General features: G+C 46.1%; 1 protein-coding gene across 1 annotated transcript; it reads right to left on the bottom strand.

The window, feature by feature from the left end:
- Nucleotides 1–25,108: 25,108 nt before the first annotated feature.
- Nucleotides 25,109–38,235, bottom strand: LOC115325136 (nicotinamide N-methyltransferase-like). The gene is made up of 3 exons (XM_040218549.3): nt 38,063–38,235; nt 30,756–30,966; nt 25,109–25,619 (listed from the first exon to the last, which is right to left on the bottom strand). Exons 1-3 carry the CDS (start codon nt 38,190–38,192, stop codon nt 25,109–25,111), a joined length of 852 nt encoding a protein of 283 aa, XP_040074483.1. The 5' UTR covers nt 38,193–38,235.
- Between the last annotated feature and the right edge of the window lie 33,854 nt (nt 38,236–72,089).

Below are 72,089 nucleotides of genomic sequence, written 5' to 3'. Positions count from 1 at the left end.
ACCCTGTGAATTTTTGTGGTATCAGGAGCTTGAATATTTATCTGATCATTGCAAGGTACGGCTAAGTTTCCAGATAGGAGCTCCTCTCTCGTGAGGAGTCTGATAGTAATTTTTAATTCCATATTCCGAAAGCAATCGCAGACACTAGATTTGCAAGTTTTAAGAGTATCTATATCCAAGTCGCCGACCATGCAAAATCGTCCTTCGGAGCGAGTCTGTTATAGTGCAACGTCTAGTTCTACAAGAAAAAGTGAAACACTATGTGAAGGATGCCTGTAAGTCGCTGATAAATATGTAGAAAACCCAGAATGAAAATGGCTTATAGCGAGGAACTGAGCATGAGCGAAAGATACATTCAAACTTGAAAATAGCCACTTTTTTAACACAGATAGCAATACCGCCTACTCTACTGCTTTTACGAGTTGGAAACAATTCATTGTAACCATTCAAAACAAACTGATTAGATTGCAGTGATAAGATATTAATTTCAATGAGCACAAATATGCCGATAGGAGGGTTCGAATGACTGACTAAAACCCGAAACTGGTCCCAATGTTGATGTAGGTTTCTAATATTAACGTGAATAATGTTAAAAGAGTATTCAGAAATGGGTCCCAAAACCTGGTAAAAAGAGTCGCAATCTGGTACAGGAAAGCAAGCTGCCATTTCTTAAATAAGCTTCTCAAGATCCCTAGCTGTGCTTAAGCGTAGAGCCGGAGAGCCCTCGCTTTTCCTTGCACAGATTTTTGTGTTTCTAACTCAAACATTTTTGTATCAGATTTCTTCAATCAATCAATCAATCAATCAATCAATCAATCAATCAATCAATCAATCAATCAATCAATCAAACAAACAATCAATGAATCAATCAATCAATCTTAATGGGTGTCCAGGAACTACCATTTCGTCTCGGTACTAGCCCACCGGACATTTAAACACCTAAAACAAGGAGCACTCTCACATTACAGGAGTAAACATGAAAATTATAACCAGACAAAAACACAAAAATCACAGTCTGCGACACATAAAATTAGAAGGTAAATTTTTATGTGTGAAGTTCATACGGTGGTGCGCCGTGAAGATGATGTGTATAGTCGGGAGAGTATATTACGCAGAAAGAAGAAAAAAGGAAGTGTGAACGGGCGAAGTTTCTTGCAAATATTCGTGGCCATGCAACACTCATACCATTTTTATTCATCATAAAGTAGTTAAAAAGTGATAGTAAAATGTCGTTACGCGCTTCAACAGTAAAAGAACGTGCCGACAAAGTCACAAGAAAGAAAAAAAAAAGATATTCGTCTGAGATTCACTACGACATCTCAGTACCTTTCAGCTCTGCCTTCATTAAAACAGGTTTTCGATTGAGTGGTCGAAATTTTTTCGGCTGGAATCAAATATGTCCAGTTTTTTAGCGTAACCATTGTAACAGTCCAATAACTCAGAAATTGGGCACAGATGACTAAATTTTCTAGATGTATAAAAAGACGAATGGAGTCTTGCAGGTGCCCTAAGTATCCTTATATTCACTTCAGATAAGAGATTTGGGGTGTCAATTAAGCCGTAAAAGGTTTTAAACACACACAAAAAAAATTAGCTTTTTCTCTACGTCGATGTAGGTCAGGTAATCCAACACGTTCCAAAAGGGCTTTATAATTCAAAGTTTATTCCCCCTTGCCAAATAGCGATACTTAAAAATTGAGATGAATTTGTGCTTGTGAATTGGTTTGATAATAATGAAGAATCAAGAACCAAGAATAATTTTTTATTAGGTGTTCAGGAACGACCGTGCGGTCTTGGTACTGGCACACCGACATATTCAAACAATAACTAAATTGAAACATACATATGTTGCACATACACACATTAAAACGAGTAAAACATGACATTACAACTAGACAAGAACATATAAGCATACATTTCATCGCGCATAAAAAGAGAGAAGATCTGCACGTTGACATTTTATTACAGCTAAATATTATGGCCTCAAATTTAAAGCAACAAAGCATTACTCGCTCGACAATACATTTATTTTATTGTACATAATTCAAATTCATAACGGCTTGTAGGACAGGGACCGGAAGCGGCATAGGAAAATTCAAAACTACATGCACACAATGAAAAGTAATTGGCATCGGCGGTAAAAGATACACCTTTTTAGAAGCATATATGTCTATACAAAACAAAAAATGATAAGAGGTTAGAAAATCATAAGAATCATAAAAAATCCATAAAAAATAAAAAAATCAACGCGTTGTGTAACCGTTACGATACAAATGTTACAAAAGGTGCACCAAAATTACAACTCAACGTTGCAGATAGCTAATTCCTTAACAAGATAGCGAAGATGCGTGTCCAGTGTAGAAGAACTGGAAAAGATAACAATACAGAAAAGTACACTAAAATTACACCGAGTAATCTTACCTCAGCGTATTGTTTTTAGAAGACTTCCAACTGTCTTTTCGAATTTATATCAATAAACACGACACACCAATAAACATTTCTGGGACATTGATCGAACTGAGTCTTCCATATTTTGGATAAACACGTCGTATTACAAAGAGCTCACTTTCACGCAAAGAATGGGAAAAGACATGAGGGATTTTGTACGTGCTGTACCAATAATGCTTACCAATGACGCATCCTTCAAAATGTGAGAAAAAAAAAACGCAGAAGGCACAAAATACTAATTAATTCGTCACTAGTGATTTCCGTAGATGATGGGCTACCTCTTTTAAAAAAAACCTTTTAAAATGTTGCCAATCTCATTGTGCCAAAGCGCAGAACAATTTGCATACAAAATAATCCCATAATGTAGTAAGCCGCAGGCAAGAGCGTTGACTATCATATCTCGAACTGTAAAAGGAAGAAACGTCTTTGCGGCATATAACAAACATGATACACTTCGCAGCTTTTTAGCGACATGACTAAGATGGGAATTCCAGGAGAAATCAGTATCAAAGGGAATTCCTAAACATTTCGTTGTATTAACATATTCGAGAGGTGTACAATTGCAGCGTGCTCACCTCGATGGATGCAACACTAAAGAAAAATCCCAGTTTTTGCGTTTCAAAGGCGTGCTGAAACCGATAATTTTTGTTTTATTAATGTTTATTTTATTCAGAGGAGTATCAAAGCAATTCATCACATACGTCGCATCATTTTGCAGTAAGGCACAAATTAAGATTCCGTACACAACAAAGTATCGTCCGGATATTGAAATATAGCACCTTCGGAAAGAGTTTCTGCGAGGTCATTGAAATACAAATCAAATAAAAGTGGAGACAGTACAGAACGCTTATGTGCACCAGCTTTCAATAACACATTGCCACTCTTGGTATCGCTGACTGAAATATGCTGAGTCCGGTTTATTAAGAAATGATAAAGTTTGTTGAAAAAAGGTCCCCTAAAATCGCATACGTCGAAAATCTTTTTCAGAAGGATTTTGTGACTGATTGAATTAAAAGTTTTTGAAACATCTAAAAACAGCGCGCACGCATACTTGTTGTTGTAAAATGTTACGTGTAACAAATGTACGAGATCTTCAAGCAAGGAATCACCAATCTGCAGAAAGCAGAGTCAAACTTCAATATAAAGGTAACACACAAACACACAAGTTGGCAACAAGCCCTTCCACTCGCTTCATAAGCAGAATAATGCCACTGAATATATCGATATATAGAAGTCCAAATGGGGCTATATGTAAACATTTATAATAGCAGTTTTACTGAATATTTTTTTGAGTAAATCAACTGCCAGGCTCTTAAAAGCAAAACGTTCGTGGTCTCTTGGAATCTCTAAAAACTTGTGATTCTTCTTTGTTCCAGGACACTCGTTGCACTACGGTCTTGAAATGGTCGGTTTCTTCGGTGCCGTGGGGGGCATCATTCTTGTGCTCCTTGCTCTAGACAGCTTCGTGCGGTATCTGCTCGAAATCTGGAGGCTTCGACAGAAACAGACCTGGAGGAGCGCGGTAAGGAAACTCACAATGACCGCCTCCGAGAACGAATACCTGACGACGGTCCGTGCCACAGGGAGTAGATCCGTGAACCCCCTTGACCGGGATCTTGCCTTGTTCGAGGAAGAAAACGGCCCGGACCCGAGCTCTCGGGCAAGCCAGCTAGACGATGCCGGTGAAGGCAGCGTCCGAAGTGAAGCACCGCCTTCCGCAACCGCACATAGGCTCACCTTTTCCAGGAAATCTTCCTCAAAGGAGCCTCTCTCCAGCCGAGTCTTTGGCGCTTCCGAAAATTCCTTGACGCCTCCGCTGAGGGACGATGCAACTTCAAAAGTGTATGGGGGTGCTCAGCGCCGAGATGCTGACAATATTTTCCCAATGGGTTCCGACATAGGCTTTGCCAAGCAGACTCGAGAAGAGCCGTCTGAGTACCCGCGGGTCTTATTGAATGACCTGGATGAAGATTCGCCAGACGAAAAAGTTAGCGTCGAAGACGCATATATGTCATGGGACTTGGCAGGGTCTTACAAGGACCTCTTTGAAGATAGCTTGGCATCGGAGAGCCTCGCTCGATTTAGTACGGGCGATGATGACAGTGGTGTTCCGGTCAGGGCTGCCAGACCCGTTCTGTCAAGGCAACCTAGTAAAGGTGTGGAAATGACAGCTCATCTGCTTGCCTTGAAGCGTTCGAGAAAATTTACGGAAGGCAACAATACTATTTCAGAGGGTGTGCTTCAGTGGGCCTATAGCTCCGAGGAACGAAGTAGTCCTGGCCCCAGCTTTTCAACAGGACGCAGCCAAGACGTTGAGGTCATCGGTTTCCGGAGCCGCTGGGGGAAGAAGGCTCTGGCTGCGCTGCAAAGGAAACGGAGGATGCGCAACGCAAGACAGGAGCTATGAACAAGATGGCTTACCTAACGGTGCTTGCAGCGTTGGCAAGGTTCTCGTCATGGAAAAAGCGGTGCCATTCACTGGGAAGTGCTGGTCTCTTTCTATACTCCGTTTCAACTTATGTCCGGGCGCAGACAACGCTATGAGCTGATGCAACCAATCATACAACTTCAAAAGCGCACCAACAAAGTATAAGTCTTGCAACAGAAAGAATAAAACAAACTCGGAGAAAGGGACGACGAACATTGTTCGTCGAATTGTCCTGAGTTTGTTTTATTATTTCTTTTGCCAGTCAATGTTACCAACACGCCCTTTGTTAATGGGAGTATTTGTCATGCTTATTTGTTCTATCATCGCTGAACCAACAATGTATGGGTAAGTCCAATAAATGACTTGCGCTTTTGACACTGTTTGATTGGTCCGCTCAGCTTTTACCATAGGCTACGTCCGGACGTAAGGTGAAATGAAGTAGGGTGAAATACAGGGCAAGGGCAAATTCGCTGCACGAATGCTCAGCTGGCGACTATCTTATAACGTGCCTGCCTTGTCAGTCCCGATGCAGCGTAAACAACGAGGTCCTTCGGTCGTGTGGTGCGGAAAAGTGTAGCCGCAGATACTGCGAACATATTAATTTGACTTTATGTACTTATAAAAATATAACAAGGAGGTACCGACGTGCTTTTAAGTCGTTTTCACAACATCAAAAATGGCGAAAAATGTAAGGTTGTTTTAAAATTGGCTAGGTGGTGTTTGATATTGTAGGTCTAAGCGACCGCGAATACGTGATTTGTGTCGACGCTGAAGCAAAGTGAGAGCGATGCAGCGCATTTGAAGCTTGGGGGTATTTGTATAGAGATAAAATATCCTAAGCCGGTACGAGCTGGCAGTAGAATTAAGGTCTACCTGTATTTGAGGAATCTTTCTAAATTTACTGCTTGTGCAGTCGGTGTATAACAAGGATTACAGAACAGATTAAAACTGGCACCTTCTTTTGCTCGACAAAACGACACAGCGTTTTCTTTTCTCGTTTTTCCGGCTAGGTAGGATATGTGAAATCCGACCGAGTGTTGGAGTTGATTGTAGGGTTGAATCAACACCACCTAGAAGAAGAGGCCTGCACATGGCATCGACGTTAGTAAATGTTTGACCTGCTCCAAGCTTCAAACACGGTGAAGGTTTTCGAGAGTCGCTGCAAAGCGCAGAGCACCCTTTTTGCCGTGGCCGCTATGCGTGCAGCAACTGAGGGAGAGGAGGAGAGGAAAGGGGTCGTCAGAACACCGAGCAGATTTCGTCTGCGCGCTTCGAACGCGTAAAAACGCGGTACGCCGGTGTCTGGTGTTTGGCGTTCACGTTCGAGTGCGTTCAAACACTGCAGTGGAGCCAAAAGCAGCTAGCTTTGCGTCTAGTACCCACTAATCATTCCGACCAGAGCTCGGTGTTCTGACGTCCTCGAGAGCTCGTGTCTCCTCCTCTCCCTCAATTGCTGCCCGCATAGACGGGCAATAACTACTGCGGGCTCAAAGCAAAGATATTAAAGGGTTGCTCCGCTTCATTTATTAAAAAAACAAACAAAGATTGTGTTATATGGTTGTCGCCTAACCTCTTTGGTTCTCTCTCCAGTGGCGAAAGAGCAGAACGCGAGTGGCAACCGAACACGGTCGTTTCCTCAATGATTGGGCATTAGTGCCAGCCAAACGCCTTGCTCGAGAAGATCAAGTTACTCCCGGCATAACCATGTATAGAAAGAGTTCAATCAATGGGAGGAGCGGGCAGAGCCAGGGCGTGCACAAGACGCAGATAGAAGGCTTGGCATGCTCTCTTGACCAAATAGAAGCCGAAAAAAATCCCCTAGCACCGCCATCTTCAATTCTGGAACTTCCGGTATGCGTGAAAACATCGCTTTCCTCTTGCCTCGCCAGTAGAACATGTTAACGTTTTAATTGCAACCGTCAGTCCTTCTAGGTATGTCCTTTCTACATATCTTTTTTTTTTTTTACTTTTTCCGGGCTGTAATTTTTTTGCTTTGTTCGGAACGCATACCGGATATGTGGACAACGTGGCTGGGTGCGAGGCTAAACGAAAAAGGTGTATATATGTTCCAGCCTTCGACTGTATTTTGACCGAAGAGACGTCTTGAAATATCTATTTCTCCCACTCTCGCTTTCTTCTATTTTTGTGAATATTAAGATCAATCAATAATAAATCTGTTATTCTTGTTATTGTTTTTTTGGCTTTGTTTAAGCTTATTTGGGCGCAGGTATGTCACAATTCTTAGCAAGAATGGCGCCTTGGCGCAACATCTAGCACACGTTCGTTGATGGGGCAATTTGGTGCAAATGGAGCGGCACTTCCATCACTGCTCGTATAGACCATTTGCAATATTACCCAAGCATCAAGGAGAATGCAGGGATTGGTGTTCCACGCGCCACACGCGCACGCCTTCCCCGTATAAAAGATTCGAAATAAATCAAAATAAAGCGTTGACGACCGCGCGTGCAAGGTGCCATTTGTTTTAGGTTTTTGCTCTATAAAATTTACTACTGCTGAGGCCAGCACGTGCGGCGCGTGGAACACTAATCCCTGCATTCTCCTTGATGCTTGGGTAATATAGCAATAGGTCTATTGTACTGCGTGCACTGGCTGCGCCGAGCACGCACTCGAGCACAGCCGCACAAACAATCTTATCACTCATTCTGCAGCGCCAGTTAGATCAGATCAGCTCCGCTCTTTATAACTCGTGTTTTCAGGCCACGCTATTTGTAGCGGGAACTCGCGCTGCCTCTTCGACGCATGCTCTGAAGCGCGCGCCCGTAGCCGGTAGCGGGCATTTGAAAACCACCTACTAAAAATCCGTAAAGTATAGGGGGCATTCACTGGACGCCTTGTTTGAGGGCAATGTTTAGGTTGCATGCTCAGAACGAGTTTACATTAATAGCCTGCTAATACTCCTGTTACACGGGCACACTTAACAGCGGTTAACTGAGTTTTAACTGCGGTTACGTGGCAGCACAGATGCCGCACTCTACCCTCGGACAGCTATTTCACAAGAAGTGAAGAGAGCGCGTGCACTGCTTTGATGGGTGCTCAAGATGCTCAAGCGCACGTTCGCCCATAGCTCTGACTGCATCGCGGCAGAATGTTGTCGACAAGTATTGTGCACTAAATGTGGTTTAGCGTAACTGCAGTTGAGTGTGCCCGTGTAACAAGGGTATAAGACCGGCAATCTTGATGGTGTGGAAGGCACATTACAAAAGAACTGTTGATGCTCGCCGTCAGCCCGCGCTCGGCAACCACGCACACAGATGTGGCCGCCGGTGAATACCCCCTATTGGTACGTGTCGTCGTAATTAATAGTATTACAACGCAAAACAAAAAATCATTGACGAAGAAGACGCAAACGACAAGGACAAGGCCCAGCCCGTGTCATTTGCATTTTCTTCGTCCCTGTCTTTTTTGCGCTTATAACAGCGTGGAAATCATGAACCAACCAGCTGAATCCAAAGTTTTAAGTCGAAACCCAGTTCAGTGCACGACACAGAAAACCGTACTCAACTCCCCTAATTTCTTGTGGCGCAAATATTGGAAGAAGCGAAAAAAAGAATAATGGAGCGTGTTTCATCTCAGCGCGGGAAATCCATTCAGGAATTAGCGCCCATTCGTTGACAGCCAAAATCAACATAAAAAGCCTACCGCCTCCCGCCTTTCCCACCACTCCCCCCCCCCCCCAAAAAAAAAACAACAACAAAAAGTGTTCCCTTTACAAACAAAGCGACCCGCTCCGGGTGACGTCACGACCTCGACACGTGCAGCAGTCATATACAGTGTCACACCAAGCTATCGTTATCACGGCAGGCGGACCACAAAGCGCCCCGCAAAGAACCCTCACCCGAATCACCCCCGCAAAGTAAAATCAACGGCGTGAGTACTTTTCTCTATTTTCATTCTTTTGTCAGAACCGGATATTTTTCCAGACAAAGCGACACCTAGCGGCAAGCAATGGAACTTGCTTTGGTAGATGAGTAATCTTCATATTCAGGTCCTCCTCTTGACTCTGACACCACGCCACTGTCGGTGCGGCGCATGCGCAAATGCTTCCTCTCCCGCGATTCTCGTTTCTGCGCACGCGCAGCGCCCACACTTGGTGTGCACGCAGACGGGCACTTGTTTGCAAGTACGGACACTGGGCACCTAGATGTTAGCGGCTGCACCCTTTATAACGGGTGGTAGCCCGCGCCACCTAGCATGAGGCGGTGCAAGTAAGACGTGCCCAGGGTTGCCAGACACCCTGTGTGGCAACCCTGGGCGCAAGCCCAAACGTGTCTAGATGGATGGATGGTAACGGCTGTACCCTTGATATCAGACGGTACCTTGCGCCACCTAACCTAGAGCATTGTCCATGCACGGTGGCAAGGCTAGCTTTCGAAGTGTAGTGTTACAAGCGGGGATAGACCGCACGGCCGGCAGGACGTGGCCGGCTAAGCAGAAACATGACGCCGTTCCTTTCGCTTCAGGAACTGAAGAAGTGTTTTAATGTCTCCTGATGGCAATCGAGGTAACCGACGACTACCGCTATGAAATCTGGTAGCGCTAGCAGCCAGATAGAGATTGTAACAACTCTCCCCCCTTAGAACATTGCAAGCGTAAAAAGAACTAAGGAGAGTAGCGCTGCACGGGTCTTCTAGCCCTTCCGCTACGTCGCAGATGCGGTGCGCTGCTGGTTGTGGCGAGGACAGTGCTACTGGTGTCCATGGGTTTGCCAACATCGGCAGCTGTGCCAACTGGTACCATAGCAACGGAATCATGTGGAACCGTAACTGGATCAGCAGTTTGGATGGTGTCTTCTGTTTGTAGTTCTTGCTGATCTGCGGCAGTCTCGGGCTGAAGTGGCTCGGTGACTGCTGCAGTTGTCTCCGTCTGTCTGGGCCGCAGGTGGTCACCATGACGATGCCACACTGTACCGTCGTTGAGGCGGACTTGTGGTGATGAGTTACTGGTGGCGCCTATCACACGAGCAGGCAGCCATGTCGCACCTTGACGGAAATTCCTTGCGAAGACTTCCTCTTCAGTGCTACATGACAGACCTTGCCGGCACCTTTTATCCGTGTACAGCTTCTGCTTTAGCTGTTTGAGTAGTACTGACGAATGGAGGCTTGGCCGGAGGACATCTAACGGTGTTTTAAAACGTCTCCCGGTCAGTAGCTCACACGGCGCTCTGCCGGTGACCTCATGCGGAGTGGTCCTGTAGTGGAACAGAAGTCTAGATATCTGAGTCTGGAAACACCCAGATGCACTCTTCTTAATTTTGTTCTTGACAGTTTGAACAACACGCTCCGCTGCACCATTTGAAGCTGGATGATAGGGTGGTACAAGCATGCGGCGTATACCTATGCGTGTCAAGAATTCCAAGTATGGTTCACTTGCGAAGGCAGGACCATTATCTGATACTATCAGATCTGGCAGTCCATGCTGGGCAAATGCTACTCGCAAAGCTGTGATAGTAGCTTCTGCCGAGGTGGATGGCACGGGGAAAACTTCTACCCACTTTGAGAATGCATCCACAATGACTAGGAAGGTTCGCCCCATGAATGGGCCTCCAAAGTCAATGTGAAGCCTTGACCAGGGCTTTTGTGGAAAAGGCCAGGGTGTCTGTTGAACCGGCTGTGGAGCCCGTTGATGAGCTTGGCAAACTGTGCAGCTCTTCACGTTTTTGGCAATATCATTGTCAATACCCGGCCACCAGACGTGGCTTCTGGCTACCATTTTGCTTTTCTCAATGCCGGGATGGCCTGCATGAAGAAGCTTCAGGACTCGATCTTGCAACACTTGTGGGACCACCACTCGTGCTCCCCAGGGCAAACATTCGTCATGAAGGCTTAGCTCAGTACTCCTTGCGCTGAATGGGTTCCCTTCTGGTCCCAATCTAATGCCCTCTCCTCTCAGGACAGCAAGCATCACGTTACCCAGAAACGGGTCATTCTTCGTTGCTTGAGCCACTACAGCAGGTGACAGAAGACAGGGGTAAGCCTGTTTGAGCATAAAGATTTCAGCTGGCACAGGTTCTGAAACACTGTTTGTCGTCACTGGCAGTCAACTGAGTGCGTCCGCGTGTCCCAAGTCTTTCCCCGGTTTGTAGAGAAGCTGGTACTTGTAAGCAGAAAGCTTGAGAGCCCACCTAATGATTCGAGGCGAAGCGTGGACTGGAATCGGCTTGTCAGGACTCAGCAATCCAAGTTGAGGCTTGTGGTCTGTGAAGGCTTGGAACGGGTTTCCCCACAGGTACTGGTGGAACTGCTCAACACCGTACACCAAAGCTAATGCCTCTTTGTCGAGCTGGCTGTAGTTTTGTTCGGCTCGGGACAAGCTTCTGGATGCGAAGGCGATGGGTCGTTCTTGACCATCGGCTTCCCGGTGTGCCAAGACGGCGCCAATCCCGTACGGTGAGGCATCGGAACTGAGACACACAGGCTTCTCTGGGTTGAAATGAGCGAGAACCGGAGCTGAGGTCAAGAGGTGCTTGCTTGACGTGAAAGCTTCCTCTTGGTCTTTTCCCCACTCCCACTTCTTCCGGTCAGTGAGAAGCAAGTGCAGCGGACGAAGACGTCCAGACAGGTTAGGAAGGAATCGTCGGAAGAAGTTGATTAAACCTAAAAAAACTTTGAAGTTCCTTGACATTTCGTGGTGCCGGGGCATGTAGGACAGCTGCCACCTTGCCGAGACCTGGCGACAGTCCTTCCTTGCTGATGATATGCCCAAGGTATTCTACCTGAGGCAAGAAGAAAAGGCACTTGTCGGATCTCAGCCTGAGTCCAACGTCCCGAAGGCGAACGAGAACAGAACGAAGATTGTGAAGGTGATCTGAGTCGGACGTGCCAGTGACAAGAATGTTATCAAAGTACACAGCAACGTGTGGCAGTCCTCGGAACAAGTTCTCCATCTCCCGCTGGAAGATAGCTGGAGCCGACGAAACCCCGAATGGAAGACGGGTGTACTGAAACAAACCCATGTGTGTCGAAATGGTCACATACTTCCTGGAGTCTTGCTCGAGAACTACTTGCTGGTAGGCAACTCTCAAATCTAACTTTGTGAACTTCTCGCCCCCGGAAAGCGTGGCCCACAGGTCTTCGATCCTTGGAATGGGGTACTTCTCCAATGTTGCCACTGGATTTACGGTAACTTTGAAGTCACCGCAAATCCTCACACGGCCATCCTTCTTGGCCACAGGAACAATGGGCGCAGCCCAGCTTGAAGTCTTTACTGGTACAATGACACCCTCTCTTTGTAGGCGCTGGAGCTCTTGTGTAACCCCATCCTTCAAGGCAAAAGGTAGCGGACGTGGCTTGAAGAACTTCGTAGGAGCATCTTGTGGAACATTAATAGTGGCTTCCCTGCCCTTGAAGGTACCAAGGCTTTCCTCGAAGACTTCCGAAAACTCGTGAACCAGAGTTTCCACATCAGAGAGAGAATGAACGGTTGCCTCCACCTCCGAGAAATTGATTCCCAGTTCTCGAATCCAATTGCGTCCAAGCAGTGTAAAGAAACCATCTCCAGTAAGGAAGAGAGGTAAAACCGCCTCCTTGTCTTGGAACTGTACTCTTGCATCAATTTTTCCTTGGACCGGAGTCAGTTCCCCGGAATAACTTCGCAACAGCACCATAGATGGCTTGACAGGTACGGCTGGAAGTAACTCCTGAAACCGTTTTTTTGACATGACGGAGACAGTCGCTCCCGTATCCATCTCCATGCACAGTGGCTTGCCGCAGACGTTGACAGTGACGGTGAAAGGCGGTGACGGCACAGAGCTGTCAACCTGCCACATGTCAAAAACCTCGGACGATGTCACTCCGCTATCTTTAGTGTTGTCATCCAGGACATTCATTGGAAGTGTATGACGAAGACGGGACTTGCGTCCTGGCCCTGAAGAACGATGCTTCGCAGGTTTGTTCTTGGACGACGGAGCGTCCTTCTGTTTTGAATTACACACCTTCGACAGGTGTCCCCGCTTCCGGCAGTAGTTGCACGTAGTATTCACATGCTTGCAGCTGGACGCAAGGTGTCCATCTCCGCAGCGGTAGCAGGTGACGTCTCCCGCCGGTGTCGTGACGCGGTGAGTCGTGAACGCATTGGTGCTCGAGCTTGCCTGGCAAATCTCCCCGGCGTCCTTCTTCGCTGCTTCCATGGCCAAGGCGGTCTGCACGGCATCCTCGAACGTGAGGTCCGGCTGCTCCAGGAGTCTGGTCTGGATTGTAACGCTGTTTATTCCGCAGACTATGCGGTCTCTCAGCATGTTCCCTAGTTCTGTTCCAAAATTGCAGTGCTCCGACAGGCTCTTCAATGCTGCAACAAACTTGCTTACGGTCTCCCCTTCCGCGCGAACACGCGAATTGAAACGAAACCGTCGAACGACAGCAGAAGGCTTGGGGCAGTAGTGACTCCCGAGAACGTCAAGATTCTCGTCTAAAGACTTATCTTGTGGTTTGGCGGGCTTCACCAGGTCTCGCAGTAGGGAGTACGTCTTCGCGTCGCAACAGCTGAAGAAAATGTCCTTCTTCTTGGTGTCGTCAACGTCGTTCGCAAAAAAAAAAAAGCTTCAAGACGTTCGACGTATGACGGCCACTTCCCACCTTCTCTCTCAAAAGGTTCAATTCTGCCCAACGTGGGCATGGCGAGCTGAGAAGCTTGAAGAATGCCTGGTGCTCGCGAACTTGCACGTCGCGAACTTGCGACGTTCGAAGAACTTGAACGAAGTCTTTTTCCCTCGTCGCCAATTGTTACAAGCGGGGATAGACCGCACGGCCGGCAGGACGTGGCCGGCTAAGCAGAAACATGACACCGTTCCTTTCGCTTCAGGAACTGAAGAAGAAGTGTTTTAATGTCTCGTGATGGCAATCGAGGTAACCGACGACTACCGCTATGAAATCTGGTAGCGCTAGCAGCCAGATAGAGATTGTAACATGTAGCTACTTGCAAACCTGCATTGACGAAAAAAAGAAACATGGCGCCTTCCAGTTTTTGCGGCTGGAGCGCCGCCATGGTCATTCCAAAGCCAGCCTGCATGCCACGCTAGTCGGCTCCACAGAAGTTGTCACTACTCGAAGTAAATCTCCCCTTTAACAACGCCGCTCTGTCTCGTACATCACGTACGGCGCTGAGTGAAGTTCCATGCTAGCGTGAAATACCTTTCCTTTTGTTTAGGAAACGGATTACGCAAGAGTTGTGGATGGCAGACTGTCTTAACGGTAGCAGCTGCAGCGCCATTGTGCACGGCATTTAGGCTAGGTTGCGCAAGCTACCGCCCGTTATAAAATGTACGGCCGTTAGCATCCATCAATCCTGAAAGCGTCACCATGACATGAATCGGTGTTTTGATCTGGATGAGCAACGTACCGGCGTGCGGTCATCTAACGCTACTGAGCAGTTGCACTGTACTGACAAAATATTTCATCTATCAGCGTAAACCAGAGTTGTCATACCTCAAAAGTGTGGCAACACTGGTATGCGTTGTCTAAACACGAACGAAGTTTGTTTTGTTTGTTGTTTGTAACTACGTGGAATTCGTTGATGGCAAGTTGTCCCAACAGAGACAGCGCCATTGTGCACGGCACTCTTAAGCCTTAAAAGCGCGCACATCAAATCAATCGGCATAATCTCATTCCTGCCAAGGGCTGAGATTGTCACTCGAGGCGGCGACGGCGGAACGCACAAAAAAGAAAACCGACAGATCAGGGACGCAACGAAGATTTCCAGTTGCGTAAGCGGACGTGGCCTTGCCATTGATTCCCGGTTCCCCTGCTATGGACATAAAGAAGTATACAACACCAGGTATCGATAGCGCGGATAAGAGCGACTCGGCGAAGGCGATCGACCTTCTCGCTATCTGATATGGCACACAGAAAAACACCCATTCCACCGCGGAGTTATGTGATACACGACTGCAGCAACTCAAAATACTATCTGTAGCAGCAGCGTATCTAGAGTAAGTCGCCCATGTTTAGAAACTATCGTGTGATTCCTTCATGCGATATTCATTTGACGTCAGAAAGAAAACAAAAAAAAATACAAAGAAATACCTGTTGTACATGCCACTACGATTAACCTTACAAGAAAAAAATTGGGGCTTTTACGTGCCAGACCAACGAACGGTATGTGGCACGCCCCAGCGAAAGACCGAGGATTTCCTTCAACCACCTAGGGATATTTTGAACCGAAACCTTAGTATCCGCAATGCGGACTTCTCGGCCGGGATTCGAACCTGCCATCTGGCTGGCCTTCGCCCACGTCTGGAAACCGTTACGTGATTCTGCCACATTTCAATGCGCTAGCCATCGGACGTCAGAAGAAAAAAAAAGAAGCAGTTGTGCATGCCAGTATGCTAAACCATACAAAGCTTGATGTCAACTATTTTGTGCTACGTTATAAAGGTTAGCGCACTTCCTCAGTGCTCCAACGCTGTCAAAGCTACGCACTTGCAGCGCATGGTGGTGGTAAGAACTTTTAATTGGTTCTGATTTGTGAGGTTTCCCTCCTATATGCTCAGGTCCGCAAGTCCAGGGCTCCGCAGGCTACCGCTACCTTTCTGGCCCGAGCGATCAGCTCGTGCCAGCTTTCGGGCCCGAGCGACCAGCTTTTTGGTCTATGCCCTTGCTTCCCCTTTCGTTTGCTCTGATCTTTGTCAATTTCGAGAGCAAAAAGCCTGGGTAGGCTCTCATAGGTCCACTCTGTATACCGTTGCCCTAAAACTGCTTCCTCTATTTTTTTAGCAACTATTTCCAACTCTTTGTAGCTGCAGAAAGTTTGCTTTGAATTATGTTGTCTAGTTTCAGCATTTACTTCTCTGATAAAATTCAGCTTAATACGCTTGTGATCACTACCAAGACTTTTGGAACCTTCTTCATCTATTTTCATTACTTGTAACTTACCATATACTTTGTGTGACATGAATACGTAATCTATAGTTGAATGTAGATTGCCAGTTTCCCACGTTATGTGCCCGTCGCACTTCTGACTGGTATTACATAAAACTAAGTCGTATTTTTCAACCAGTTCTAGTAATATGCTTCCAGTTGAGTCCGTATACCCATCCAGACCATCGATATGGGCATTCTTGTCTCCTATAATAATTATTTCAGAAACTTCCCCAGGCTCACTAATGTCTCTTGATATGCAATCAATCATTTTTCTGTTTTCCTCTTTAGCACCTGTCCCTGTCCATAAGTAAACAACTCCAAGGACTGTTTATTCCCCAGCGACTTTTCCTTTCAGCCACAAATGTTCGGCGCACTCCTTTGTGATGCATTGAAAGTTCATGTTCTTCTTAGTAATTGCTCCAATTCCACCTCCCTTCCTCGTTCCCTCCATTCTGTTGCGTTCTTCCCACACATAGTCAGGGTTGCAAGGTGGCTGCTCCATGTCCCTGAGATGTGTTTCCAAAACCCTATACACCATTAAATCCTCCTTTCTTAGTTGCCCTCTACTTCTTCCCATTTTGACCCATTTCTACCACCTTGCATATTTATATATCCAATGTCTGATTGTGCTGTTGGTTTATACATGTTCTTACGTTTTCTCCTCTTTTTAACCCTAGGTGCCTCTCCTGACTTTGTTGGGTTTTCAGTTACTTCAGTGCCCCCCAGGGCCCTCGATCCCCCAAAAAAGCAGTCACCGTGCGGCCCATCCTATCCCCCACCCTGTAACCCGTGGCCTCACTGTAGTGAATACCATCTGCAAAAGGGCGGGAGCCAGCCTCGTACACTTCCCTGTTTACATCCATTACGTCGTAACGAAGCTGTCGATTTATACCCTTAATTACTCTGTTGGCTTCAACAACCCTCCTCTTCGTTACCCCGGACTGCCCCCGAACTTCTGGAATGGTGCACACAACCACGTGCACATTCTCAGACACGTCCCTCAGCCTACGTATTTCTACGTTTAGCTGCTTTCCGAGGTTCTGGCTCTTACCCTTGAGCACATCATTAAGCCCCGCATGAACTATTACTAGGTTCCTTCCCGGTTATCCCACGCCCCCTCACGTGCTGTGGTCATAGCATCCACCACACACTTCCCTGGCTCGACCTCTACGGTTACCCTCTGGTTTCCCTTCACCCTGTTTAGTACACCCCTCTTAACCCGTACTACGTTAGAGCTCCCCACCACCAGTACCCTAGATCCCCTTGGTACCAGCGCGCCTTTGTCATGGGACTTATCTCCTGTCACTTGACTGCCCGACGCCTGCTGCTCGACGGCGCTATTGAGCTGAGGGCCACTAGCTGTCCAGCGTTATCGAGCCCGCGATTCAACAGGCTGGACTCCCGACCACCAGTGACCCCAATCTGCAGACTGGCAGTTCGCCCCGCTAGAACTGACACTTCCTCCTTTCTTCCCTCGCTACTCTCACTCGCTCGAATTACCCCTTCCAGGCGCTCTGCCCTACTGTCACACTCCCTCTTACGCTCCTCTAAACCCGCCTTCCATACTTCTCCCAGCTCTTCCGCCTGCTTCTCGAGGCCGACCCGCTGCTCCGTCTCATGATTAAGCTGCCTAGTCGGCTCCTCAACCTGGGCCTCGAGACCCACCCGCTTCTCTCCTTCTGCCTTAAGCTGGGCCTCAATCTCCCGAACTGTATACCCTCCCATTCCCCAGTTACCTGATTAAGCTTCACACAAAGCCGACACTCGAAACTCATCCCCGCCGCCTCCTCCAGACTCCCGAAACCCGTCTTCTCTAGGTAACACCACCTCCCACACCCCTCGCACTGCACCAACCCGTCCCCACCCTTGTCATGCCGACTCAAATCTAGACCCATGTCTAGACCGGGAACAAACCGTCCCTTCCGGCCAAAAATTCAAACAGAGCCTACTTTGCGCAACTAACTTCTTAGTAGCCTCAACTGCTGCTGTTCAAACCTAACATTGCTACCGCATAGTCACTTCCAATCAACTCTCAAAAACAGAGAGAAAAGAAGAAAAACTGGCACTTAGCTTCGGATGCACGAGGAGAACCAGGAAACACGTCCGCTCACCGCCACCGCCAGAGCAAACCGCGGCACGGACACGCAGCGCCATCTGGCGGCAGTCGTTCAAACTGACGCACGCAGCGGCCAATGGGAGCCTCGTTGCCGCGCGCCAGCCAATGGGACCTTTGGGACCAGGGAAGGTGGGTGCCGTTTTCCCGCTTCAAACTGATGACGTTGGCTCGCTCCACGAGACCCCCAGTTAATGCTTTCGCATTAAAAACAACAACCTATGCTGTTTGCCTTTGAACGTTCGAACTTTATGTGGATTCACAGTTGCGAAGCATCGTAAAGGGACAGGGCCCAAGAGTAATTTCTGACTGAATAATAGAAACTCGTTTTTCGATGTCGTTGCTGTTACATCCGGCCTTTTGAACGAGAAAAAAGGCCAACCCTTTTTGAGGGTCAGAGACATCTGGTGTCAATCAAAGAAGCTCCAAAATATTTGAGCAAAGCGTTGGGAACAATACCATCGCCGGAATTACGCACCCCCAGATCTGTGAATCGAAGCAACCCTGACCTACGGTCTTGTAAAACACAAACGACTAATACCCCCCCCATACAAAAAGGCTAGCCCCAAATCCGATCCAATGCAGTCCAAGATGAACCGCATTCGAGTAAACATTAGGGTCGACCGCTGGACAGGGATAGACAGATTGAATGTGACGATTTATGAAACGATTGAAATTGAGGTTCCAAGTGTTGAGAGAATGAAACATGTTGAGGGAACATGTCCTGCTCGCTTCGAAATGTCTACAAAAATTGAAGCCTCCGAGGGACCACCATAACAACTTTTAAATTCTGGTAGAATCGTGCTCAGGATTAACGTTTCATGCTAACAAAGCACGAAAGAAAAAAAATAATTGACTTTGCTCATTTATAATACCCTTAAAAGCCCCCTTCAAGGACATTACATAAGGTGAGACACATTGCAAAGTTTCAGAGATTATAAACAATAAAAACAAACATACAGACATCAGCAAACAGCGCTCAAGAGGAAAGTAGGAGCAATGCAAAAGCAATACCTGAACACAAGTCTGTTATATGCTCTATGAACAGAAATAAAAAATCAGAGCATTTCGAAACAAGACAGGGTCACCTATTACTACACGGAAAAGTAAAAAATGAAAAAAAGTATGGAATAGGATTAAACGTGATATCTCATGACGTGCGATTAAAACTGCAATATTTAACTGGCATTTAAGGTCGTAGACAGTGGTAGTTCGGTTGAAATCGTCGAGGATAAATCTTGCTACGCGATTCTGAATGGACTTAAGATGGTTTATGAGATAAACTTCATGAGGGTTCCAAATTGCTGCTTCATATCCTCATTTTGGTGGAACGTATGTTTCGTAGGCAAAATTTGCATGGATGGGGACGTGCGGCATTAAGGTTCCCTTTTATGCATTAAAAAGTGCGCGAAGCTTCTGCTCTTATGTTTTCGGCCTGACTATTCCAGGTTATATGGTTAGTCATAATTATGGCAATACATCTAGAAAATGAGACATATTCTATTCGTTCAGATCCAAAAGAATAAAAAAAAAATGTATGTTACTTTTTTTTTCTTTTGGCGAGCGAAGCAGACAGTTTTGCATTTTGACATATTTAATGACATAAGCTTTCTGCTTTTAAATATATTTTTTTTTGGAAAACGCGGGTGACGCGTTACTAAAAGCGATCCGTGAAAACAAAAATTAGAATGCCATACCATTAACTTGCATTGCCGTTCGACGGCACATTTTTACTCTCGCCTAAAAGCAGTCAACTATTTGTTGCTACAGACATCAGCCCAGATATTGTAAAAGCTACTGTTGTGAGACTCACTTTTTAGAATTTACTCATGAGCTGTTAATCCAGCTTAATTCGCAAAACCAAACAGATGCTTTTTTTTTTCTCAGTTTCTCTAAGAAGTTCCTCATCGCCTAATTTCCAACCTTTCTTGCATTTTCGGTGTTGACCCTTCTATAATCGCCGAGAATGGCGACCTCCTTTTTTCTCGCACACATTACACTGTCGCTACCTACCAGACATTTATCTATACGTACTGTACCTCTCGTGCCCCACAAGGATCAGTGCTGGGTATTGCTGATGTACATTAATGATTTACTCATTTTGCTTATTTCGAGCAACCGCCTTTTTGCTGATAATTGCATTTCATATGGCATAATAAGCACATATAGCGGTCATCCGCTTCTTCAAGTGACCTTGAAAGATTCATGTCTGGTGCTCTAAATGGCTCTACCGAAAATTAAATAAACACAAGGCAAAAAAGAGAAAACGCTGCGTTAATAGTTGTTACGGAACAAGGCGCGTTATGTGCTGGAACCCTCATTCACTCTTCGCTTAATTAATTTGTTAATATGTTTATGCTCACAAACAACTCATGCCTTGGTAATGATGCGCAAGTAAGTAGATTACAAATTAGCCACAAACGACATAGGGGCTCTAAAATTTGAGTTGAAATGTATATCCGCTGCCAGAAAGTAAAGAACCTAACTTTACAAAAAAAAACTAAAAAGTAGGAGAAACTTACAAAAAACTTTTTGGAACGTGAAAAGGGATATACAGGGGGTCTGAAATAGCGGCCAGGCACATTAAATCGATCGCGAAAATGAGTTCCTTAACCTATCGCGCCACGATTTTGTACAGCGTGGCCCACAGGAGGTGATCTTATTTATTTTTTTTTATAAAATTTGCAAAGGCAACGTTGCACAAAATCGTAGCGGGAAAGGTTAAGGAACTGATTTTTGAGGTAGATTTAAAGAGCCTGGACACTATTTGAGACACCATGTAAATGAATCAATGAAAGCGTTTATAGAAAAAAAAAATATCTCTCACTCTCACTCTCTCACGTCTTTACTTTTTTTATTACGTCATAATAAACTAACTACGCTACCAATATTTTTTGTGCCATGATCCTTGCTCCAAAGCGTTATCTCCAACAGCCGCATTACCTTGCCTGTGTAGAGATAAGTAGAAACACCACGATTGAAAAGCTCGATAAACAAGAAAAAAAGAGATAGAAACCTCGATAACCATGAGTTGCCAGCAATATGATGACCTTATAAAAAAGGTAGACTCATTGACACGTGTCGATACCGAACTAAAAAAAAAAAGGACAAATGAGAGGAAACAGCTCGGGCATGAAAGAGATGCAAGGATTAAAAGATCTTGAACGGGAAGGGGAAAACGCGGGACAATTAATACTCCCGAAGAAAAAGAGAACATAGAAATTCATGGAATTACAAAGCACGATCGCGAAGACCTGACAGCAGTCATAAAGAACATGGCAAGAAAACTGAATTACTTATCTGTGCCGCAGTCCGGTAAGATTGAGTCTATGCTAAGACTTAAAGTGAAAGATGGTAAGATACCTGCTATCGTTGTACGCTTCAATGACAGATTGGAACGAGACAGATGGGCCTCCAAACGTACAGCATTGAAGAAAGAACACGTGTACATCAACGTGAACTTGACCAGGCTACAGCGATGGTTGTTTTGGAATACAAAAGATTGTGCGATGGAAATGAGTTACAAATACGTCTGGATACATTTGAAGAATGAGACAATCATACCAAAAAAGTTCTAACCGAAGAAGGAAAAAAGAAAGAAGACCAGATCCTACATATAGTTCAAATAAATGTTAGAAGCCTTAAAAAGCACAGTGATGAACTGAATGTTTACATAGCAGATGCACTGGTTGAAATCGATGTGCTTATGTGCTTATACTTACTGAAGTAAAGGTTTAAGTAAACGAACCGGCTGCACTTCCCCATACATTGGTACCATGAAATGCCTGTACGGCGCGAAGGCAGGAATGGAGAATGGATACTGATATACGTTAAAAATAGCTGGCTTTTTGACTGTACTGAGGTATCTTTGCAGCATGCCGAAGCTCTTGTGATCAATATACATAAAGCCGCTATATTGTTCACTATATGTGCCCTTTACTTAAACATTGACGCTTCGAGTCAAGATAAATACGGAGTTTAGGATTACCCGAACATATTGTGCAGTTACGAACAAGAACATGTGATCAATGGTTGCACTAGAGAAGAGCACCTTGCAGATAAAATTACAAAAAGTAGCATTAATCAAATAATAGTCCGAACACGCAATTTATTCTTCATAGGTGGCATAACTAAACAAAAAGTAGGAGATCATTACTTCGTTGCTCTACGGATACTTAAGGAAAACTATACACAACAGATGGAAGAAACCCAATACAAACAAATTATTTGCAACGAAAAAGTGGACTACAGTATGAAAAAGTACAACTGGAACTTACATCTTGAACATATAGCCCTTTATTAAGCGGTGATCGAGAAACTTGGGAGCCTGTACGAAAGTTAAAAAAGACGATTAAATTAATATAAATAAATCGTAGCAACAAGTGGATTTATAATGAAATACTTGAGTCAAGTTTTGAGAAAAATAAATTATGGAACAGATGTAGGCAAGATACGCAGGATAAATCACTGAAGGAAGAGTATAGGCGAATAAGGAACAGGGTAACTGCAAAAATCAGTCTATCCAAAGGAAGTTTCGTATAGCACAGCTCAAATAGTGCGGAAAGAACACCTGGGAAACGTGGAATACTGTTAATCAAATCATAGGCAAACATCCCAAAGATAACACGGACGAATTTCTAAAGAAAAATTTTTCAACAACCAATTTCGATACACTAAGTGATAACTTCAATCGCGCTTTAGTTAGGCAAATGCAAGACCTACGTAAGCACGCAAACAAATCTACCACAAAACCTAACTTACGGAGCCGTACAGAAAACTCCGAGTACATGCCGCAAATAACAGAAGTAGATCTACAAGATATAATTAGCAACATAGTAACGACAAAACCGGCAGAATACGACCAAATAAGGCCCAGAGATCTGCGCGTTGATTTTAACGGTCTAAAAAATGTTCTTCTGCCAATATTAAACGGGATTTTTGAAAAAATGAGATATACATAATAAGATGACGGTGTCGATAGTGCGGCCAATTTATAAAAAAGGGAACAAAAAAGATGTTTCCAATTACAAGCCCGTTGCGTTGTCAGCCAATCATCAGATAGTGGAAAGATTTATTTTAAAAACTATAACCTCGTTCTACGACAAATTCTCATTAATAAAGAACTGTCAGTATGGGTTCCGGAAAAATAATAATACGTCACTATTACTCGAAGACGTAGCGGATTTTATTAATGAGAAGATAGACAAGAATCAAATTGTACTTGCCTTGTTTTTAGACTTAACTAAAGCGTTTGATACAATAGACAATGATATTCTACTAGATAAACTAGAAAGTCTGGGATTCAGAGGACCGTTCCTTAAATTTTTCAAAAATTACTTTACCAGCCGAACACAAAAAGTAAGAATTAGCAATTGTATAAGTGATACCATCAACCTCCCTTGTGGTGTACCCCAAGGATCGGTATGAGGCCCAATACTATTTAATATACACATGAAGGACCTCGTTTTTTTTTAATATAAAATATATATCAATATACTGACGATACCACTTTAGTTCTAGCAAACAAAAAGTATAGTACTGTGGCGTCTGCTTTACAAGAGGGCATGAAACGAATAATGACCTGGTCTTTAAAGTACTTCATTTTTGTAAATAAAAATGAGACTAGTTTAATGTGCTTCAGAACCCATCAAAAGCATATTGACCTCACAGAAGCCATCTTTTTATATTCAGCGGAATGCAGGAATTCTTGCTGTTCACCACTAGTATACGCAACAGGAACTCAATACCTAGGAATTTACTTTGACGAACATTTCTACTAACGCCTAACCTAACAAAGCAGTTGATGATAATTTCATCTTACCTGTACTGACTTCGTAGTCACGCGGACATCACATTAAGGAAAACAGTTTACCAAATGTTAGGTGAATCGAAATTGAGTTATGGAATAACGATCTATGCATTCTGTTCGAACACCAAAAAGCAAAATATCGATAACACGATAAAAATAATTGTAAAGAACGTCACTTACGGAACCCGGCTCGAGCACATACCATTCGAAGAACAGCTTACCGAACTTAATCTTCTTGCGATAAGTAATCTGAGGAACTATACAATCATCACGTCAAACTACTTCAAGACTGAATACAAGACATAGTCAACCAGACAAAAACAGTTTAGGAAGACCGAGAAATATAACATTCCGAGAGTATATACAAATGATGGAACACGATAAAGAAACTAGTACGTTCCAAATCTCTTTAATTAACTTCCTGGCAATTTGCAGGAAATCCAGTCGTTACGTACAGTAAAAAAAGGAAATCCTGAAATGGTGTCAAAGTAGGTCGATTTGAATTTGGAAGTGTGCCCTTATACTTTATTCATGATCTCGTCTTGTAACTCATGTCAAGCAATTTTTGTCGCTTCTTTGCTTATCACTGATTCATGGCCGCTGCTTGTGTTGGTTTTTGCTGTAATGACTTTGCTGTTGAACTTTTAGTTTCGAATATTTTCTTATTGCTTTTGCGTTTCATTATTGGCTTAGTATATGACTGATTCACGAGCAATGTCCACGGTATTTTTCTTACATATTTATATATTTTTCATGATTTTGTTCGTTCGGATAGAAGTTTTCCGTGTTGAGTGTTACTTGTCGTTTTTGGTTTTCGCTACTGCTGCATGCGGTGTTTCTTCTTTTTACGCGGGATGAATGTAACGGATACAATTGCACGACCCAAAGTTCAATCCGCAAAGTGTTAATGATTGTTAGGCCACAGCATGACACACCACGGGTTCTTGCAGTTTAAGTTTTGTTTTATTCTTGTTGTTTCTCTTTTTTTTTCTGTAGCAAAGCATTGGGGGGGGGGGGGGAGCATTTGTACAATTGGACTGCTTGTTCTCACACACAAGCACATATGCTTAAGTGAGGCGGTTTTGGAAAGTATATTTTGAAAGAAAACCTGAAATAAAACTATTCTATTCTATTCTAAGTGTTCTTGTACTTTCACTTTACGTCCGGCCGCAACGGCGACAGTCAGGTACGGAGCCAACGAAGCGGCGGCGGCAAACAAATGCATGGTCGCGGCGCAAGTTGTCTTTGCGCCGAGTTTGCCACTACAGGCTAAAACCAATCGCGCACTGGAAAATCATGATGCGCCGCATTCACTGCCCGTGACTACTAAAGTCGGTGATATAGCAAACGCACAAAGCCAATGAGCGTCTGTTGTGACGATGCACTTTTGGCGCAGATTGACTGGATCCATCGGACCGTCGGCCGCGGTGGTGTAATTAAAGTGGGTGACCGCAAGTGGGGAGGACATGGTCATTCGGTTGTCCGCCGCTAGCGTGCCCTTCACGGTCGGCGGTGTAAAGCTTTTCGGCGAGAACGACAAACGCGAAATCCCAATGTAGCGGAGTGTCCGACGCGACGGGCTTGTCGAGAGAACTCCAGCGTTTCAGCTGGAGCCCTGCTCCGCCCAGTGCATCTTCCACCATGGCTTTAGTCAAGCTGACCTTGGGAAATTTGATGCCCGCGACGGTGTACTCGCGAGATCCGACAACGCCGCAAAATATGAGGTGCCCTCCGTCGCGAATCAGACCCGACACATTCCGCGTGACTCTCCGAAAGGCTTCTTCGTCGCGACTTGCGGCCGCGAGGCAGAGGCTCGAGAAGACCACGTCGAAAAGTTCATCGTGCTCTTCGGGGAGGACGTTCGTGTCCAGGACGTTGCACGGGATGACCTTCTTGATGGCCGCGCGTGTCCTTTCTTCGATGTCTTTGGCTCCACATTTCGCGTCCCTGCGTGGTCAGTTTCTCGGGTTAGAAAAACAATCTTATATGAACTCAAAATTCTACGAAAACGAAGGAGGGGCATAGAAGACAACACGCTCGACAATACACAAAATGCTGGTTCACAGAGATGCGTTTGACTACGCTCAACTACTACCGCTTGAAACTATACTTTGCTTCAGCTTAGCTCCGAGCATAGAAGTCTGGGGACGGTTCACCGCATGCAAAAGACGGTACGTACGCATCACGAAGTAGTTCGCAAAAGTAAAATTTTAGAAATACTTTGTTTCTGTGCATACACTGCACAATTTTTATGCTGAGAACTAATTACCAAAAAATGAATAAAATAAATTACGTTCCACGTTCTTCACATTGTAGTAATGAAAATGCTTCGACGAAAAACGCCTACATGCTGGCAACACTCATGCGACTGCTACCGCCTTCCCCCCATTTTTTGCGTGTGATTTTCTGTTCTCAATGGCCGAATCGTGGGCTTCAAGACCAACGCTTTCCTCGCCAAGTTGCTGGACATCCTTTGGTTTTCTGTTTTTCTAATTTCCACCGACAACGCAAGATAAAAAGAAAGGCAGGTTTGGGAGTCAGACGCGAGATCGGGATGAAAGTGTACTTTACTTCGTCAGGAGTCTCAAACCGCGTCGTACCGCGAAGTTGTTCAACGAACATCAGAGCTAACAGGCGCTGGGAAATCGACGAAACATTAATTCGCTGACGACGGGAAACGCTCTACGATGAAAAACGTGTCAAAATTGGGAGCCAAGGCGGCGGTCAGAGGCAAAACCATGCCGTGTTGATGCAGCGCCGAGAAAATGCGTACTCCAATGCGACCGTGCTTCCCAGCACTGCCGACAGGGAACACCTCTCGCCCCTCTGTTCGCGGCTGACGGAGTTCGTCTTGGCAAAGGACGGTCCCGGTCGGCTGCTACGCCTGCGAATAAGCAGGAGAAATGACACCAGCGGCGACGACGACACTGTCGATGGATGCGGCCCGCAACCGCATGAACGACGCCAAAAACACCGCTTGCTGGCAACACCGTAACAACTGGGGGGACGGGAACAAGCAATGATAGCCTGCACATTTTGCCTTTGACCTCACTCTTGCCTTAAGGCAAGAGTGAGGTGCAAACGTAAAATAAAGGCATTCTATAAATGAATCAGGGACGCGGTATGCGTTTGTTGCTGTTATCCGTTTGCGGAGAGAGCGCGCTGCTGTGTTCGAAATGGGAGACACGGAGTAGTCTACTCAGTGAGATCACTTAACCGACCTTTTACCGTGGGCTCCGGTCGGCACCGTGGCAGAGCGGAAGACCCGTCTGGGCACGGAACGTTACCAACTTCCTTGTTCCAGACCCGGCCTTCCTCTGCCGGCAGTGCGACGGCCCTTTGGGAAGCCCAGCAGCCGCCGCACTGAACCCAGTCCTATTCTACGACGCGGAATGGCATTTTTAGTTTTGTAGTAGTCAAAATGGGTCTCTTCGACTTCTCTGCACCTCTGCGCAGATTCCGAGCGGAGTGATATACGAAGTGCGGGCGAAGTCTTTTGATTAAGATGAAAAGAAAAAACAAGATAGCTTCATATGGTCCCCTTATCTGGAGGGGCCGGGAGGTTGGATGATGCGTTGTGTTGTGTCAACTTTGTTGACCTTGCGTAGTCAAGGAGCGTGTCCATGACCTGCTTTCTTTGTTGTAGTTCTTGTCTGGAGGTCCCCCAGTTTTTATTGCCGTAGGAGTCGTAAATCTTGTGGTAGTCTTAAAGAGGCCCTACAATCATATTTAAGCGTCTACCTTTTCTTTTGTGGCTTCCCCCTACAACTCTCGGGGTTCGGCCAAGCCAGCGGGCACGGAGAGAATAACTGAATATCAGTGCGTCATATTTTAACCGGACGACGCGGAAACCTCCTCCACGTACGGGGTCGACCCACGGTGCCTAAAGCGCGCGATATGTGACGTCTTTGGTCCTAGCCTAATTACTACTTGTCAGAGCCGCTAAAAGCTTCTTTTTAGTCAAAATACAAAATATAAGTGGCACGAACCGTTTCAATTATTCATGAAAGTAGTTTTGTTTAGTATATTAGAAAAGAAAAGAACAAAAGAAACAAATGTAGTTTACAAAGTACGGAAACGAGAAATGACCCGTCGACATACCCGCCACCAAGCGGTGGAAAAGGTGGCGCATACTAGGAAGGTGTAGTGGGATCAGGCACCGACGTGCGGCGAGCGTAGAAAGGTCCCGGATGTACGCGGCCGCGCTGCGGTCGAGGATCCGGCCGGTTCCGAGCGTTCCGAAGGCCTTCAGAGCAGATTGCCTTGCGGTTTGGCAATATGGCAGCGCGAAGTGGCTCCCGTTCTGAACTGATCTTTACCCCTTGTTTGCTGTCGTTTGTGGCCAATGAAGTGTCATGCCGAATTTGTGTTTAATCGCGCAGCAAATGCAATGAGAGCCGCCCTTGCTGCCCGCTTTATACAGCCTATTCAGAACATGCTTTAGTGGCGCTCTCTCGTGCCGTCGACACGGAGTGCGGCAGCCGTGAGCGCTCGCTGAGCTCACTACCCCTTCTCTAGTTCACGGCCACTAAAGCGACCAAGGACGTCATGAGGGGGGTCAGTTTTTGCTTGTTTTTGTAATTTTAATTGGCCTGTAACTTTAAGAATAAAGCGAAATTCGCTAAAAGAAAAGTTTCATTAAGTTACTACGTTCAGTGCCCTCAGGTTCGGTGCAAGTTCAAGACACGCAAAAAAGTTCTTGCAGGGCCTCTTCGTTCCTTGGCTTCTGGCCACGCGATCCCAAATGCGGTGTCTACAGGTGGCCGGGGGCTCGATTTTGATGGCTAATGACGAGGTAACACTGGTGCCATCTACCGGGTTACGTTGGAACACTTCACATCTGCGTACATTTTACGCATGACTATTTCACAAGCAGCCCAAAATCATTCGGACAATGTTATAGAAACCATTTACCATAGATAGCGCCTAGTTTTCCTCATGCAAATGCTGCAAAATCCTTGATCTAGTTAGACGCCAATCGAAAGGTTTTCAGGGCTATCTGAGCGATGGCGCCACCTGCCAGAATGTTTTGTCGTCGTGAGCCGCCCATCAAATGCTATCGTAGCGCGGTCAAACACAGTCAAACGCAGAGGTGTGAGCCAGCCTTAACTATACTCGAACACAACGTTCTGTAGCATGCTTGAAGTGAGGCACCAAAACAACGAGGACACAAGGAGAGATGCAGACAGGACGAGGCGCACTTTCAACTGAACTTTATTTTTGAAAAACACAAAAACGCAAGCTATGCCCAATGTACACGTGCGCATGGGTAAGAAATAAAGATAGAACAAAGCCTAGCGCGTTTTCCTACGTGACACGTTCATTTTGAAGGAACGTATACTCCCTATCAGATACAGATAAAGATGGAGCGCTGACGCAGACATCGGTTCCGCGAGATCTTATGGTGAAGGCCTCCAAGATTTCGCGAGCGATTTTTGTTGCGCCGCTTCCAACAATTCTTGTTTCGTCAAACTTTGGGTCACACTCGCATCGATCACAGTGTACTGCCAAGTGGCCAGACGGGGATTGCCTAGTTGGCGCAGAGTGCTCCCTGATTCTATCATTAATGCACCTCCCCGTCTGGCCTGATTCTATCATTAATGCACCTCCCCGTTTGGCCAGACGGGGAGGTGCATTAATGATAGAATCAGGGAGCACTCTGCGTCAACTAGGCAATCCCCGTCTGGTCACTTGGCAGTACACTGTGATCGATGCGAGTGTGACCCAAAGTTTGACGAAACAAGAATTGTTGGAAGCGGCACAACAAAAATCGCTCGCGAAATCTTGGAGGCCTTCACCATAAGATCTCGCGGCACCGATGTCTGTGTCAGCGCCCCATCTTTATCTCTATCTGATAGGGAGTATAAGTTCCTTCAAAATGAACGTGTCACGTAGGAAAACGCGCTAGGCTTCGTTCTATCTTTATTTCTTACCCATGCGCACGTGTACATTGGGCGCAGCTTGCGTTTCTGTGTTTTTCAAAAATAAAGTTCAGTTGAAAGTGCGCCTCGTCCTGTCTGCATCTCTCCTTATGTCCTCGTTGTTCTGGCGCCTCACTTCAAGCATGTACAACCAACTAGCCCAACTCGCCGTTCTAGTTCTGTAGCATTTTCGAAGAGGGGGATTGGGGGGCGGGGGGGGGGGGGGGACTTCGCCAGCGTAGCTTTGATCAGCTCTCAAGCAGGCCTTTGACTGCATCGCCACGGAAACTTTGTAACCGAGTATAATGTGTTGCGGGGCATAAAACAGCCGACAAATACCTCCTTGCGCTGGCCTTAAAGAGAGCTCCAGATAAAACTTTTTAGCAGCTGATTTGCCTCGAAATCGCTTCAATACATCAATAGATACGGCTTAAAGGCCGACGTATCCCCTCGGATTTCTGCATGGATGATAATCTGCTTAGCACTCCCCTCTCCTGAGCAGCGAGGGTAGCTAAGCGGGGCAAGGCAATAAGTGGAGAGGATATGGGAAAGGAGGAGGCGGGCAACAGGGGAAAGCGCGAAGTGTACGTCGATCTTTAAAAAATAATCCAAATAACATGTCGAAACTATTTTTTTTTCGAAAGCTCCTGACTTTTTAGATTTGGCCCTTAGCGCGTTTTGTACCTAAAAGACTCAAATGTTGAGAGATGCTGATATTTGGGTTGTACAGCACGTTCCCAGCGGCTTACGTGTTTGATGGTGTGAAATTAATAGTATAGAATTCCACTGTAGCGGAACTAAAAATACAATAAAAAACATGGGGGACATAAAAGCCGTACCAAAATTTGACGCCGCAGCTTTATGCTTCGGATAAGAAATTGAGCCGGAGCACTACCACTGCTAGCCCGTTGCCTTTAGCTTGAATTCCACCCTAGTAATAAGCGACCGCACGCCTGTACGATCCCCATTCAGATCTAAACGGGCAGGAACGGGAATTGAGGCCAGGGTCCTCCCTGCTTTCTGTGGTGCAAGCTTTTGTTTCACGTGCTCAAAGCTGTGGAGACTTGAAACACTTGGTCATCGACCGCCCCCTTTCCAGCAAGCAACGCCATCAAAAGCAGCATGTTAACGGTTAATTTACAGTTCTGTGAAAGCTCCTTACTTGTACCCTTCCAAGATGGCCAATGGTTCGCTCATGAAGGACCAGTTTATGGCGTCATGTGCTTTCTGGATCCACTTCTCTACCTCCTGTCGACTTCTGGGAAGCAGGTCACTTAAAACAATGCTTTGGATCTTCCTTGTCGCCGGGAAGACGTTGGCAACAGTGGGTCCACATCCAATATCCAGAAGTGTTCGCCAGGAGTCAGACACCGCTGTAGAAAGAGGAAGGTATTTCACCTTAGGAGGAATTGGCTGCATGCCCGTAATGATTTCAAGTTCAAGTCTCCATTGTGAGACTCCGAAATGTTATCAGAGGATGGAAGCTCATGCTGGAGATGGGACAAATGAAACTTCTCCCTGCCGCGCTCCTCCTGACAGTGGCTATGAGCCGGAAACGTGGGCGACTCCTAGTAGGGGGCTTAAGATTTCACCAAATGAGGATTTTACTTGAGAAGATTTTCGTAAAACATTAGTACCTCTGAGATCTCTATCAGCGAATGCCGGCGCAAAAGACCGAGTCACCCGAGAATCGTGCTTGTGGCGCCATCCGTGATGTGTGAGGATCAAGCAATTGATGGAAAGCATACAACAATTTAATGATAACAGTTTACGATTTTGCGCTAGAATCAATGCAACAACAGATTTTCTTTTTATGTCTATACGCACGATGTGCTATCAAAAGTTTCCGGGACTGATTTTGTAGCCTAAAAATTTGGGGCTTCAGTTCACGCTGTGAAGGCGGTCGGACAGTGAAGCTATGGTTTCACATGAAACGACTGCTCACTCAACTATAGACCCTTTTTGCGGCAAATGCCACCAGGTGGTGCTCCAGTCTTTGACGTCCCAGAGAACTTCCGGTTTATAAAAAGAATTAACAAAGACCACCTCAACACCGCTGCTTTGAAATTTAAAGGAAACGTTTAACCACCAATTCTCCAGGTGAACGCTGAAAGAACGAAGGAGTGCGAGATCTGTTAAAATGTTCAGAGTATTCTTGTAAACCAACTTGCCTCCTCCGAGATGTAATATTGTACAACCGAAGGCGCTCGTTAAATCTCAAAATTTGTTGTCCGCGTAGCATATTTATGCTTTCTAGCACCGGTGACATAACCAAGATCAACAGGCTTGCAAAAACGGTGCGACCGGAAGTCGCTTGTGGCGCAAACGGCAGTTCATGTTTTCGAAAGAAAAGTAAATGCACTGTACCAAAACTTTTTATAGAAGGTATTCACTGGACGCCATATTTGAGGGCGCTGTTTAGAGCCCATGCTCAGAACGAGCTCCCATTAATAGGTTGCGAAAATGGACAATATTGATGGTGTGGAATGCACGTTATAAAACAACTGTGGAATCTCGCCATGAGCACGCGCTCAGCAGTCATGCGAACAGCTATACACTCCGTGCGACGCAACTGGTGCGCCGCCGCGCGGCCGGTACCGAAGGTAGGCAGCGAGAGCCCCAGAGAAACGAAACCGAAACCACGCCGCGTACGTTGGTACGCACTGAGTGCGATTGCGCTGGGTTCACAGCATGAAGTGCTGCCGGTGCTGCGTCGTTAAGTGCTTCAATAGTTATGCGTCGTATCTCCTGGGGACAAAGTTTAGCAGTTTTTCACCTCGCCGATGTTTTGTGGGACAGCGACAACGATGGACCCGCGCCGTACGACGCGCAAAATTCGGTCTCCCGATCATGTCTGCCACTGTGTCGGCACGGCTGACATATTTTATACTGCCGCTTTGCGCTCTGCGTTTGTTTTCGTACCATTAACGTCTACATGTGTTAGCGCCGATGGGACGAACTGAAATGCCATCCCACACTCGCGGGTATGCAGTGCCGATTTCGTTGGAGGATTGCCCCCCTAGGAAGCTCCGTCCCCGTCGTACGTGTCGGTGATATTTCCGGACAGGTATGGTACGCAGTCTGTACTTCATGAAGAAAGATTCTAATGGTAAAAAAAAGACAAATATGAATTTAAGGAAAACTACAATGAAGCTCGGAATCACTGGAGAATCGACGTTTGAGTATGGAAAGTTATGTGGTGTGCTTTCTTTCTTGATCAGCCTCCTTTTGGATGTGGAAACGCTGACACCCCGAGTTCTGTAGACAACAATTTCTTTTTTCTCTCGGCTCTAGAGCCACCTATCGCAACGTTGTTCGAACTGGAAGTACCGTCCACTAATCCCTTCCTACCTGTAAAGTGTGCACCACCCTATCTTGACAGCCTTTGACGGTCAAAACCAGTTCCCATTTAGTTACGCCGCCCAAATTAAATTTCCACCTGGTTTCGCTATGCCACCTCTTTTTGGTATAATAAGTGTTGTGTCAAGTTACGGTCATGTCAAAGTACCTGTGTGCCGAAAATCAACACTTCGCACAACAGGTTATTACAAAACAGCTGACCGCAAAAGCATTTGACGGCCAAACCGTGTGTTGGCCGACAACTTTGTTTTCTCGGCTTTGTAATGACCTTTCGTAAAGTGGTTTCAATTGGAAATAAAGTCTACTAGTCCCTTCCTACCTGTAAAGTCTCCACCTCCCACGACAAGTGGTAGTTTCTTGACAGCCCTTTCATGGTCAAAACCGGTTCCCATTGAGTTACGGCACCCAAACCAAATTTCCACCTGGTTTCCCTATGCCATTTTTGTTTTTGGTATAATAAGTGCTTTGTCATGCTTCTCTCAAGTCCGAGCACCTGTGTGCCCAAATCTGCACTTCGCACAGCCCGGTTATAACACAACATTTTGGGTCCAATATTCGATATCCCCGTACAGCTTTATTTCTTTATTCGTTAGAAACCTAACTTTCACACCTGCTGTATTAATGAAACTTAGCAAGCTCCGTGCTCAAACTTAGTGAACGTCTCACTCGCCTCCAAATATCATCGTTCCAGCAGTCCTACGTTTACAGCGACGAGCGAAATAAATTTCCCACTTAGAGCAATTATGGTGGCGGCCGTCTTGCTTTTCGCAAAATTGCTCCAACTCCTTTTTCGGCCGCAACTAGAGAAATTGCCCCTAATAACGACTCAATCTCAATATATAAGAAGTGGAGAACAGCTAAATGCCCTTCTTAGGTCTGCCCCGCACTCATGCAACGTCACCCTCAACGTATCGGCTCAAAAAGCAAAAGTTACCTTCGTGCGCGCTTCCGCCGCCACAGCTTGGCAAGCGAAAAGGCGCCGCAGTCTGCGCTGAAAGCGCCTCACTGTCAAACGCCAGCTCCTCCGCTAGCGGCGCTACGCGCGTTTTTCAAAGCGCCCCCTATAGTTCCCGCACGGAGCGTATATGGCCGCCAGTGAATACTCCATATACATGAAAGTCTAGTGACGTCACTCCCCACGTCGCAAGCTGCCGCCGCCGTGGCAGCTTGCGCTACCGTAATATTTACCGGGAAATATATACGGTGAGCGTTTCGTGCTTCGCATTGTTATCAGAAGCGCCTTACCATCAGTCCTCTGGTTCGGACGCTTGTTTTGCGCAATTGTGCATTATTGAAACGCATGTTTGCTGTATGCTGTATGCGTGATATGCACTTTTCGCTTCAATCGCTGAAGGTTTCTTTTTCTGTGAGGGCGACGATACGAAAAAAATTCCAGAATTCCGTACAGCTTGGCTGCAAAAGCGAGAGCAGCACGGTGATGCGCGCGCAGCAGTCGAAGGCAGGGACCTTCATGTCTCTATTGGGGATGTGCGCGACCAAAAGCGTCACTGTCGTTGGCATTTCACGATTGGTCAAACGCTCCCTATGACATCTTGAGTATGATGAATTTTACTTTCATGAATCGGAATAAGAGGAGACGTCAGACTGTCGACTCTGACTGTGTTGGTTTGAAAAAGTAATGACTACAAGCTTCCACCGTGCTTTTGAAACACACCATCAAGAATGTCGCTGGCAATCGGTAATCTCGGTCGTGACGTCACTGATGGGAACCTTAAAAGGAAGCCAACGTAACATCTTGTTACCAATATGCCAAAGGGAGTAGTTCCATTGACTTTTGAAGCTGCATGCGCTACACAAGTTTTTGTGATCACGTGCAATTGTGAGTTGCACTCGCTCTTGAAGAATGATAAAACATCGCTAGAAGACGAAGAGAGGCAGTGCGACCTTCTCAGACCTATGTTTGTTGTCTTCCAGTGAAGTTCTGCCATTCTTGAAGCGCGAGTGCCACTAGAACACTTCGCACCATTCACTGCTTTGTAACATATGAGCTTGATGAATCACTTCAAAGCAGACTTGTATATACTTCAACTACTCTAGTGAAGTTACTGTACTTTAACCACTTTTCTAGACAGTTTCCTAACTTTCAAATGCATTTTTATTTCGGTAATTAGTAGTTAACTTCAATTACTTTTTCTGAGTAACTGCTAATTAAATTACGAATTAATTTCGAATTTTGGTGGTAGGTTTGCTCATCATTAGTCGTGCACAAAAAGAGAAATCTTGAAAGATGAGATGATACTTGCAAAAAGCGGGAAGCATGTGGTGCAGGCAAGGGGGCGGAGGAGTAAATTAGAGTATCTAGAACCCTCCAAAATTTTCACAAGCCCCCCCCCCCCCCCTGCAACAACTCAGCTTCGAGGCGCGTGGAGCAGACAGGCACGTCGCAAGTGAGGCCGAGGACCTGCGGGATTACCGCAGAAGACCGACGCCTCGTCGTGCCCTGAAGCTCGAGGACACTTCACGCATTCCAAAGGTGTGTCTTGCTTCTCCCCGATGTAGAAACTCTCGCCCTGTACAGGAGGTGTACTCACTGCATCCTCAAACAAAAAAGGCAACAAAATGCAGCAGCCTTCCTGAAACTCATCTGGTGCTCCAGTAGGGCAACGCAAAGCTGACGTCTTTGCGTTGCCTTTCTTCCTTAAACTCAGAATGTGCAGGTCCTTCAAGATTCGACGATCGTTCGAGAGGCCTTAGTAATTCTCCCACGATTTTGACATAAAAAATTATAAACAAGCGGTGTTGGAAAGTGCTTTATGTACATGGTACTTAAAGTACTATCTTCAAGTAGGTTTATAAAACTTGTACTTTATTTGAAGTAAATACTTTGAGTATGTACTTGTGCTTTATTCAAATACTTTTGCGGTACTTTCTGGGGAATGTATATCCCCCGACTTCAATGTACATTTCCAAAATTTGAAAACAAGAAATGGCGTATCATCAATGAAAATGTGCTATCGTCTTTTGATATGACATCTGGTAATTTCTCCAAGTGAAGTAATGGCGGCTATAAGACCGATATAAGTAACTGCCTTATAAATTGATTGCGATAAAAAGCTTGCCTGCGAGAGTACAACTACTTTGTGGCGACCTGCCTTTGTCCAACATTTCCGACCATTTCTGTGAAAAACTGATGCACCTCCGATCAGGGGCGTAACTAGGTATGTCCTGAGGGCTGGGGGGAGGGGGGTCAAGGTATCAGATGCTGCGCGCGCATCTTCGTGCTGCCCAATCATTTTGCGCTAAATACACTCCAAACTTTTAGTTTGCACTTCGTATAAGCCTCGTCATTGGCCAAGCTCCTTGCGTAAGATTGGAGTGGCTGGCTATCCCATCTGCTTCGCAGGAAAGCAGTTGCTTAAGATTTATTGGAATGCAGAAACTCTGATGGAATTGTAATATTTGTGTTGTTTTCATTACAGCTCAAATGCATCTGGATCTTTGGCGTCAATCGGATTTTGGGGATAAAGCTAATACTGCCACGTGCATAATAGAGAAGGAGGCAGTTACAGGTTAAAAAAAAGTTTTCGAAGTAAAGGTAGGCCGGGGAGGAGGAAGCAGTCGAAATGCTAGAGATGAGAGGAGGAAACCTCCTCCTCTGTACAGCCTTCCGTCTTCTTCCTCCTCCCCAGCCTTCCTTTTCTCTAAAACTTTTCTTACAGGTGCCTTGCAAGGACTCTTTTACTGGTTTTTAATTTGCACTGAACCCGAGCGCACTGAACGTAATAACTTAATGAAACATTTCTGTTCTCGAATTTCGTTTGATTTTAAAAGTTTTAGGAAAATTAATATTACAAAAACACGAAAAAAGTAACCTCCTTCATGACGTCCTTGATCGCTTGAGTGGCCGTGAACTAGAGGAGGAGTAGTTAGGTAAGCGAGCGCTCACGGCTGCCGCAGTTCGTGTCGACGGCTCGAGAGGGCGCCACTAAAGCATGTTCTGGATAGGCTGTATGAAGCGGGCAGCCAGGGCGGGTCGCATTGCATTTGCCGCGCGATTAATCACTAATTCGGCATGACACTTCATTGGCCACAAACGACAGCAAACACGGGGTAAAGATCATTTCAGAACGGGAGCCACTTCGCGCTGCCATACCGCCAAAGTGCAAGCCAAACCTGCTCCGAAGGCCTTTGGAACGCTCGGAACCGGTCGGATCCTCGACCGCAGCGCAGCCGCGTACATCCGGGACCTTTGTACGCTCGCCGTTCGTCGGTGCCTGATCCCATTACACCTTCCTATTATGCGCCGCCTTTTCCACTGCTTGGCGGCGGCATGTCGAGGGGTCATTTCTTGTTTCCGTACTTTCTAAACTGCATTTGCTTCTTTTCTGATCTAAAATACTGAACAAAATCTACTTTTATAAATAATTGAAGCGGTTCGCGCCGCGCATATTTTGTATTCCGACTAAAAAGAACCTTAAAGTGGCTCTGACGAGTAGTGAGCTCAGGAACAAAGACCTCACATTTCGCGGGCTTTCCGCACCGCGGGTCGCCCTCGTAGGTGGAGGAGGTTTCCGCATCACCCTGTTAAAATATGACGCACTGATATTTAGTTACTCTCTCCGTGCCCGCTGGCTTGCCGGAATCCCGAGGGACGTAGAAACCGCCAAAAAAGGCAGACGCTTAAATATGATTGCAGGGCCCCTTCAACCTGAGTGGAAAAGATAAGGAGGTCAGAATGACCTTGCCGAGTCAATCTCGCCCTAGCTCTCGAACATTCTAGGCCGAATATTCGAGGTGCCAAGGGCAATGGATAAGGAGCCCATCGCGGCCTTGTTGGCTCCCTCTTGTTCCAGCCGGCTGCGGCGCTGCGACGTTCTTTCTCTTCTATCAGCTGTTATCCCCTACGCCCCGGCACCGTAGCTAACGATGACCGTTCGGACCCTGACTTACCTGGCTCGCGTTAGTATTTCCTCTTTAGCAAGTCCTTTCTCTCTCTCTCTCTCGCCGCGACGTTCTCTGCTGCTGTTTCGACGCTCTATTTTTTGTTTGTTTTTGGCGCAAGTTTGCCGATTAAACCCCTCTTATTTTCAGTGTACGGTCGTCGCGAGCCTTTTTCATTTGCGGCAATATCTTTAGACGTATACTCACGAGAATTGAAAATGGAGTGAAGCTCCCTCTGGTAAAACGAGTGGACGCCGGTAAGCGCTTTCATGGCCACCGGATATTCCCTGGGCTCGAAGTCTCGGAGATACTGTTTTCTCATTTTCTCACTGCTCATGATGTTTTCTTGTGTGTCCCGTCAAAATAGCGTCGAGAGTTAAATCTTCCTGTTTTAGCCTGAAACGAGAAGCGGATCGATTTAAAGGAGCTGTGCAACGATATTCAATTGGAATGTTTTTCGCTCTAAACGAGCTTACTGGCACACCTGGGACTCAAGGATACTCACACGCAACGCCACTGGCCAAGAAACTCCTTTGTTGCGGTGTAATTTCAAGGACAAAAGCGATCATTTTCATTCAATCTCTCCTTTGCAAAATCTGATGACGTAACTCGGGGATCGCAGTACACCCAAGTGACGATATTTGAATGCGGTTCATAGATTGGACGCGAGCATTGCGTGGGCACTCGACTTGGGCTCGTGACAATTGCTAGCTCGAGAAGCATTCCGGTAGTGACCCGTGTCCAATCGCTGCAACGACGACAACAGCCGAGCCATAACAATGTCTGGAACTCAGCGCGTGCCCTGTGCTCTGCCAACCCCAGCGCGTGGCTATGATCAACACTGGCGGCATATAATCGGCTCAAGATCACGTGGCCGCTTGTTCTGGCTGCGAGTTGAGGGGGTGAACGCTGCTCATTTTTCTTAAATTTTTTTCCGGGACTTTTATTGCGTGGGGTGAAAAACGAACGCGTGTTTCATAGGTCATTAACGTTAGGGATCCGTTTTAAGCGATATTTGTGCACAGTACAAAAATTGTTGCACAGCTCCTTTAATGGTTTAAGCCCCTTTGAAAACTCCATGAGGCAACGTTAGCGATCGCCATTTCTTGGGCACGAGGCGTTTTATTGGATCAGAGCTCTCGCCGATATTTGACGCAGCCCTCGTGTCCAAATACATGTTTCGAGGGGAGTAGCACGATTGCCCCGCGTGCAGAATCTCTCTCGCAAAAGCCCCGCGTCATTAGCCCCACGTTTTAAAAACCCCGCGTTCAGTTACCCCGCCCCGTGTTCCCCGCATGCCAAAAGCCCCGTCCCCTCTGTCCCCATCCCACCCTCTTCGCGCTTCGACCAGCATTGTTCAACGTTCTAACCTAATTAAAAGTTTTCGGGGTATACAAAGGGTATTTTAAGTGAGAGGAACAGCAAATTAAGGTTAGCACGGAGCGCCGGAAAACTTACGGCGAATTCCACTTGGTCGTTTTGGAGCTGCCCTGTGTTTCACTGGGCGATCGGGATGGAGACGGACGTGTTCCAAGCGTCGTTTTGGATCAGCTCCAACTGCAGATCTGGAACCGGTCACAGTCCGAGTTTCGCGGCGTTGACATCAGCGTCGCCACCATCGGTGACGCTGTGACTATAGCATCGCCACCGGCAACGGCGCTCGGGTGGTGGGGGGCTCTCATTATTACAAAAATACAAATATAAGAGCTTTGTCTGCCAACAATAATTTCAACAAAACGTCTTCACCGCGTCATGAATATAAAATGTAATTTATTGTATATATTTATTTCTATGTGTTTCTCCTTTGGTCTGGAACCCAGACCATAAGCCAAACGCGGGCAGAGGTTGCATGAGCAGTCAACTCACTCGACTCGCTGGCGCCCCAAGTCTTTCCCCCCCCCCCCCCCCTCCCCCCCCCCCTGGCGCCACTGCTCCGCTCTCCCGAATTCGTAACTTTGTAACGGTTGTGTCGCTGTGCGGCCGCTCGTTGCGCGTGGTTTCGTTTAGCTGAGTGTCGTGCGTGCATGGTCCCGGTCTTCGGCGTTCCGCGAGCCTGTCGAATTCAATGAATATTTTTGGTGCTAACTGACAGACTACTGAGGGATGCATTCGACGTGGCCATGTCCAAATGGTGCACGAAGAGCGCAAAAGCCAACCTACATTTTTTTTTCCACTAAAGATTGGTTTGAGTTTGTACTTCCCGTACTCAGCTTTGTTTGCTGAGCGAATTTAATATTGAACTTTTGTTGCCCATAGCTGTTAGTTTACGGGTTGACCGTACTAGAGGCAGGCTTGTGCCCACAGTAGAAACAAATGCTTTCTAATATTCTCCATGAAGAAAGTCCCCGAACGACTACGGCTTTAATGAACTTAATGGTATACACTTAGCCCCACTTCGATTTAGGCACAACTGCATATTTAAAGTGTAAAGATAGGATTTAACCTTGAAAGGGGTCTCGGGCGGCCCTCAAACACACGGAGGATAATAATTAAAGACAGCATTCGGCTCCCTATATTTTAATTTCAAGTTTCATTTATTTCTGGTTCCGGGTGCGACAACCGCATTCTCGTCATCAATTCTTTATAGATAAATGTTTATTTTGTGTCCTGACTATTTAAATAAGTTTACTATGTTAAATATTATGACCACATTGTCATTACAGATGCTGGGACATGGAACGAGCTTTTGAACATTTTCTCACGGAGGAAGGAGGCTTCGGCCACTTTGTGGTTCCCAACCAGTTCCACAGCCTGATGAGTGCCAACATTTCCGAAGCTTCATTGCAGAACCTTTCCATCTTGCTTGCGTGAGAAGCTTTGAATTTGTAAAAATGGAGCTAATGATTGGTGGACGCTACCTGAAGTGCATTATTTGTTAAATAAGCGAACAACTTGTTTATTTACAAGAAACAGCTCATCCATTTGCCATGTTGAACGCGTAATTTTGTGGGTCATTGTGTACATTTGTAGACCTGTTAGTGGCAATTGTAATATTCCACAGAAAGGCAAGTAGCCAATTCCAAAGAAGGCGTACGGCACCGCATGGAATAATGAAGTGAAGAGATCGTGCACAAATGACAGATGTGCTGGCGATCCATAAATGGAGCTTCTGGGCGAGGCTAACAAATTTATTTTGTCAATGTTTTATTTTTTAGGCGTGTGCAAGTGCAGTTCTATACTTAATTCGTCTGTGCATGATTAATGTGAAATAAATGTGCCTCGAAATATTTCGCTCGCAGATCTCGATTCCTTATTAGACGGCTGGACGTCTCGAAACAGAAGAACAACGAACACACGATTACGCACTATTAAGCTGAAAGCGCAATCTCACATTGCAGGCACATACTACGTTAGGTACTTTTAGCAGACCGTTACTGTGGTCCGCGTGCCGCACTATCCCCTAGCAAAAATAACGGTTTAAAATTAGTCCGGAAAGTGAAATCCGGACTAAAATCATACCGGAGTCACACCGGAAAGGCGGCTTCCGGTTCGCACAAACCGTGAATTTTTAAAATCCGGTTCAAAGTCAAATTGGAGGAATTCTGGAGAGGCAAATTCCGGTTTGCTCATACCGTGATTTTCCTAATCCGGTTCAAAGTCAAATTGGAGGAATTCCGGGCAGGCAAATCCCGGTTCGCTCAAACCGTGATTTTCCTAATCCGGTTCAAAGTCAAAATGGAGGAATTCCGGAGAGACAAATTCCGGTTCGCACAAACCGCGATTTTCCTAATCCACTTCAAAGTCAAATTGGTGAAATTCCAGACAGACAAATTCCGGTTCACACAAACCGTGATTTTCCTAATCGGTTCGCACAAACTGTGATTTTTGGAATCCGGTTAAAGATACAATTGAAGGAATTCCAGACACACATTATGCGGTTCGAACAAACCATTCCTTGTCAAATTCGGTTAAAAGGCAAATTGAACAAAGTCTAGACTGAAAATATCCGCTTTGCACAAACCATACTTTGCCATATCTTGTTCAAAAGAAAATCGGATCAGCCGCCTGATGCCGAAGACTTTCATGCGTATGGTTGAAACATCAAGTTGCAAACAATCCTTCCCGATACCGTACAGGCTGCGTCGATCAGAGCTCAGACCGCAGAAGACAGCGAGCTGATACGCGGTGCCAAAAAGGTGACATCAAGGCGATTTTTGCGCTAGTCATCGCCATTTAATTCCATCTAGCTTTTTCTATGCACTCTGTAATACTTGTTCATTATTATGCTTAAACTACGTTTTGTTATTTTTTAAATTTTTTTTTTAAATTGCTTGATAACTGTCAAATAAGCTTTTTCACATAATTTGTTCCACATAACAACAAATAAAAACAAGAACTAATTTGATGGCACAGCTAGATGTACACAAAACCAGAAAGTGTCATTTCAGTATCGTTGATACCTTTCCTGCGGTCTCCTTGTTTATGCCCGCATGTTCAACATTCTATTATGGTGCGCATGCAGGCAATTTCAAGGGCTTTCATCAATATAGGTACGCAAGGCAAGGACTCGAACCGTAACAGTAACCGAAACTGAAAACCATTTAGGAACGAAGATTTTCAGTAACCATAATCGGAACGAAATTATTATTTGAAATTAAAAAAAAAAACAAAAAAACATAACCCTAACCGTAACCGTAACCGTAACCGTAAAGTATTTACCCGTAACCGGTTTTAACCAATATTAGCTGAAAAAAATATAGTTTTTCTCAGGTATGACCTGGAGGGGGGATCTTGAAATGTCGTGGCAATTTGACAGAGTTACTTTCAGCGAGTGGTGCATCTGGTAATACATTTCCGTTCAATCTAACTTTAGGATTAAGGGTACTTAGTTGGAATCAGTGGTCGTGCTTATAATAAAAAAGTCTCTATTTCTAAATCTGTCACACTCCTACATCGCTACATGTATCAGTATGTGTCGCATTCAGTGTAATAACTAATAAGTTAGAATTCTCATATGTCCATCCAATTCGGTTCTATCAAAACCACCGATGTTCCTGACATGCAGTAGCCTGTATGAAGAAACGAGGTAAGTTGACCGTCATGCAGAGCTGGCGGAAAAAAAACCTGGTATTCATTTAGTCTGAAACGTGTCGCTAGTAACGATTTTGAGACAACACAGAAAGAAAAAAAAATGTCAGAGGTTTCACATTGGCGTTAAGTGTATGTTTCATATTAACGTGATCCAGAATTTATCTGAACAGAAAACAATCACAAAAATTAAAAGTATTTTGTGAAGTGAAAGCTAATATATCCCTTGATGGCCAGTATTTACATGGAAGTTCAGTGACTGGCCGGTATCGGCGCTTTGCTGCTCAAACTGGCGAGCCCCGTCATGGGAGATCCGTTTACTGACCGGCATCGTTTTATTTTCTTTTTCTTTATAAAAATTATCGAACAGAAATTCTTTACTGTAATGCGATAACGCGCGAACAGGCAGATATCGAGAAAGCCTTTGTAGAGTATTACCGCGGGCTGCTCGGTCAGTGCGCGCAGTAAGATAGTGGTTTCGAAAAAGATTTTTTACCGCTCATGCCTCCGCTCGACAGGCACGTACGAGAAAGACTAGAAATGCCTATCAGTGTCAGTGAGCTGGAGGCGGCAATCGAAGAGTTAACCACGGGTAAAACGCCCGGGCCTGACGGACTCTGCGCCGAATTTTATAAATCATTTAAGAAAGATGCCGCTGCAGTTCTGTACGAGTTATTAACCGAGGCGTATAAAATATCTGTACTACCGCCATCCTTCCTAAAGTCGCACACCATATTAATCCCCAAGTCAGACGACCCAGTTAAACTTCAATCTGTTTCATCATATAGACCAATAAGCCTCACTAATGTCGATTATAAAATTTATATGAAAGTCCTAGCTACTCGTTTGCAAAGGGTTATAACTAGGGTTCGGAGTTTTCGGTTTAAACCGATAAAAACCGATAAAAGTACGCCGAAACCATTTTCAGAAATTCGGTTTTAACCGAAAAAGGTCAGTTTGTAGGTTCGCCATTTTCGACTTAAACCAATAAAAACCAATAAAAGTACGTCGAATTCATTTTCTAAAATTCAGTTTTAATCGGAAAAGGTCACTTTGACCTTCCAGTCGTACCGCAGAGCCGTGGCGAAAAAGTGGAACGACAGTGCCGACCGAAACGTGTCCGAATGGATGGGATACACGGATGCCATCATGTCGTATATGGTTTAATGTGCGCATCATCAATCGGAACTTGAAGTCCGAAATGCCCCATGACTTCGCCATGTACGAGCCTGTTTTCAAACTCGTTGTAAGGAAGACTGACTTGATGCAAGCTCTGCATGTTGTGTTGTGCTTCAAAACGTCGCACCGTGTCTCTTTTGGCGGTCACAACGGGTTGATTGGCCGATTTTCGCTCAGGCAGCGCTTCATCTCCTCAGCCCCCAGTGTCCAGTGTTAGCGTTCAGAGGGCATTCTAGAAGCTCACGGTCATATTAACAAAAAAGGAAAAGTGCGGATCAACGAAGAAAACCTGGGAAAGTACATGTGTGTGTACTACAATAAGATCACGTAATCCCGATGTACAGAAAGTAAAGTTCCGTGTGTTTTGGACATAGGGTTCATATCTGACTTGTTTGTACTCCCGTGTTTTTTTGTTGTTTCTTCTACAGTTGCACACATTTGCCAAATAAAGTATCGATTTCTTTTTCAAGTTATCTGTGCAGTTATTCTTTGAGTGATCACAAATATCAAAGCTACAAGGATCGTCTGATCCGGTGTCCGTTAGTGTTTATTTTAATTCACCGAAAGAAGCCGATAAACGTTTTTGGGCATAAATATACACCGAAAAAAACCGAAAATTGAATTTTAAAATAAACACCAAAAAAAGTACGCCGAATTTTGCAATAATAGAAACCGAAAACGCGGAACCCTAGTTATAACCTGTCGTGTTGGGCCACATCAGACCTGCGGCATAAAGGGTAGGTCCATTTGCACAAACATCCATGTTGCTCGCAGCATTTTAGAGTGTTGCGACGTCTTCGAAAGACGTGTTGCAATGTTGCAAATAGACTTCGAAAAGGTGTTCGATCGGGTGGGTTTTGATGTGCTTTTTCGTATTCTTGAACACGTAAACGTGGGCTCCGTTATTTTGGGTGGGTTAACAATGGCATATGCGAATTGTTCAACATTTATTATTGTCAATAAGAATGTCAGCGAGTGTCAATGTTTACTCTTCAGTGAGGCAAGGTTGCCCCCTATCCCCGCTATTGTTCGCGATTTATTTATAACCCTTTTGTTTGGGGCTTATTCATAATGAATACATCCGCGGCTTTAGGTTAAATTCGACCGAGGTTAAAGTCCTCTCCTATGCGAACGACGTCGCTGTCTTCTGTACTGACCAGGAGAGTTTGCTTGAAGTGGTCAAAATCGCAGCTTCCTTTTGTAGTCAAACGGGTAGTGTAATAAATTGGGGTAAATGTGCAGGGTTTTGGCACGGAAACTGGTCCACCGCGCCTGGTGTTTTTCTGCACGTCCAGTGGACAACCTTGCCGGTGACGTATCTCGGTGTGCCCCTCGAACACTACCGAGATACTACGCAACTGTGGGACGTTGAAACGGACCTGGCAAGGGCAAAAGCGGAAGGTTGGAAGGGGAGGGATTTTTCAATGTACGCGCGAGCTACGGTCTGTAACTTATTTTTGATCGCTAAAATATGGTACATTTTACAAGTGTTATCTATGTCGCGCCTGAATGTACAGAAGCTGCACAGGGTCTTCGCGGTTTTTATCTGGAGGTCGAGCTGGGAACGCTCTTCCCGCACTAATTTGTTTCGCTCCGTGAGTAGTGGAGGTTTGGGATTGTCCCACCTTTTCATTCGCCCGCCTGTATCGCGGTTTATGTTCTTGCGAGATCAGAATAATGCATTTTTGTGTACAGTCCTGCAGAAACTGTTGCAGGATTATCTGTCCGAGTTTATTATATCGTCCAGTATCCAAAAGGGTGTCAGTGTTCGTGGGTTTATGCGAGAAATAGTTTTATCTTTTCGGATGCTAAAGGTTCGTTTTTCAATGGAGTACTTACGTTCAGTTAATCGTAAAAGGTTGTATAAAGACTTGGTAGATGTTCTTTTGCCTGTACCCCTCTATAGGTCCCTGTATTATGACAGACCAGGGCAGGATGTCTTAAAGAGAGTGAAGAAAATGCCGGTTAAGCCGTCTATCAAGTCCTTTTTCTTTCAATTACGTTGTGGTGTGCTTCCTGTTAAGCCATGGCTCAAGGAGACAGGTTTTTTTGTCCCATGGTCGGTTAACTGTCTGTTGTGTAAGAAACAAGAAACGATAGAACATGTTTTTCTGGAGTGTTGGGACGCGGTCTTTCTATGGGACATACTTCAGCGAACTTTGAAGAAAGACCTCCCCCTCGATCCATGCGGCATAAGCTTTTTACCGCTGGAGAACGAAGGCGGGGTTCCGTACGATTTGGCCTGGTCCTCCTCGGCCTCCACAGCCTCTGGAGGACGAGGACAGAAGTGAACAACGCAGATGTCAAGATACGCCCCGCTGGAGACCATTTAATTGAAAGTGCCACGTATATACGCGAAGTGTATCGCGCTTTGCAAGAACCCCCCGACTGGGTATCCTTACTAGATGAATTGGTCAGTGTAAAACGTTTTCAGATGTAACCGCGGGGCCTCTCAGAGGTTCACGCGCTTTTAACATTTTCATATACGTGTGTTTTGTTTCTGTGCTATAGCGTTTCAATGTCTAACCAGGAAATAAAAAAAAAAAAAAAAGCCTAGCGTGGCCGAATGGTTACCGTGCTTGGCTCTCACGCTGAGGTTCTCGCGCGGAGGCTCCGGGTTCGATACCAGAAAGCGGACTTCTCTTTTATTTATTCCTTCAACTTGACCTCCTGGTAAGTTCGAGAATTTTGTCGTCTGATTGAGTTACGAATGTTCTACGCGCCGAGCTTTCTACAAAAGGTGCTCCGAGTGGCGGTCCGGAGTCAGTCTCGCCCCAGCGGTCGATCCTGCTGTTTCGCCGACATCGACGCCTGCGACGCTAGCCTTTCTCTCTTTTGTTTTTGGGAACAAGTTCGCCCAATTATACGTTTAGTTTCTTTAGTTATTCGCCACCTCATCAGTTATTATTCGTGACAATAGTTTGCTCTTTATAATCGGACTGCATAAAATAGCCCTACGATACTTTTTTTCTTGCATTTTGTGTTGTTGGGTGCTAATAAACCATTCTGGTAACCCAGACTTGCGTAGCTGCATAATCGTCGTTGTCAATGACGTCGATAAAAATTAAGCAATGCGGAAGTATCTTCAAAAGTAACTGAAATACATTTCTAAGTATTGGTACTCTACTCAAGATACTTTACAGTGAAAGTAACTTGAGTAGTAGTGTAAATACTTTATGACGCAGGTATTTAGTAACTTAACTTAAATACTTTTATCGAATATTTTGTCCAACACTGCCTAGAGGTCGTCCTAGAGGCCATCCTAGAAGTCGCCTTTGATGTCGTCCTCTAGGACGTCGTCCTCGACGTCATCTTAGATGTCTCCCTTGAGGTTATCCTAAACGAATTCTATCGCAATTCATAGACAACAAACGATAGTGATTGCTTCAGTCATTTTTTCCCTCATCCCCCCATCTTGCACCCGAAAGCGAAGACACTCCTTGATTACGATAACGAAAGAGGGAGATGGAATACATATTGAGGAGGGACATGTCCCTTTTTAGTTATCGTAATTTAGAAACCAATACGCTCAACCATCCTAATTCTTCGAGGTCGTAATGATGTCTATTGCGGGAAGATCTCTAAGTAGGGGACTCCGTCTGTTCGTTTTCCCCTTAATGTGGGGGTTCCGAGGATGTTAGCTGTTCAAGATGCGAGCAACTAAGCACACCGGAGCTCTCGTTAATGCCCGCCCGAAGAGTGTTAAACGTTCTAATTAGGTACGATTCTCTTTGCTCCCTCTCACGTGCTGTACTGAATCCAGACGATTCAGGCTGAAGTAAAATTGCAAATATTTTGTCTATGCGATGGTTTTCTAGACGCATATCTTCGGAAAAAGGGTGTTTGGGTATTGTGTTAAGGTGAGAATTGTGATTGTTAAATCTTAGACGGTAGGGGAGGTGGGTTTGTCCAATATACTGCATGTTGCATACCCGGCAGTGCAACAGATGGAAAACATTAGCTGTGTTTCTGTTATAATTTCCGTTTATCCTAAATGTGAAGTCCGAATTTGTACTTTTTGCCTCCACGGGTTCCGTCATGTAACTACACACTTTGCACCGCGGCCCATGGCATTGCCGAGATACTAAGTACTCTATATGTGTGTTTTTGGATGGTACTAGAATGTCCTTAAGGCTTTTTCCTGGCCAGTAGACGACGCGTGACGCTTGTGGAAAGACAGATTGAAAGCGCTGGTTTTGTGAGAAAATACCAAAATTTAAGATGTTGATGTTGGGATGATTACTTGCCTTAGGTAGCACTAAATTATATACATCATTCTCCAAATTTCGAATGCTTTCTTTGTTCATGGCAGTCGTACCGTCAAGCGTTCTAGCCTTTCCTATAGCAGTGTTGATGACGTCTGCAGGATAAGGTTGCCTAATAAGTGCTGTCGTTAGATTATCAGTATAGTGTTTGTTGCTACATATTCGTTTGTATCTGTGCGCCAGAGAATAGGGCAAACTATTTTTGCAGTGGCGGGGGTGGCGGCTGTCGCAGTTAAGGTATTGCTGTCTTTCCTTGGGTTTTCTGTAGAGTTTTTGTGAAAAGTTTGTTATCGTAAATTTGACGTTAACATAAAAAAAAAAAGAAACTAATCGACACGCTCCGATACGCTGTGAACGAACCGAACAGGAGAATGAGCCAAATAAATGTGTTGAGTTCGTCCTCTGTGCCTGTCCATATCATAAAAATGACGTCAAAGTACCTTTTATAGAAATATGGCTGAGTTGGACGATCTGCGAGGAACCGACTCTCCAATTCCGCCATTAAAATATTGCCACAGTTTGGGGACACTTTTGTGCCCATGGCAGTCCCGCTGATTTGTAAGTAGTGTTGACGCTCGAATTTAAAATGGTTGCATTCAAGTACGAGTCGTAATAAATTAATTAAGGACTGGCAGTTGAGAATCGAAGAAGTTTGGGTGTTGACATGCAGTCCAGTTACAGCTGCGATGCCGTCATCATGTGGAATGTTGGTGTACAGCGCAATCACGTCCAATGTTACCAGAAATAAACCTGTGGGTATGGTTAGCTGGAATATATCCTGGTAAGATGGTTCGTGTTCCTCAAAGGTAACAAAAAGGTTGGGGGGATTTTTTTAAAATCAATCTGTCCACAAAACTTGATATTCGCTCAGTCACTGTGCCTAGGCCAGACTATACACTATTGGTCTTGCAGGTTTATTCTCCTTGAGTATCCTGGGTAGCTTGCAGAAGCGGCCAGTACTGAGGTGCCAAGGTTTAAAAGGATGGGACATTTTCTTAGTTATCCCACCGTTGACTTTCAAGTGGGACAGTTTACTGAGAACAGCGTACTTGATTCGGGATGTTGGATCACTCGAAAGCTTTTTGTAGAATGTTATGGTGGCGTAGGGGCCGAAGGGGTACGAAAAATGCGATATAGAGCCTTCGATGTGACAATAATATAGAAATATACATGTTCCTTGTAGAAAAATAGCTGCAAGATACGTTTTACTCACGCTCATCACAATCTGAAACTCCGTTGGTTTGTAAGCACCTTCTTTATAAGTCAAATAACGCTGATACCTATCTTTTTATGCAATTTGAAATGTTAAAAAAAAATGCCTACGATCAATTATTGCTCCATACAGGTTGTGACCATATTTGTTTATTTTTTTTTTGTTGTTATAGAGTATAGACTATGTGTAGGCGCAACCCTATTCAGACCTTTAAGTCGCTTGGGAGCACCATAAATAAATCTAAATCTAAATAGATCTTCTAATCAGTGCGGCACTATTTTTTTTTGTCTCTTCGCTTGATCATCTAGTACGACACCAGCGAGTACTTTACCGATTGATCAATGCATTATGGCACCACATATTGTTGGCTTCACGCCAACCAACCGCTCCTAAACTAAATTTTTTTTTAAATTTTATTATATAATATGCTGTATTGCCGCTCTAGTTCTATTGTGTCAGACAATTAAGCGAGATATTTATTTAGTAGATTTATTTCCCGATGTAAGTAGACTTTTCGTGCGACAGTTATATACCGGTAAAAAAAAAAAAAAAAAAAAAACGAAGTTGTTGAGGTTTTTTACAGGACTGAAAAGGGCCTACCAAGCTTTGAAACGTTTGCTTGTTGAACCTACGATCGCCACAGAAGACCTAAACCACCAAGGAAATTACTGTTTGATATAAACATGTGTAAGAGAGATTTCGCCAGTGCAGTACGTCTCCTTGTCTGGGGTCTTTATCGTGCTTGACACAGTAGGGACACACGACCGCAGTAGTGACACATCGATACAATACTTTTTCCGGATTTCGCACTTCCATGGAAGTGCGAAATCCGGAAAAAGTATTGTATCGATGGGGCAAAAGGAAGTCGCCTCTATGTGACGCTTGCAGGATCTCAGAAGACACCGACCAGATGCTGTGGGAATGTCTTAAATACAACGTTCAAAAACAAAGATACTCCCAGCAGCTTCAAAACCTTCGTCCTCGACTGGAGGAAGCTGATGACATTATTTTTCCACCGGGCTCTCGAGCCCGCCGCCGACATACGCAGGTCCTTTTTTTGCGTTTATTAAAGGACTATGGACTTCTAGCACAATTTTAAAAGCAGCCAATTTCCAGAACAGCACGTGTGTGTGTGTGTGTGTGTGTGGGTGGGTGTGCGACAAGTGATTATTAACATTGACCGCCGGCTTTCCTCCTCTTTCCTTCGTTCCTCCTTCCCCATCTCCTGTTTTCTTTCTCTGCACTTCTTTACGTTTCTCTCTATTTTTCGGACGAGACATCGTCGGCGTTTTTCCCGCATGACAAACTCCGTCCTCTCTACTGGATGGATGGATGAACATAGCTTTGACAAGCTTGTAATTGCGCGGGCTTTCCCGCACGATCGGAGACATGGCGGCGGCCAGTCACCCTGCTTGCAATCGTCTATAGTTTCCCTTTCGCGGTTGCATACGTTGCACAGAGTGTCTACTTCCTAGAATTTAGCCCTATACGTTTTCGTTCTTAGTACCCCCGTTCTAGCTTCAAACAGCAAAGAGCTCCCCACTAAATTATCATACAGCTGTTCCTTCTTTATTTCTTGTTTTTGTACCCTGTATATTGTTAAAGATGATTTCCCCTGCATTCTCTCTTCCCACAATTTCCTCTCAGTTTCCTTTACTCCCTTTTCTACTGATACGCTCTGATCGGCTCTATCTCGTTGAATGTATTTAAATCTCAGCTTGCGGGTTCGGTTTGTCCACATAGTGTTTAGACCTATCATATAGGAGTTGTTTAGAAAATTTTATTTACAACAGTGGTGTCATGCCCATAACAAAACCAAAACCCGAGAACGCGCTATGTACAGTATATAGTCTTTCAAGCTAGCCAACCCCGTGCCTATGGAGGAGTTATTCACTGGACGGCATATTTGAGGGCGATGTTTAGAGCGCATGCTCAGAACGAGCTCGCATTAATAGCCGGCTAAGACCGGCAACCTTGATGGTGCTAAATGCGTGCTCCAAAAGGACTGCGGAAGCTCGCCGTCAGCACGCGCTCAGCAGCAGCGCACACGGATATGGCCGCCAGTGAATACTCCCTATATAGATACTCGTCCACTTCCGCTGCCCACCGCGTATCCTCAATATCAGCTAGTCTTTGTTCAGATTTCACTTTATTTATCGCCTCTCTACTCTCGAAAGTTGCCCAACCAATATCCCCCTGTACTTCCTCACTTGGTGTATTCCCATGTGCCCCCAATGCCAACCTACCCACACTCCTTTGCTGTATCTCTAAACCTGCCTGGATTTCTGACCTCATACACAATCCCGCATTCCCAAATGACTACCTTACGGAAATCCTCCTCCTCCTCCTCCTCCTCCAATGGATAAGAGCGCCATCCTGCACTACAGGGGAGGTGAAAGAAGAAGTACACCGAGGGGCTTCACACGCCCACCGTAGCAGCTTGTCTTCATTGCGTCGAGCTTAGTGCGCCGTGCTCAATTTCGTTATGGCTAAGAAGGAAAAATTCATTATGCAGCGCTTGATGATCGTGACCAACGGCGAATAATTTTTTTTTTTCATTTTTAATGTTCACAGCGCGGCAAAGTGCTGTTGTGGCGTTGCTGCGAGCATAAATTAATAATAATATAATAATAATAATAATGATAGTCCTTATTCCCCATTTCAATACATAAATGGAGGAAACAAGAAAAAACTGTATAAAAAGAATGACGGAGCCCCATTTTCTATTACAGTCTCATACAGAGGTCAAAACAAAGCAACAGCGTAAAGGAAAACAGCGAGAAAACCAACATTACAAGGTTAAATACAAAATTCAGCGGGTCTTATAAATTGATTTTCTCGTTTTCGTCCCACTTTAGTTCATTTCGTAAGTGCTGCAACGCAATAGAAATCTTGTCAATGTTGTTTTTTTCTCGAGGCACTAAATACAGCAGGGAGTGTGAATTTGAGCGGTTGCATATAGAATAATTATTACGACACAGTGGCACAGTCCACATGTTCCTTTAGCTCCGCTAGGCTTACTAAGCTATCCGCATTTTTTTTTCTAACTTAAACTATTTGGTGAGCACGATGCTATAACGCTGAGTGCTGAACAGCCTTGCCATTTTCTCCCGCTGGGCGAAGCGAGCGATTGTCACACCTCGCCTTCTAGGCCACCATAACTCAGAATCCCTGGGTATATTGTGGCCTACCTGGGTTCTGCAGCACGAGCTTTTACTACACGTGCTTCAAGCCGCGGTGCGCTAACACTAGAGATAGAGAGCCTGTATCCAAGAGAGTTCCCAGCTGATCGATCGTGGTCACGTGGTTTATGGGCCGCGTTGGCAACATGAGCTGCAAAGGGGTAACGTCGTCTGCAAGCGCCTCTGCCTTTCGGCCTGCTTTCCTCCTCGCCACGCTAAAACGTAGCGGAGGCGGCCTCCATTGAATTGCAAACGCTCCCCATGGTATGAGATGACCCCTCTTTTCAGTCTTGGTTCTCTATAGCTAATACACTCGGACACTGATCCCCCTAGAGGGAGGTTGCTTTATTACAGAAATCGATTTTACGACAGACGCGGACGAGAAAGAAGATGGGTGAGAAGAAGCCGGGCGTCGGGCCTGGGCCCTCAAGCACACGCCAGGTGCGCCTTCTTGTGTCCTAGTACTTACTCTTCACGAGGTCAGACATAATTTATGACACCTATATAACCGAGACTTGCACTTTCGCTACGGGCGACAGCAGTGTAAGGCATTATTTTACTTCCACGAGTAGCCTAGGTTGCCAAATATTCATGGGGGGTACTCAGTCAAAACGAGGTGTGGGTAAAGGAACTTGTCGTCCCCAAAGCATAATAGTTCTGACGGTGCGAAAGGAATCTGGGGAACGCTAGCTGTCAGCAGGCACTCATCCACAGAGCGCACAGCTATGGCCGCTTGCGAATACTCCTAATAGACCTTTGCGAAAATCGCGTGCGCGCTGCCATCTTTGTCTGCTGGGCTGTGGAACGCCCAATGAGCATGCGCTGTAGCTCTGTTGTGCTGTATATCAGACGCTGCGCATCCGCCCACAGCTCAGTGAATCAGCATTTTTCGCCCGGGGTGATAAGCGATGCAAAGGTCTATAGTCACTAGCATATTAAGAAACGCAAGGCACGGGGGATCGTGACTGTCTTAGAATAACCTCGCAGACAACGATATTGGAGCATAAGCTGATTAGGACGCCGACGAGCGAATCAGGAGGCAGGGAGTGTGTGCCTAAAAACTCAATTCCTGGGTCAATGACTCCATACTCGTTTTCACCTCAAGATTACAATATTTGCTTGACAGAGGAAAAAGCGATATTTTTAGTGTTTGAAACGTGTACGTTTTGACGAGATAACATATACCTTATCTAAAATGGCACTTACACATATCTTAATTCTTTATATAAAGGGGAAAATTAGTAATGTTCCGCGAGAAGCCGGACTTTTTTTTACTACGGTTCTTGAGGTGAAAACGAGTATAGAAGATTCCAGGCAAGGTCCCTGACCGTCGGCGCATTACTGCTCGTGCGGACAAGCCCGACTAATTTCTAGCTTGCCAAAGCTATGTTCACACGCAAGCTGCACGTGCTCGCGCATTCATGGGGCAATAGTCGGGGCACCGTATGCTTGCAGTTGTCCATTAAAGCCGTTACAACGTACAAAAACAGCACAGAAGACACCATTGCTTGGGAGAAGAGCGTGTTGGTTTAGGTCATGGATGAAGAAAGAATAACACAATTAAAACAGGGACAACACAACCACATCTTTCAGCCACTGATCCCTCTAGACACCATTCCTCTCCGCGGCGTCAGTCTTTCTAAAGGCCGGTTCAGACACTTGCGTTTGAGTGCGTTTGACTGCGTTGCGTCGAGAACCGAAAGCGAGTCACCGGCACATCTGTGCTTCGTACGAACCGTGGAATCCAATTCAAGGAATCATCTTGGCACGCCGTATAAGCAGCGGGGGTGTCCTGGTTTCTCGCAGCCGCAACGCAGTCAAACGCAGTCAAACGCAACTGTCTGAACCAGGCTTAAGAGTTACTGATAATGATAACGGCAACATTTATTTGCTGGTGACAGCAGAAAGACCGAAGGTCTGTGCCAGAAACCTGCAGCACACACACGCACACACACACACAGACACATAAAAAAAGGAACCGTACATAGCCAATTACGAGAAACAGGAGCAAAAAACGAGGGCCAAAAGTGAGTCCCGGCGGACAGCACGGAAACCAATTAACCCGGTGAGACGGCAAACTCCTCACGCCACCCCCAGTCAGCGCACGGTCTGATGGGCCATACGCTGTGCAGGATCCCGTGCTCTGACGGTGTGGTGGCGTGGGGCGCTGATCTCTTCAGGGAGACCCCGATGCAGCTGTGAGACCGAAACAAAACGAAAGAAGGAACGATGACAGGAGTTGGAATTCACTCAGATGTGATATACTCGGAAATATCCTTTTAACTTTAATTCCCCGATTTTTATGTACAGTGTTTGTCACGTGGTTCGCACCGACGTATAAGAGGTTATCCTAACTGCAATTCGGCTTGTACTTCTTTACTCCTACTTTTTCCAAAATTACTATTTCAAACAAAAAGCAAAAAAAAAACAAAAAAAAACAACATAGGAGCATAATAAAAGAGCGGATTAAGCGACGTCAGTGCAGGTTACCACTTGTGCTGAAAAATGACGCCACTTGTGAACAGTGTTTGGACCGATTTCACGCGGCATCATTTCTGAGGATTGGCAATTATTCGTAGTGATTCTTGTGCGCAGGTACCGCTTATGGATCTCCAAGCTTATTGCATGCATTACATTTCGCAATCAGGCGTTATGAACAGAGCGTGACATATTCCGTGCTCTCATGATGCTCATTGCCGCGTTGCTATTGACTTTAGGGCGAAACATGCCTGGAGTATCTGACACCTGAACAAACACGGGGCGAGGCTTACCTGTTCCTCAATGATCGTATTGACTAGTCACAAAAATTCATTGACTGTGGTGCAGTAACAAGATGATTGAAACCAGTATCAGTGTAGGCGTTATCAAAAAACAAAAAGTAACTAAACTGGTTACTCGTTAGTTGCAAATGAAAGGAACGCGTTACAGACCTAAGGTACCACAAAATAAAATAACGCGTTATCATTACCGATAAAAAGTAACGCACATTCGTCATTTATTTATTTATTTATTAAAACATTTCGCTGTTTCTACGCTGCGGGTATGCATGAGCACCATGTTTCAAGAAACGTGGGTGTGTTTCCGTGTGGAAAAGAGTTCAAGATTTTAAAGATGTGTGGAATGACTGGAACAGTTCATATTACATGGCGCCTAGAAACACGAAGCACATTTTAAGTGTAATTTGTTTTAAGTAGTGGGAGGACGTAACGAGGAATGCGTACAACAGTGGTAGGTAACGTAAGTTCGTTATTCGTTACTCGAGGTAAGTAACGTAAATTCGTTATTTGTTACTGTTAGAAAAAAATAAAATAAAAAAACTTAACCCGTACGTTACTACGTTAAAAAAAAATAAATAACGCGTTACCGTCCATCAACAATGCGCCGGACTGATCACGCCCAGAATTTCTTAAAAGTTAATGTAGTACAAGTTAGTTAACCTCGGCCATTTGGTCTAATGATTCTGCAATCACGTTTCAGGTTTGAAGATCCGATGCCAGCTTCATGGCATCCCGGTTTCTTCTGGCTCTGGCCATCCTGGTTCTCGGACTCGTGCGGCAGGTGACGGCAGTCGACAAGGCCATTTACCTTCCGTGTAAGGAACGACCTCTCACTTTTATCATAGAGATGACTGCGATGACTGTACGCACCCCTACTGTACACACATCCCTACTGTACACAGTAGGGATGTGTACTGTACGCACATCCCTACTGAACACGGTAGAGACGCGCGAAGCCCGGTTCGAATTGAATAACTTTTGCAGCGAAGGAGAATGGCATGACAACCGGCTTTCTAAACTGTGCTAAAGCTAAGGATGACATTGCCCTATTCGATTCGAAACGATATTGGCACGTATCTACTAAATTTTAGATATTGTCGCGGATAGAGAATATAGAAAAACGGAAAATGAAAAATTAAGGTTTAATCGGTGAACTTGTGCTAGAAAGAAAGGAAACAATGCGTCGAAAAAGAAGTGAACGTGGTGGCGTCGCCATGACAGCTGGCTGGAGCGAGAGAGCGAAAGTGATTCGGCAAGGACACATTGGGCTTCTTATCTGCTACACTCGGTATTTCGAACCATGGCCGGGCTAGACAGCGGCATTCCTTACAGCCTTTGCTTTCAATTTACAAGGAATGAAAAAAAATGGTGTGAGTGCGCGGCCGAGTCCGTGGTAGATATAATCATGTCGTTGAACACCTGCGGCTGTGGTTAAAAAAATTAAGAACCTTTAGTTCAAAGAACAGACACAGAGGGGAACGTCTCAAATAAAGACGGTCTTGTATTTGTGCGTTCTTCTCTTTGTTAGACTAATCGTTTTTGTTTTTCTGCACCAGTCTTAGGTGCTAAACGACATCATAAACAATGGGAGTTTTTTCTACTTAAGGGGGCGCGACGAGGCCATCCCTCCTAAAGCCCCTTTATGTTTTAAAAGTAGCGCGAAGTGCGTCAGTGCAAGAGGCATGTGCAACGTGCAGCCCTGGGGAAGCTCATGGCGGCACAGCGCAGCACTGAACTAGATTTCAGACGCCATGTGTTTCCCAGAAGTGGCGCGCGGCACGTGTCTCGAGCATTTCGACAACAATGAATGGCACCACCTTTTTCAAGATTTGGGAGCTTTAACCCCTCCTGGGAAGTCCCTCGATGCGTTTCAGTTTGTATTGCAACTAGCGTCAAATACATCGGTGCACCAGGCCCGTGCCCCAAGTGGCCTTTGGAAGGAAATGGCGGTGCATCACTGAAATGAGCGGCCCTTGGAAGGGAATGGCGGCGGAGCATCCGCTCGTGGCGTGTCTTCCGCGTTTCCACAACAATGGCTGGCGGCTCTTGAAAGCGTGCGTTTTGTCAAGGAACTTCAAAGGGGTACGGGAACAATATTTTAGCTCTTAAATTCTTTATTTAGCCAGAAACTACGTTGTGCCAGAACCTTAGAAACACCAGTCTTACGCTCGTAAACGCACAAAAACTAATTTTAAAACAAATAAAACGATTGCTTCATACTACTTGGTAGTTGGGAGGTTGTTAAGTAACGAAGGATATTGCTTAAATTAAGTAAGATTTCTTTTAAAAAGTTCATCTTTCTACAGTTGAGTCGGCGTTTTTTTTTTATCTGTCTATGTTTGTTTGGCATTTTCGGGCGTTTGCTCGCAGACACGCAGCAGGGGGTACGCTCGCGGGAGAGCGTGAAGAGGAGTCGTCTTCCGCCCCCACGCGCAGGGGGCTTCGAGCAGCAGTCGGACCCCGGTCGTTAACAAACGAATTGGGTGTAGGTTGGGGCGTCGGACAGCGGTACTTCTGTCCGCGTTTGTGGCTTTTAAGCGGGTGTGCTTGTGTCCGGTGTATTTCGCCGTTTAGTGTAGAAACTTCGCTTTTAATCGACGCAATAACTTAACGGGCTGGCGCCAGTCAGGCGGCGGGGAAAGCATGTAGTGACTCTACAAGGAATTCGGTTTTGACCGTTCAGGTGTCGGAGGGGGGTCATGTTGACAGCTCGCTGATCATTGGGTAAGAGTGTGCCACGTGACAATGGGCTAATTTGAAGTGATTGTTCCGTGTCTGGAGGGAAAAGAGGCCCCTACGAGTCTAGAAAAGGGTGCCGAGAGGATTCTCGGGGATTCGGCTTTTGAGATCGGGCAGATTCGGCTCTTGAGACTGGGGACTAAAGTATGGGTTCTAATTTTGGGAGTTTTGTATCGTAAATTACCGTTGACTTACGTGGCCACGTTGGCCATCGTAAACCAAACAACGTCATAATGTATCCAGCGGGATCGAACAACTTTTAGGTTTTAGAGCGCAGCTTTAGGCGCCCGTTTCCGGCTTGAGCGGCGTCGGCGTCACCGTCGGCGTAACCGCGCGGTGCATTATAGAACCCGTGACGTCACTGATGACGTCATCGGCATCCGCAGCGTCATTGTCCTTAATGACGTTATCAGCATCGTCAATGATGACGTCATCAGTGACGTGACTGATGACGTCATCGGAATCGTCATCGTCCCTGATGACGTCATCAGTGACGTCACTGATGACGTCATCCCCACCAGCACTGTCATCGTCACTGATGACGTCATCGGCGTCGTCACTGATGACGTCATCGTCATCGTCACGTGACTTCATAGGGGTCACGTGACCCCCGTGAGGTCACGTGACCTTCGTGATACGACGGCGACGCCGCTCGGAGGGAGGAGTAGCAAACAGGATGAGGGTGAGGAGGCAGGAGGAAGGATATACCTTCCCCTCAGTACCCTTCCCTCTTCTTCCTCCTCAGGAGCTGCGCTCTAATCCGGCGTTACAGGGAGTTGTAAACGGCTTTCATTTTTCTTTATTCGACTTCCCGGGGGCTTCCATCGGGCGAACATCATCACCGGTCGTCACCATCCTGACCGGCCCCCTCCCTCGGAAAGCTGACTGAGGCCGATGCAGTTATGATGTTGAACGCCTCCCGTTCCGGCGACACTCACGGAACGACAGCACAAATGCATAGACAATTCGGGCATGAACGGAATCGCGAAGCTTGGCGAAGCAATCCGCAGTGCTTTCGCAGGGAACATTCCACACCATCAAGATCGCCCCTCTTAGAAGACGATGGACGATCGGAGCTTGATCTAAGAATACGGGGACCTCTGCCAGGCCAACCATACTACTCTAATCCTCCCTCCCCCCCTCCCCGATGCGCCGTGAATACCTTATACACGTGTACATAGGTTGAAGGCGCTACAATTGCTGGGTACTGACGGTTACTTGTACTTACTGCATGGTTCCCTCGAGTTCTTACTTCTCCGGTGTGCCAACTAACACGGTGAACCAAACACTCACAGAACATAAACATAAAATGCATGCATGGCCGGGAATGACTTTGTAGGCAAGTTATGTATATGGATAGGGCGTACAGTCCTCGGATATTACTGCTAGGCGAGATTGTCACACGTTGACGCCACCAAGCGGCAGTGCTCGGAACTTCAGTATCCTTGGCCGAGCAGAGGTAGTTTGCGTCATGAGCGTGATAAGAATTGCGCTTCCCGCTGGCCGATTTTGGGGCGGGATGTAGAGAGCTCGCGGCCACGTCATTTCGACTCCTCCTAAGGGACCCTAAACACAAGGCCCCTACGCATATTTGCATTTGAGAGTGTTTGAATGCGTTTGACAGGGTTGCGTCGAGAAACGGAAGCGAGTCACCGACACATCTGTGCTTCGTATGAAGCGTGGAATCTAATTCAAGGAATAGCTTGGCACGTGACATAAGAAGCAGGAATGTCCAAGTTTCTTGCAGCCGCGACGCAGTCAAACGCACTCAAACGTAATTGTGCGTAGGGGCCTGCACTTGCGTTTGACTGCATTGCGGCTGTGAGCAACCAAGACATCACCCCTGCTTCTTATGTCGCGTGCCAAACTATTCCTTGAAATATGGAACCAGAGACCTTTCCATTTCCATTTGAGCGTGTAACTGGAAATAGAGAGGTCCCTGGTTCAATACCAGGACCAGGTGGATTTTTACAGTCGCGCACCAGTCGTTTAGCTGTGTGTGGAAATTTGTTTTTGTTCCTTTGTTCCCCTTTTTCTACTTCTCCAGGGATTATTATCGTTATCCTTGTCCAACTTGCTTGCACTTTGCATTACTTGCTACCATCATTACACACCTGACGGGGTTTGCTCATTTGCCTGCTCCTTTCTTCAACATCGCTTCTTTATAGCACTCCTGCCATTGGCTTGGGACCTCTCTGATATATCAGATATCCGCTTTCTGGTATTTGTGGATGGTGTAACAATGTGGACCACTCACTCCTTTCTGGAACGTCAAACATTAGGTCTGCAAGTGGCGTTGGACGCTACTATAACCTGGTGCAATACGGTGGGGCTCACCCTGTCAGCAAAACGACTGCCTACATGTTCATTGCTAACAGTCTGGGCCACCGCAAGCTTCTCCAGAATCCTCTTTTACTAAACCTCACCGGTGTGTCCTGACGGGAGTGTCTACACTCCGCATGATCGGTGTGGACTTCACTATGTCTGGCTCAGCGTCACCCTGGCTTCGCGCCGCCTGCAAGTCAGCTTCCAGCATGCTGCACCTGTCTCGTCGTATCTCTAAACGGTCTGAGGGAGTCCCGTTGCTAGATCGCCCGGATGTTGGTTCGCTCTATATTCCAATCACGCCTTATTTACCAGGCACAGTTTCAGCGCCTTACCCAGGTTGAACAGCCCCGAATGGAAGCTCTTAATCTGGGCCCTAATCTGTACACTTGGCAAAAAAGTCGGCGAGAAATCTGGCGGCCGTGATTGGCCAATGCCGCACTTGACCTTCGAGCCGGCCAATCATCGCCGCCGGATTTCTTGCCGACTTATCGCCAAGTGTCCAGATTAGGGCCGCTGGAAGCCATGCAGATCATTACGGGCTTCCCCAGGCTAACAGCCCGTTGAAGCAGGACACTTCAGGAATCATGAGGCGACATGACTCCGACATAAGTTGTGCGGCGGTCCGCTTCGTCCGTTTTTTTTAGTTCCTTGGGATGACCTTGGCACATTACATGAATGCGTTTGTGCCAATAGTGTCCCCCCCCCCCTTATTGTTATCCCCTTGGCGCCACTGTCAAGTGGCCGCCAACAAACCTAGTGGTGGCCTCAGACAGGCTCATTTCTCACAGCCTTCCCCCCTCCCCCAAACCAAAGATGACATCCGAAGCTAAGGCTTCGATATCTAAGAAAAGCCTAAAGGAGGTAAAAACAAAATAAAATGTTACGAGTTTTGCACATACCGCCCAATATTTTAATTACTTTGTGAAATTCGAAACATTTCCTTTGCCTTGACTTCTGCAATACTCTCACTCTCTCTCTCGGACGGGCTCATCAAAGTTCTTTTTAGTCTGTGTTAACAGTGTAGGTGGCTGAGTGAAGTTGCTGTTAACTGGGTTTATTAGAGCGAGAGGAACGCGCCTGTGTGTGTGTGCGTGTTTGTGTGTGTGTGTGTGAGACAGAGAGAGAGAGGGAGAGAAAATAGGGGGCAAAAGTGAGAGCCAACCGTGTACGCGCACAAGGGGCATTTGTTACTGGCTCAAAGCGTCTAGCCAAAAACAGTACAGAGCATCTCTGCCTTGCCAGGGATTGTCGGTGGTCCGATGATGTTTATGTTTCAGACAGGAGAGGAGAGGGGAACTACGCCGGGTTCCGCTTGTTAACCCGGGAGTGTCGGGTAACAGTCCGTCTGTGGGGGAACATGGCTGGCTTGTACCACTGGCTCGTACGGCGTGTATAGTTCCTTTCTAAGGGATTCACTATGCTTAGTCTCCCATCATCAGTGTTTGAGGACGATGACCTGGTAGCCTATGTGGATGCTGGAGTCACTGAACTAAGGCTCCATACAAGCCTCGTTTGCCCTCCATCTCGACTGTAAATCAAATGTGTTCGTACCTCCTGGACACCCCTATGCCCTCGGTGTTGGCAGAGTTCGTGGCTCTCCGGAACGGTCTGTCCACTCTTTTCCCTCGTATTGCTACTCTTCGTCCCTATCGTGTACTTTTTTACACCGACTTGGTGCAAGCTGTCCACGCCCCACATCGTGTTGATCGCTCATTCAGTGCGGCGACGGACTTTCTTCGGTTTGTGGCCAAGTGCCCCTATCCGGTCCGAGTCTGCTGGATTCGCCGTTCTAGCGTTCCCGCTCATGCAGCGGCAGGCGCTGCATGTCATCCTCAAAGGGCAGTCTACCCGCTTCCTCTGTTTAACTTTACTGGTACGGATACTGTTGTCATTCATAAGGAGACTCAGCGGTGCACCACACGAGCTCTTATTCCTCCATGTGGTTTCCACATCCTTGGCGGTCTCACCAGCCTAGAAGAGGTTTCGTCCCGAATAATTCGTGTGAACCCTTATAAAAATTATTAATGAATTTCAGTTGTGTTTCCATTTATTTCTAATTTCTTATGAATAGATTAGGAACTCAATGGAAACTCATTGATGATTTTTGTAAGGGAATGCAGCGATCACACCAGCTGTCCGCGCCAGATTGGGTCGTACCATGACATAGACCTCCTGCTCCTTTGGACGTTTCCGGTCAAACGACCCGTCGGCACCATCTTAGTCGGGTGGGCCTCCGTCCTATCCGGCCGCCAGGCTTTCAACGTTGGACCACATGGCCCGCACCACCGTTACCTTCTCTACTTCTTCCAGGAAATGGGAATGCACTTTTACCTTTAAATCTATGCCACATAGCAAACCGACGTAAAAAAAAAAAAAATGATTGCGGAGTAGCGCTCAAAGGGCCATGCACGCGGTAATATTTTCAGCTTCGTCATTCACCGAGCTCACTCCGCAGACTGCAGTGATTGGTTCTCCAAAGGCTGTCATAGGGGAAAGCAGAGGTTCCAGATTTATAACGCCCTAATCCCGCTAGAGCGTGATACAGAAGCAAACGACAGCGACAAGCCTCAAACCAGAGTTTTTCGCGATTTGACAGACTTCGTAAATAAAGAATGGTATGCTCAAAGACGAGCATCAATGCGCGCGAGGGTATAGGGTGTATTCACTGGCGGCCATAGCTGTGTGCGCGAATGCTGAGCGCGTGCTGACGGCGAGCTTCCACAGTTCTTTTGCAACGTGCATTCCGCACCATCAAGAGTGCCAGTCTTAACAGCCTAATGATGTGAGCTTGTTCTTAGCATGCTCTCTAAACAGCACTCACAAATATGGCGCCCAGTGAATACTCCCTATATTTGGCAGGCTTGCAATCACGCGTGCTTACTTCACGAGCACCGAACGACTAAACGCCTGCCAACGGTACCATCGCGAGCATGCTGCATTTGTTCGAGGCTTGTCGTTGTCGTTTGTTTCTGTTTTTCGCTCTGGTAGGTCTCGGGCATTAGAGTCTATAAGCGCATGGCAACGCTGCATTCACCGCGCTTGATTGGCTTAGCTGACTATTAGCGGCGAGATGTTTGGGTGGCGCCCTCCTATGGTTACGTCTCGTGACGTCATTACCTTCTGAACAACATGTTCTATGGTGTTTGTAATTATCATGGTAGAAGCTGGAAATCAATGCGCTTTTAAACCAACACTGACAACACCGTCAAAATCCAAGTTCTTACATTACTCTTAGTTCCGTCGATGAGAAATCCTTTGGTGACGTCAAAATCAGCAGTCGGCCAATCGTGAAAGGCCAACCACTGCGACGCTTTCGATCGGTCACGTCGCCAATAGCAGACGCACAAAATTACGAACGCCAAGACGTTGCACCTTTGTTTTTCTTCAATTGACCCCATCGGCCCGTAGCGTCGACTGCGCTGAAATGATGTATAGACACCGGCTGCGTTTTCGTGAACCCGACCGTAGCGCATTGAGTTGAGACCAGAGGTCGGCATTTTAGGTCGCCCTCACTCACCCTCACAGCCACACTCATCCAAGCCCCTCACTCACCCTCATCCTCACAGCCGCACTCACATTCAGCCCTAGATACTCACCCTTACTGAACCTCACGGCCCTCACGCCCCTCACTCACTCATGGCCCTAACGCCCCTCACGCACTCACCGCCCTCACGGCCCTCACGCACTCATGGCCCTCATGCCAATCACCGCCCTCACGCCCCTCACTCACTCATCGCCCTCACGCCCCTGACCGCCCTGACGGCCCTCACGCGCTCATAGCCCTCACGCCACTCACCGCCCTCACGCCACTCACCGCCCTCACGCCACTCACCGCCCTCACGCCACTCACCACCCTCACGCCACTCACGGCCCTCACGGCCCTCACGCACTCATGGCCCTCATGCCCTTCGGGCACTCATGGCCCTCACGCCACTCAGGCCCGTTTCAGTTCAGGCAATTTCGCCCAGAAACTTGACGTTGCAACACCAGCAACACGGGCCGCCCGCATTCACACGCAGCAACCAATTGGTGCAATTTGCCGTCATCATAAAATTTTATTTTTCTTGCACTATTTAGACACACAATTACGCGCTATAAACGTGTTTTATGCATTTAAATCTCGTTGAGAATACTAATGCATCTTTCTGAAACAGTTTATTTCCAAAAACGATAAATTTCAAACCAGAGCCAAGTCTTTGTTGTCATCATCACCGGCACGAGGTATCACGTGAAAATATCGCGTCCCTGATTGGATGCAGCCGCTTCGAATGCCTTCGAATTGCTCCGAGTTGCTCGCTTGTTTCGAGCCGGACCCGATCTCAGCAATTCGTGTCAATCTAGGGCACGGTGATCTAGGTAAGCTAGGGAACAACTCACCAGCAACACGAAAATTGCTGAGAAAGTTGCTCCGTATGAAGGGGGCATCATGCACTCACCCCCCTCACGCACTCATAACCCTCACGCCACTATCACACTCACTGCCCTCACGCAACACCTCCTAGAGAAGAAGGCCAAAGCTCTCTGAGAGGTTACGTCACAATGGCGGAGGAAGGAAGTCCATGGCGCAACTACGTGAGAATAGGCTATCGACGTGAAAAAAATGTACCTAGACGAGCGGCGAAGTGGTGTTCCTGCGCGTTTATCCGACATTAATATACGTTTTAAAGGCGCTGTCTTGTACAATTTATTGTATATATAATATAAACGTAATATACAACGCGTTACCAAGGTTGAGAGTACCGAATTGACGTTTATGAGTATCCCCGTAACCGCGGGACTACGTGCAGTTCCGCAGCACCCCACACTTTTCGAAAGGACCGGCTGCGATGCTGCCGATGCCACATGGCTCCGATTCTGGTAAATTTACGTTGTGTTTGAGCTGCTGACTCTCTGAAAAGGAACGCTGAGACATCTCTGAGTGGAAGGAAACCGAAACGAGATCCAGTCATTGTCGCAGGGAGCGAACACGAGCAAGAGATGGGTCGACAACGTCAAGCCTTTCGTCGCCGCTGCTCTCGTGTGTGGTGCTTTTGAGACTTGTTTCCCGTCGTATTTCTGTCATCACCGTAGTCTCGGGTTGTTTTTTTTGTGTTCGCTTGGCACTACGGCATTTACGTGGATTCGTGAAACAAGTCCTGCTACGGTTTGAGTGACATGTGTGACAACTAGCCAACGAAGACTGGTCGATTAATCGATAGACCTCTCTCTCGACAGAGAGAGGCTTCTTGGAGTTCGTGTTCAAATGCCACGGATATTGTGGGACGTATGGATACGATCGACAGGTGAGAAACAACTTATTTACGGGCTTTCTTGGTCATGTAGGACGCAAGTAAGCTGCTGCAATCGTTTCTTTTAAATCGCATGATAGATTGCAATTTTCTTCTCTTTCATTATTCGTGTGCAGTTGCGTCGACATTTGTAAATATGCGCGCTAATCTAGTTTTCACCGGAAGGTGAAAAACATGTTTGTGTGATTATTGAAAGTGCGTTGTTCGTGGTTCTGTGTTTATTTAGTCTGAAGTTATTTTATTGCCTTTTCCGCGTTTATACTATAATCTTAACTGTATTAAGGTAATAGTATTATTATATACAAAATAAGTTATGCTTTTGTTCTAAGGCAGCTCGAGCCCATAGGGAGAAGTAAATTAGTAGACTAAGTAGTAAGTTCAGTACCCCTGCCACACGGAAAAGTTAATATATTTTCATTCAGTGATATAGGATTTAATCAGCTCGCGGTTGAGGGATTATACGAGCGCCGCAAGCGGATTTGTCGACCCCATAATGTCATTCGATCGAAATTACATTAATTTTGCCATGTGGCCGGGGTATGATGCAAGAATTCAGGGACTGCACGCGATAACGTCGCTTACATGATCGTGAGAAACACTTGTCTTGCCTTGTCCGCGTTGACTGCGTTTACCTGATTTTTAACTGTTCTGTTTTGCTGTTTCCAAATTACTGCGTGTCTCGCCATTTTGTCGATGTATTTCTGTATAAAATATGCATTCCTACAAGAATAATTGGATGACTCAATGTTTTCGACTTAAAACAATCGCATCTTTCTATAGACGTCTTGTACGCATACCTCGTGCCATTTCGTACCGATTATTTAGCGGTGTAATATTTTGCTCGTGTAATAAAATGTTTTCTAGACCCGTTGCTATGTGCAGCTTTCATTTTAGCTAATATGACACGCGTATGTGACTAAAAACGCGTTACGACGGTCGATCTACGCGCGTTGCATTCGCTTCGACGCGCGCCCCCAATGGCCTTCCTTTGCGACGTCACGAGAAGAGCACTACAGCCTTGTCTTCTAGGAGGTGTTGCCTCACGGCCCTCACACCCCTTACGCCCCTCGCGCACCCATGACCCTCACACCCCTCACGCACTCACCGCCCTGACAACCTTCATACCCCTCACGCAATCATGGCCCTCACGCCACTCACCGCCCTCACGCCACTCACGCACTCATGACCCTCACACCCACTCGCGTCCCTCACGCACTCACCGCCCTCACGGCCCTCACGCACTCACGGCCCTCACGGCCCTTACTCACCCTCAAACTAATGAATTTTCTTGATTCAGAAACTCACTCACGCTCACCTCACCTGTGATGATGAAAGTGAGTGAGGGTAAGTGAGGGCCCTCATGAGTGAGGTTTGCCGAGGTATGGTTGAGACTGAACCGATCACACGCGCCTTGTCCCTCTGTTTCTTCCCCTTCTGCCGAATCGCAATTGCCATATATCGATTTGACGCGCTACAGTCGCATCCATGTATCTGCGGCTACAGTAGAGACTGACAAGAAGTGTAAACCGGCTTTCCACTTCCCCGGGCAACCGGACTCGCCCAGGCTTGAAATGAAACTGACGACGCCAGCGGTTGAAATAAAAACGAGTAAAGTAAAGTTGTAAACTACGTTTTTTTTTGTTTACTACTTTAGGCTTTGGGTGTCAGCGTCCGAATAACCTATCTTCAGCAAACTTTCAGAGGTCAGCGTCGAAACTCCAAATTGAACCTCAGAAAGCTAAAAAAGAAAATGTTCGCCGGTTCAAACTCAATCTCTGACAACAAACAGAAATTTTATTAAAAGTTCGCGGTTTGGTGCGGATCGCTCAGGCAGGAAGTGAACGTGTCAAAATCACAAAGAAAAGGCTACCCAGATTGATTGACAGCATGCTATTAATCTCTTTAGCACTCTCAGATCATCTGAACTCGCGAGTTGAAGGGGTAGGGAATAAACTTCTTGATTAAAAAGTGTCAAAGTGCCGCTGTTGTTTAGATAAGCTTACGCGTGCGACTTTTGACTTTCCCGTTGCTGGGCTAGAATGTTTAGGAGGGTGATAAACATTTGTTAATTGTATTTATTCAACCGTTCTGGACCCTTTTTTCACACTACGCTTGATGTGCCCTGCCGGCGTTTGACAGGTTGGTCATTCGCAAGGCGACGGAAATGGCGACCACTAAAATGGAACATATAAAAATAGAAAATGCAAAGCGTCGAGCTATGCATTTAGTTTTATAGATTCAACAATGATTAGCGTGTTCTTCTTTTTCATGCCAAAAGAATAGCACTTTCTATTTTTTTTTTCTTTCAGTGATGCAAACATGTGTTGCACTTGAATAAATAAGAGTCCTGTTTGAAATCCGTAAAAAAAGGCATAATGTAGCTTGATTCGAAGACCGTCAGGGAGAGGCCTAGATGTCGAACAACGTTGGCGGTCGTGCAGCCTCAAAAACAAAAGAAAACCCCACTGGTACATCGCTATTAAAATTAAGGCAATGAGGATTAAAGCAGTACAATTGTTTTTTATGGTTGTTCCGCACAGGACTTTGCACAGCAAGTTTAGCATGAACGCTGCGGTGGGAGTAACCAAAGCACTCACAACATGTTGCAGCAAACACATTACTTTTTTTCCCCTCGCAAACGGTTTTAACCTTATTTAGAGCACGAACGGCCACTTTTTTACGATGCAATTTTACTTAGAGGTACACTGTCAGAAGTCCCTGAGTGCATACTGTACCGCGATGAACGTTGAGCATCAATCATTGATCTCCCTCTGCTTTGTTCAGCAATATGACTAGGCCAGTGCCGAACACGATCCTCCAAGACGGGAAAGAATGGTCGTTCTTTTGCTTCTTCTCGATCTCGGTGCGAGTTCCCATTACAAGATCCTGCAATTTAAAAAACACAAAAAAAACACGCTCTTTCGTTACATTTTTACGATCGGAACGTGTCGTTACCTTATGGTTACATTTCCGTGCTCTAATGAAATATTGTGCCGAATAATCCGTAGATAAAATAAAGCGAGCAAATAAAAATATTCGCATCGAACTACGTGTCGTGGCGCCACGAGCACATTTCCCCAAAGTGTTCTCCGGGAGGGCAGACGCTCCAGATTTTGTAGAGTGTATGTTGCTGTACGAGTCTTCACTTTCCAAGGTTCACTATGACGTATTGTATGGGTTCTAATATTACTTTATAAGGTGGCTCGTTTTCTTTTTTTTTTAAGAAGGCCTACTTTGATTTAGTTTACTCCTTTTTCGTTTTCCCTCCAGACGTGATGGAGGACCTGTGTGACGGCCGGCCGAGGACCGTCCAGCTCCCGTCCAAAGGTCCTGGGTCCGCCGTTCTGGTGTTGTCACACCAGAGCGCCCGCTACAAGTCGGGACTGACCTGCAACATCATGGTCAATACGACCAGCGGCTACCGGGTGCTCGTGGTCTTCGAGAAGCTCCTCTTTCCGGGTACCTCCAAGAACTGCACGGACACACTGTTGGTTTGTGGCCATCCCTTCAAGCAGTCATCTACTTTCTTTGATCGCATGATGGAAGAACACATCCCTAGCGTTGAGGTTGCTACATTTGCGACCATTGTGAAGAATCTTGCGGCTGTGCGTGTACCTTCTGCAGCATATATTGCACACCCCCAATTTCTTTTAACATGGAATGTGTTTTATGAATCTATTTTTATAGAGTTCTGTAAAGTTTGGCTGTAACAGCCGCCTCTAACGACAAACCGCACCGAAAAGCGTTACGCCCATAGAGAACCATATAAAAAAATGAAAGTCGTTTGCAACTCCCTGTAACGCCGAATTAGAGCGCAGCTTTTAAGGAGGAGGAGGAAAGGGTACGGAGGTTCACGTGTTTTCGGGGAGGGGGGGTCAAGTGACCTCGAGGGGGGGTGGTCACGTGACCTTGTTGGGGTCACATGACCCCCTTCCCAAGGTCACGTGGGGTCACGTGATCTGGGGGTGTCACGTGACCACGGGGGTCACGTGACCCCCACAGAAATTAGTCCTAAGAGCTGCGCTCTAAAAGACTTCAGGTCTCCCGACAGGATTGGAACTTGTCCCATCGAGATCGAGAGCCAAGTGCTTTAGCGACTGAGCTATCCAGGGTCGGTGGTCGGTGAACACGAAAGCGAACTAATTGGCGCAGCACGCGAAGGCGCGGTCACGCTCTTCGCGGCCTGTCCTGCCATGCTGCGTCTTCTCACGACGTGTTTAAGAAATGAGAGCAAATCTTCGGTAAGCGGTGTCGTTCAGACGTCTTTCTCTTCTACGCTGGAAAGTCTATCACATATTCTGCGCTTACCAGTTTTCTTGAGCGTTATCAAGCTTGTATATCTATATTTTTTGACAGTGACGTGTAGAAATGACCATTGGTATGGTGCGATGCCGTCACGCCTCACGTAAATCTGGTTTCTGCGCACGCGGAGGCAGCCACATGCAGCGCATAGTTACAGTGTTGTTTGACTGCTAATGTAAGAAATGTCGCAAATGTATGCACACCCGGATAATGCCGTATATTTCTTGCCGGGAATGTTCTTAAATGTGCTGATATTTTAAACAAATTAGTAGATTTCTACCGCGGAGATTATAGATATATAAGGGGACTGCGGCCATGTTAAGCACTGTTGAAGATAACATTTTCGTGTATCTCTTTGAAACTGCGCCAGCGTCAGCGTCAGGGCATCTCGCAGCGCGCACAAGTCGAACGTGTCTGTAATTCGGTGACATCTCTTCTCCTGCCTCGTAGGTGGCACTGGCAGTACAGCCACCCGGCGGAGTAATTCTGTTTCCGAACATTGCTGCAAAACAATTATCAGTGCCTGTTTTCGTTCTTGCCTCGACTAAACGCTTCATTTTTCCTCCGGTTTCCGAAACGCAGCTGACAGCGGTTAGCGAAAGCACGGGTCCCTTCTGCACGGTCCCGACCAAGTCTCTGACAAGCCTGAGCAACAGTGTCAGCCTAACGTGGACGACTGGCGGGGGAGACAACGCCAATACGTCGCACGGATTCGAAGCCATCGTAACGGCGTTCAGAGGTATACACTGCCGCGTCGGTGAACTGCGCATGCTCTATGGGGTCTTTGTTCTCACGCACGGACCCTACCGATACCACCATGTGCGTTTTTTTGTGCGCTTTTCGTGCGTAAAAAACATCGTTTAAATAAACCACTGAATGCCGAGTGCACTAAGATTTTCTACAGAGGTGTCTTTAGGTGGCGCGTTTATCACACTCAAATTTTATCAGTCTGGGTTTCCAGGGGAAAAAAGTTTAAGACGAAAAAATCATGTTCTTTCTTATGCACAAAGAGGAAAAAGTAAAAAAGATAAAAATGTCGCTGCTATATTTGCATACGGTACCACTCATGCACGGGTCTACTGTATCTGCTTTCGGGTGTGCATACAAAAAAGAAGCTTTCACATTTTTGCTTCTTGTTGAAGCGAGAAGCGTCAATTAAACGGGCTTTACCATTTTCCTCTGAGTGCATAGAAAAAAAAAAAAGGATTTGTTTAGGATTACATTTTTTTTCTCTTACCTACACTCATGATATAGGAGTATAAGTGACCTACGAAAGACAACTTTGTGAAAGCTTCATCGCACTCCGTTTAATGCTTATTATACGGAGTTTTCTTCTTTTTTCTTCCCACCCGGATATTGCTCGGAAACACCGTGTAGAAGACAAGGTGTGCGCATCATGTCACTGTTAGTGGATCCCGGGCCCGCCCCGACCTCAAGTGGCAAACAAACGAAACCTCGACGCTGCTCCCTTTTCTGTAAATTTCGCTCGGCCGGAGAGCAGTGCTCGCTTCATAACTCCGCGCAACCTGCATCGATTGGATTACTACTTCCGAATCACGACGCGCGTTAAAAGGGGCAGTGCAACGATATTGGGTAGGAATGTTTTTTTACTTTACACAAGCTTACTGGCACTATAGACCTTTTCATCCTCCTCCGCATGGGCGCTGCCATCTTGGAATCACGTGACGCGGCAGCCATTAGGTTGCTTCAACTTGCTGTTCCGCTCCCCCCCCCCCCCCCCCCCCCCCCACCCCCGCGCCGTGGCGGATGCGTTGTATTCGTGTTTTTTGTCGCGGTTCACCGTTCTTTCTTGCCTTACTTCGGAAACTGTAGACCGATACGTCTACTCGACAACTAAGATATCATGAGGGTTCAAAGGTACTTATGACAACTGAAGTTTATTTCTTAATAGTGGTGGAACATTTTCAGTAAG

This window comes from Ixodes scapularis, unplaced genomic scaffold, assembly GCF_016920785.2.
Source record: "Ixodes scapularis isolate PalLabHiFi unplaced genomic scaffold, ASM1692078v2 PGA_scaffold4__175_contigs__length_147842914, whole genome shotgun sequence".
In the NCBI taxonomy this organism is placed as follows: domain Eukaryota; kingdom Metazoa; phylum Arthropoda; class Arachnida; order Ixodida; family Ixodidae; genus Ixodes; species Ixodes scapularis.
This window is presented reverse-complemented; position numbering and strand designations above follow the sequence as displayed.

Coding starts and splice junctions, on each gene's coding strand:
- LOC115325136 (XM_040218549.3), bottom strand. CDS start 38,192: ATGAGCAGTGAGAAAATGAGAAAACAGTATCTCCGAGACTTCGAGCCC. Junction 30,967..38,062: donor TCACTCCATTTTCAATTCTC/GTGAGTATACGT, acceptor CTCTTTCTACAG/CGGTGTCTGACTCCTGGCGA. Junction 25,620..30,755: donor GCCATCTTGGAAGGGTACAA/GTAAGGAGCTTT, acceptor CTGACCACGCAG/GGACGCGAAATGTGGAGCCA.